Here is a 52,096-nt window from a genome sequence, read left to right on the forward strand (position 1 = left end):
TATTGTAAATAATAAATTAGGAATAGATAATTATGAAAGAAAATTTTATATATATATATATATATATATATAAATATTGTTTAAAGTTTTTTGTATTTATACATGTTTTTATTGACAATTTTTAAGCTTAATCTTGACTTGATTATGTATTTACTTTATACGGGATCCATAGTCTTATATACTATATACTTACATTATGGTATTATTATTATTATTATTATTATTATTATTATTATTATTATTTTTTTTTTTTTTTGTACGAGATCATAATTTATCATATGTGTACACTATGATATTAATGTCAATCACAATATGTCTACATTGTTCTATTATTATTATTATTATTATTATTATTATTATTATTTTCAGAAAAACTTTAATGCATATTATGTTTACAATTTAGTTTAGCAATGAATATATATTGAATGTGTTTTTTATTGACAAATTTTAAGCTCAACTTTAGTTGTGTTAATTTATGTTGTACAATATCCTTACATTATTATCATTATTATTATTTTTATTATTATTATTATTAGTACTAATATAAAATATAAAGTATTAGTATTATTATTATTATTAGTATTGATGTTAAAACTATTTTTAATGTAAGATAATATAATTAATTTTTGGGTTAAATATATTTTTGGTCCCTCAAGTTTCAGTGAATTTTAGAATTAGTCCCTCTTCAAAACTTTATACCAATTTAGTCATTCATCTTTAGAAATACATGAATTTAGTCATTTTTATCAAATTTTATGAAGTTTATTTGATATTTTAAACGCATTTTGTGATAATATTATTATAAAATAATGTTATTTATTTTTAATTAATTTGTTAAAATAATACCTGTGACTAATTATTTAATTTTTTCATACTATTATTATTATTATTTTGTACGAGATCCACTACAAAATATATATATATATATATATATATATATATATATATATATATATTACTTTTTATATAATTTATGTTTAACTCTATATATTAATTATTCTACATCAACAATTTATTTTAAATATTGGTCTAAATTTTTATATATATTATTTTGTTAACAAATTTTAAAATCAATTATATCTTATATTTATTTTATACGGGATATTGATTAGAATAATTTATTTTTAACTTAATATTTTTATAATTTCACATACACAATTCATTTTAAATATTGGTTTAAATATTTATATCTATGCTCATGATAATATAGAATAATATTGTTTTAATATTGGTATTATTAATATTAATAGTAGACTTATTATTAGTATAATTAAAAATTATTATCATTTTTTAAATATTATATATATTTATATAAATATAATTATAAACAATTATAACACTTAAATATAATTATATAAATAAATTATTTATTTAAAATTAATAATAATTATAATAATTTTCTTAATCTAAGTTTAAAAGAAAACAGAAAAAAAAAATTAACCCGTACAATAATACCTTAACAAACACATTTTTTATTTAATATTGGTCTACTAAACATTAATAATTCAATTTTAACCAAACAATAATAACTAATTAAAGATATTCTAAATACTAAAATATTTAAACGTTCCAACTTCTAGCTTCCCATCAATTAATGTTATTCTTATTAATCAAAAATAAATAAACAAAGTACCGTAATGTAAATGACTACTAAGATCAATATGATCTATTACATTAATAAGAAATCAATAATAAAAAATATTACTTATTTAAAGTTAAATGATTATTATTATAAAAATATATACCAAATTCAAAAGTTTTAACTTTATGATATCATTTAATTATTAACTTAAATATTATATTTAAAATTCCATAATAAATCTTGAAAAATGCTTTTACACACTATATATAACCTCACAGATAAATTTTTATACAATCCAAAAATTTTATTTTGACATCTGAAAAGGCATTCTGTATTAGCATTTTATATTTTATTTCTAAAAAAATAAATCAATACTAAAATAATAATTAAATAATAAAATTAGCTAACAATCAAATATTAATTCATTAAATAATTATATATAAAAATCATGTTTAAATAAAAAGGAAAAATCAATGACACGTGTACGGGTCAAAACTTAGTTAAAGTTAAAATTTATTTTATATTATAAATAATTATAAAATTTAATGTATATTAATTATTCTTAATGAGTGTTATGTGATCCCACAAAATAGACAAACAAATTATAATAACGTGAAAGGCATAAAAGTAGATCTTACATGTGATAGTGAGTTTTGTTGATAAAAATTATCTGTTAATTAATAAAACCAATTTTAGTTGTAACAATGTTTCCTTTTGTCAATAAATATGCATTTGAAAGCTTCTGAATTGTGATAGTAGCTTCCAACTAGGTTTATTTATTAAAATAAATAAAGTTTAATTTACAGATGTAGAAAAACGTAGAAATGAAGAGAAGACCAAAGAAGGTTCACCTAGTTTAATTTACAAGTGACTAACCATAGCTTTCCACTTTATTTTAATTTAAAGTGGCACACTTAATTCTAAATAAGAAAATCATATCTAGGGAGAAATGTGTTTCCTCTTTATTATTAGATTGAAGTAATTATTTTTACTAAAGATTTTACTTTATTTTAAAAAGATATATGCATTTTTAATTAGATGTCTTTACATTATTATTATTTTAAAATTTAATTATATGTATTTATATATATATATATATATATATATATATATATATATATATATATTACATTGTTATATGTTTATAAAATATATAAGCGATTCTAATATTTCTTTATATTTTAATTAATTTTTTAATAATCAAATTTAGAATTTTGAAAAATATAAATTTTAATTCTTTAAAATTTCAATTAATTTTTCATAAACAGGTGTGTAATAAATAATAAAACACATACTAACATTTAAATGTAACTATATTTAAATTTATTTTACTTTATATTCAATATGTATTCTACTTCTATTCAATATGTATTATAAATAAGTATTATAAATAAGTATACGACTATTTATATGAAAAATTAATTAATATTTTAAAAAGTAAATTTAAATCATTAAAAAAATTAATGAAACATAAATAAATATTAAAATTTTTTGTAAAAAACTTGTAATATTGCATTAAAATTTAGAACTTAATTACTATAAATAATATCAGTTACAATACTAATGTTATAAATAAGTACATCTAAATATATCTATCTATAATATATTTTTTTATAAAGTAAAATAAGAGTTATCATTAAAAAATGATTTTTTAGAGTGGGAGTGTTTTAATAAGAAAAATTTCATTTATAACTATTAAATATGAATTAATGAAGAGAAAAAAGAATCATTGTAGTACTGTTTTCATATTGGAATAATTATAATTATTAAGTATATATATTTATTAATGAAGAGGAGAAAAATAAGTTTAATGTTCGGGAGACATTCCTTAATATTTGTTAATGAGATTTTAAAATATAATTAAATACACTTGTCAGCTTATTAGGAAACTAAATAAAATAAATAAAAGATATAAACATTGTACGGACCAGCCAACCTTAACAAGTAAACACAATTAAATTTTAAAAATAGACTGCCTTAGGTAGGAAAAAAAAGCTGGTGATACAGAAACTATTTATTAGACCATGCTCATGGTTAAAAAAACTAAACAACTCGTAATCATTGTTCAAAATCAAAGACTATAAATTGAAAAATACAGAAAATACATATAAATTCAATTAAAATGTAATTAAAAGTAACGTAGTCATGAACACTCCACCATATCCATGCAGCCTCAGCCCTCCTCTGCTCACAAAAAAAATTAAAAGAATACAGAAAATACATATAAATTCAATATGCAGCAAAGGAAAGATAATATTTCACCTATATAATACCAGGTCAAATGCAAATTAAATTCCATATTCCATACTATACCACCACAGAAAATGTATGTATTTGTAAAACGGTTACACTAGATCACCATGACAAAGTGCAAAGGTGTCAAGTGTGTGGATAGGTGGCCATACTAGTGTATTACCAATAACTGCAGCCTATATATCAAATCATGATCCCACACATCCAAGCCTAGTTCACGCCAAATTATAAAACAAACAAGTATGCAATGTCCTACAAACCAGCTCCAATCAATCAGCCTACATTGCAGCTATAAATTTGCAAATCAAATAACTCAGGACTAATTACAAACATCACATACCTACTTCAAGTTTTCAATCTTTTCGGATAAATCTCTGATCATAACTTCATTATCCATGTTTACCGTTTTCGCACCCGTTTCTAGCTCTGAAATATGGTCCTTCATTCGCTCCAACTTCGGTTCTCTTTCCATTCTACAAATTTTCAGCTTTTTGAAGGTTTTATCCATTCTCTCCCTTTCCATATCCAACATTTCTTTATCTGAAAAAATAAATAAATAAATAAATGCAAATAAATAAAAAATTTCAATTCTTTTTTTTTAATAAAAATAAATAAAATTACCTGACAACACTGACAGCCCTTCCTCATTTCCTTGCATCAAAGCTTCTAAGTTTTTGGAATGCTTACACTGAAATTTTTCCATCTCCTCTCTAATGTCTTTAGAGAGCAAATTCATGACCCGGCGATCGTATAGATAGTTTTCTTCAAGAGCATCCATATGATTAGTATGCTCTTTCTGCTGGGTTTTAAATTTGTCATAATCCATACCTATCAATGATAATTGACAATTTTAGTAACCTCAATTCTTAAATGGTATGATTATATGCTTGACACATGTTACCCAAAAAATTTATAACAGTAACCTAGTACAGAACTAATTAGTTTCTGCTACCTATATGAATTGAACGTTATCTGGTGAGCGTGAGAAGGGGGCGAAGAAAATGCCCCGTTATATCCGCACCATGCACACTAGTTGTCTAAAAAGGTTCCACAGAACAATCTCCATCCCTAGGCACCAGTACCAGTACCACTTACACTTGATACTCATCATAATCATAATGTTGTAATGAAGAGAGGACATGGAAATGCAATCACGGACGCATCACAAATAATAAATATATTCTTTTTTCATAATTTTTAGAACCAAACCAAAGTCAACAATATTAGCCGTTTGTAAGATGATGGAGATTGATGCACTTTGGAGATAAAATTCTGATGGAATTGACTCATAAAATATGATAGATTAGGGGACTCATAAAATATGATAGATTAGGGAATTAATGGCAGCAACTACGAAATTGAAATTGGAAGAAGATTGAAGGATAAACAGCGATTAATGGCAGCAGCTACAACAATAATTAGGATTCACAAAATGGGTCGTCCTGATCGGAAATCACAAAATCAGAAATCTAAGGTTATGAAAATCAGGAATTTAGGTTACAAATCGGGAGAAAGGAACCAGAACGAAAATTACGAACAAACCTGTCTTGGCTGTAGTCGTGGCGGTCGGAATCGTCCGCCAATCGTCCGCCAATTAGAGAAGGAGGAAGGGAGGAGTTAGGAGAGAAAAATGATGTTGTGATGATAAATTAGGGAAGAAGAAGAGAATTAACATGATCAGAGGTCATGCGCCCTCTGTGAGTGGAGAATGGGGACTGGTTGTTAACGGGGAAGAAGAGAATTAACATGATCAGAGGTCATGCGCCCTCTGTGAGTGGAGAATGGGGAGTATTTTTGTCTGGGGCATAAGGGTGTAAATATAGTAAAATAGGAGTCAAATTTCAATTCACATGATAAAAAAACAAAAAACAGTAATGAATGAAGGCTAAATATGCACAATTTTATTCCCTAAGAGACTATTTCCGAAATTTCAATCCTTACCCGATATCATTATGCCAATCATTACAAGAGAAAACATCTATGAAAAAAATGTTACTCATATAGTCTTCTGCGACTTTCTGTGTTTGATGTGCTTTACACTGTGATGTTCCCTTTCTAACAACGTTCAAGGATGATATTATGCATTTTAATAAAAGACTCAAAGTTCATCAGATTAATCTCAAAATGACAAACAGGCTAATTAAATTGAAATCAACGTCACTCTAATTATGTCCTAATTATGTCCTAATTATGTCCTAGGCCATGGCATGGATCCCAATAGCGCCAAACAATTATTTACAAACCAAGATTTAAAAGGAGACAGACAGGAATCTAATTTTCTTTTTTGTATAACTGAAATATTCAATTTAAATAAATATAGTGCAAAGGAGATTAATTTGATAGATAAATTTTAATAAAATAATAATCATTTTTATGTTTTTTTTAATATATACATTATTGAATTAAAATCATTGTCGTACCAAAATACATGTATTTTTTTAACCTATGTATCTACTATAGATACATATATTAAAGAGAAAACAAAATTAGATTAACGAATTTTCACACAGAAATACCTATATATCCTTATTATACTAAAACAGTTTATATAATGGGTATCAAACTAATAAAGATTTATAGAAGCTAAATCTTCTTATCTATATTTTGGTCAAATTTTTGAAATTCAACCAATCCCGTTTTCTTACTTATTTTTTTCTTGTGAAATTGCGAAGCTTTATGGGCATGCTCCATACATGAAGCTTTTTTTTCCTATTCATTCTCGAAAGATGAAAGACTAAATTGGTTCAAAGTTTTGAAATTAACTAATTTCAAAATTCACTGAAATTTAAGGGACCAAAAACATATTTAACCCTACTAAAAATACTTTACTATAGGAACCTGTGATGCTAATGGTGACAACTAGTGAGGAAGAGTTTGGACGTGAAAACTGGTTTCTTGATACTGGATGTCTCGGATTGGCGGGTTGAAGTTCTTAGCCTAGCCTGTGCTTTTTGAGTTGGACTGGCGGGCCTGTCTGTCATGCTCGGTCCATTTTGTCATCCTTAACGAAAATATATAACATTATTATTATTTTTTTTCAATTTGAGAACAGGCTGCGGGTTGACATGCCTTTACGTACGGGTTGGCCCGATAGGTTCATGAACCGAACGAAGTGGCTTGTGACAAGCTGACTAGTTAAAAACTCTGATCTAATCCATTATTTTCTATACGAATTGATCCGTTGGTTTGACCCATTTTATTATCTCTAATTTTAACGATAGACTTAAGTTGTACATATTTTTTATAATCTATAATTGTCTTTTTAATCTCCATTAACGATTGAGAAATTAATTGATTTTTGTTACATGTATTTTTTTTATCAGTTCTTCAAAGTGGCTCACAGATATTGAAAGATTGATCTGGTTAATGACTAGCATTTTAATACAAGATATTTTTCATAAAATATTGAAAATTCTATCAGTGAATGTTGTTTTTATTTGTACATATTTGTTACCAAGTGTATTTCATACTACATCTTGCATAGCACTGTCTAAATTCAGAGCTTAACCTTTAATAACTTAGAGATGACTCATTCAACTTACGATGTACTGAAAACTTCATATGATATCCTACGTTGAATGAGTAGTTGAATTTGGTAAATTGGACAATAAGAGTATTACATATTTTTACACCTTTTATAACTTCATTAAATTTCAAAAGTTCACTATTGATCATTTAGAAATTGTGTATCTAATGGCAAATCTTAAACATTTGATAATTGTTTTTCTTAACCCTTCACGAGACATGATTTCACTTCCCAACTGCAAGTGATTAATGTATCGAACATAATCTCACTTTCTAGTTGCAATATGAGAACTTTGAATTTAAACCACTTTCACAAAGATATGGTTTATGTGCACACATATGTTTAGAACTTTTTCCTGCCGTACTAGTGTTACTTTTGTGGACACAGGTACATCCTCTGTGCCTCTCTGTAGTTTTGTCAGTCCCGAAAACTAAAACAAATATAAGAATGATATAAAGTAAATAGTATTTTATTATTTGAGAAAAAAATATTGGACCTAACATAAATAGTCAGGATTAAACCATTAGCAAATGTGACCTTTTACGCTACATTTAAATTGTATAAGATTTATTCTTGTCACTTATTATAAACAAATCCTCCCTAAGCGAATATGCTCTCTCTTTAATTTCATATGAATGTTATGTTTTACATGATTTTCTTTTGTGTGTTAAAATAACTTTTTGATTTCTAATTTTGTTACAATAAATGCTAAACTCTTTTTAATTTGTAATTTCTGATGAGATGTATTTCAAACTATCATAGTTGTTGTTTGAGAGAGCTAGAAGTTACTATCCTGTACACTTCAATTTCTTGTATGTCAAAGCAGATAGCCGAAAAATCACATAAATCATTACGTGTTCTAATTATCACGCTTGTGAATTGTAAAATAAATACTAACCATATTACATAGTATAAAATGATTTATGTATAGTTCGTTTTCTCTTTCCCATTTGCTTTGACATAAATCATTTAGAGTTAGTGTAACTGTGTTTATGATAATTTATCATCAGGATAACAATGTTAGAAGTTTTCCAGACATGGGTATGGACTAGGGACGGATATTCTTTGAAAGAAGACTCATTTCTTAATTGTCCAACATCCATTACGATATTCAAGAATAGCAGAACTCTCTGTTTCTGTTTGTTGATTATCATCTAAGTGTAGCATATAAGATCAATGATATTCATTTATTGATCATCGTACAGATGATAAGTGAAAAGTAGGATATTTTCTGTAATAAATAAATAAATAAAGAATAATTTTAAATAAAATAGATAATTAAAATATTGGTTATCATATGAATGAAAAATAATAAATATTTCTAGAATTTTAAAAAATTAAAAATATTTTAAGCATTCTTTTGTGTTTTTTAATTGTTAAAATATGATATATTTTATAGTGATTTTTAACAATCAAAACATGTATATTCTATGATGGTTTTTAACTCTAAAAATATGATAAAATATCATAAAATAAAAAAAACATGTATATTCTATGATGGTTTTTAACTATAAAAATTTCATAAAATAAAAGTCAATTTTATAGCGATTTTACTACAATTTTTTTTCTTTTCTAACAACAATATTGACAATTAATTTTTTTTTATCACAAACTGTTTTTCATATGTGTAATTCTGACAATTTTATAAATCGTCAAAAATTTTATTTGTTACGATTTTGAACTACTAAAACTTGTAATTTTAACTTTCATATCAAAGATTCACTTTCTTTCTAGTGATCTATGATTTACCCCGCGAATACAAATATTTAACATGCAATAAAAGGTTTATAGAGACAAAACATTCAATTTTTTATTTAAAAGTTAATAAATAAATAACATATCACTTCACATTTTAATATATGATATATACAATAGTTAGATTTTTCTTAATATATTTGTTTCTCTAACTTCATTAAAATCAAAATACATTCTTTATATTTCTTTACTATAAAAAGAGTCTAGCCCATTCTTTTCTTTCTTACTAGATTTGGCAATCTTAAGTTACTTATAACTAAGTTACATTATAAAGAAAATGTCTCATTAACAATCAATTTTAATGATTAAAATTATTAATTACTATAATAATAAATTTAGATACCAATTTATAAAATAAAAAATTATTGTTTACTAAAATAATCATTATTATAAATAAAAAATAATAATTGATCTAAAACACTGTGGGATAGGCATATCAAAGATGAATGAAATCTTTTATTCTAACACACCAACTTTACATACTCACTATCTTGCCGAAGGACGTAAGAATTTGTATGCCATTAGTTAGTAACATGTATAAATCCTAAAAATCATGGAAGTATAGCATACTGAGAAACATTTACTTCTTTGATCAGTATGACTAAAATATATAAACCCATAGGTTATTCAAATAAATATGTATCACATCCACAGTGAATAAAAAATAATTCTCAGTTTCATTTCAGATCAGTGTTTGTGTGTGTCATACGTGTGAGAAATAGAGAGAGGGGAGTGTGAAGCACTTACCTGTGACGGTGGAAAAGGGAGTGCGTGATTGTGGAATGCACTGGGTTTTGAACCCTAACAACAGAGGCGCACAATGGTGTTTTTCTCTCGCGTAGCTTCTAAAAGGTGAAGGTTAGTGTGTCGTGTTTTTGGACAGTAGCTTGAACCTTTAGTTTCAAGCACGTGGCATACAAGATAGTTGGGCCAAAGAAGTGGGTCGGGTTTAACAGTGGTATCGAGAGCAAGGTTCGATTCTGGGAAGAGAAGCTGCAGGCATGGCTGCTAGTAATAGTAATGGGTTTCTTTTCAAACTTACCTATTCTTGATGGAAAGAATTATGATCATTGGGTCATAAGAATGGAGGCCATTCTTGGTTATCAAGAATTGTGGGAGGTTGTCACGGAGGGTGCTAAGGAGAAGGACGAAGCCGCAAATAAGAAGAAAGATTGCAAGGCTCGATGTCTCTTGCATCAATGCGTAGATCCAGTGAATTTTGAAAAGATTGTCAAGACTAAGACAGCAAAAGAATGTTGGGAAATCTTGCAGAGGGCTCACGGTGGTGTTAAAAAAATCAAGAAAGTAAGGCTGCAATGTATAAGAAGGCAATTTGAGCTGGCTGGGATGGAAGATTCAGAAAAGGTAGCAGACTATTTTAATAGACTGCAATTATTAGTGAATCAGATTAAAAGTTGTGGGGAGGCTATCACAGATATTAGTGTGGTGGAAAAGGTTCTACGCACTCTGAGTGATAAATTTGATAACATGGTTACAACCATTGAAGAGTGTGGCAGAGATTTGAAGACTCTGTCAATAAAGGAGCTGCATGCCACATAAAAAGCACATGAGATGAAGCGTTCAGTAAGGAGTTCAGAGAAAAAGGGTGAAGAACAGGCTTTAAAAGCCCAGATCAACAAGTAATAGAGGTGGTGGCAGATTTGGTAGAGGTGCTCATTCCTCAGTCCAAGAATCAGGTTCTGGTGAGCAATCATAACAGAAAGTGCAGGGTGGACGTGGATCTTGAAATAAGAGGAAGAGGAGGAAGAAAGAATGTTGACATGAAGAAAATTCAGTGTTATAATTGTGAAAATGGGGCCATTATGTAGCAGATTATTGGCATGGAAGAGGGAAGCAGAAAAAGGTCTTAGATGATGTTGAAGCGCATGTGGCTCAAGATGATTCAGAAGCTCCACCATTTAATTATTGGAGCTTTCTTCCTTCCTTCATGGACAATAAAGAAAAGAAACAATGCAAACTTAATAAATCTTAGAAATTTTGTATGATTGAATCCTAAATGTTTTTATATGTATTGTATTAAGTATTGTGTCCAAAATTTCATAATCAAGCCATATAATTAGAGGTGTCAATTTGGTGCAGTCCACAAGGTTTGACCCTGGTCCACGTGGGCTAAGATCGAGAAAGCCCACAGAACAAAAAGGCTCTGCTTTAAAGAAGTCCACACACATGGTCAAAAACTCCACAAAAGCCCTATGGGTTAGGGCCAACCCATGGACTTTATTCTTCTACACAAAAAATATATTACTTTTTTAAAATATATTATTAAACTTTTTGTCCTCAACTTTGGGTCGACACATCTAGGATGTCAGCTCGGGTCGTCTCGGACGTCGATACAGCCTAGACAGGTTAGACGAGCCCGACAACCTAGACAAGTCAGACGGACTCGACGACTCGGAAGGGACGAACGAGCCGTCAATCCGGACAAAACGGACATGCTCGACGATCCGAACGGGTAGACTCAATGATTTAGACGGGCTCGACGATAGGACAGACCCGACAACCGAACAGATCCAACGACTAAACAGACCCGACAACCAGAACAGTCTGAGTGAGCCAAACAGTCCTGACGGGTCCAATAACCCAGACGTGCCTGACTATATTGGTCAATCTCGTACTATGTAGATCCCATTCTTTGGAACAAAGGAAAATTCCGATGATCATAATAATCATCAAATTTTGGAATCGCAGGTTGCACAAGTATGTATCGAAAAAATGTGTTATTGAATTCAAAATATAGGTTGGTTTTGAGGCCATAACAATAGTAACACACCTACAAAACCCAAGTGGGACATCACATTATAATCTGACAGAAATAAAAGTAACACTTGAACAAAGCCCATGTTGATAAAGTGAACTATTTATACGTGAAAAGTGTGATGAAATTAGAAGACACCAGTTTGTTTTTCTTTGGGGAGATCATTGTTTTATGCCTATAAGAATATTTCTATGATAATGGAAGAAATCTATATATTAACTTTTACGGGTGAAGGGTGTTATATTAATTTGGATTTTGACCATTTTTTGTTATATTAATTTAGTTTCATAGAGTTGTCTATATTGGCGTCTCTTTTGACAGTGAAAATAAATTTGATTGTATTGCTATATAGTCTTGATTTAGTTTTATAAGTCGTGTTATTAGGCAATTTCTTACACCGTGGCCTATTAGCATAGACATTTTGATGGCCGACGGATCTTCGGCACTAATTTTGAAGAGTCAAAATAATATATTAGAAAATTGATATATTTTATCATTATAATTAATATAAAAAAATTGAATATATAATTTAATATATAGTTATAAAAGAAATCACACACTAAAAAAATCTTAAATAATGACAATTTAATGACTAAAAATAAGTAGTCATTATACTGATCACTAATTTAGAAACTAAAAACTATTGGTAACTAAAACAATTTTTATTATGAATAAAAAGTTATAATTAATCTCTAAATTTGTAACTAAGTAATTTCTATTATGAATTGGTCTCTAAATTTGTCACTAACATTAGCTACTAAGATTTTGACCATCAAAGAAATTGTTCTTTAAATATTTTTTTGTCACTAAAATTAATTATTATTTACACACACATAATTGATTGTTTTTTGTTTTTTCAAATTATAGAGTCTATCAATAATTAAATCAAATCTAAAATTTTTAACTATTTAACTTTCAATGTTGATAATCATATGATATGCAAGAAATTTATCTCATATTTTACTTTGCAATCTTGTTGTAATAATTATTATAGAAAAAACAAATTTCTATTATGTATTTTCTAATTATCAAAGATTGATATAATTTCAAATATGATCGATAAATTTTACAAATTTAAATGATTGAGAGCATTTACAATAAAATAGTAAAATTGAACTTTTCAACTAGTTCTTTTTTTAATATTATATTAGAAACTTAATAACCAAATTTTTAATTAATAGCAAGTATATAAAAAAGTCATAATAAATGTTATCATCTTTGTTCATGTTTTTAAATTTTATAATTGTTTGAATTTTATCTTTAACTTTTCTTGTTCATATCCTATTTTAAAATAATAAAAATATATTATAAAATTTTCATGAAGAGTGGAAAAATTTGGGGAAGGGGGGCCGAGGCCCCTATAGACCTATTAAGGTCCGCTGCTAATTTTGATAACAAATTCATTTTTTCCTTTTCATTTTAGCCATAAAATGCCCATCTTCTTTCGTTATTATAAAAAATCTATATGTTTCACTGTTTATTATATGAACATAATCCTTTAAAGATTTTTTTTTTCTTTTGGTTAGATAGATGGGTGGAAAAAATTGAAAATTTGCATCTTTTTGGTAACTTTTTTTGAAGGTTTGAGCGAGAGATCTAAACTATATATATTTCTCCTCTACGGTGAATGAAACTAGAGTAAATGAAACTCAAGTGACAAGAGGATGTTCAAGTATTAAGTCGTAGCAATGATGTATGGGGTTTTAGAATAGGTAGATCATGAAATTATGTGTAATGTTTTTACTTTAGTATGGGGTTTTAGAATAGGTAGATCATGAAATTATATTATATTATATTATATTATATTATATTATATTATATTATATTATATTATATTATATGTATATATTGATTTCAATCCATTTCACATAGAAATTAACATCAATTTAAAATTTCAAGATAATGACTTTTATGATTCTATTTTCTTGTTTAATTTTGTTCATTTTTATTTAATATGAAATTTAAACTCACATTTAAATTATTATTATATATAAATAAAAGTATATTCTAATTAAATCTGTTCAAAATTGATGTTGCCAGCTTATTTAATTTTAATTTCTCACAACAATTGTCGTACTAGCTAGTTTCTTAATTAGGTTTATATACATAATAAATTACACGTACGATAATTGAGTTAATACAATGAAGTATTTCTAAGGAATTAGGTCATTTGACAATGTACAGGATTTCTTTAATAATATATAAGATTATTTAATCATTTCTAATAATATAATTAAATAATTTTTACGCAAATATTATAATAGTCTCTAAATAAATTATATTTGATAGTTATTATCAAATATTAAATATAATAGTGAGTTTTTGTACCTCGTAGGATTAAAAACTTAGATTCCTGATTGAAATGAAAGAATATTACAATGTTGAGAGCAAATTTGTTATTGTGGGCACACCTAATACTCTTTCCACACTTTAACCTCATCTCCGAACAAGAAAAAAAAAATGGAACTAATGACCGTGAGTTAGCCCATGAAGAATCACAAAAAGGGCCATTTGAAGGAGAAAAAGATATAAAGGAAACACCAAAAACATTCAGAAAGCTATGACATGAAGTATTTAACACTTTGGAAGATCAGCCGGTGGGGGAAGCAGCTTCTGATTTGGAAGTTTTCCATCCAACACTATCCATGCCATCTTTAGACCCCAGCTCGTGTGCACTTCAAGATGGCAATGCATGAACCATACCCCTGCAATGCACGCATTATTAAAAATAAAAACATCTTAGTATTCTTATATTATGTTGGAGTATTCATTTTATGTCTGTGTTACATCCAGTAACTTTTTGTATAGTTTTGTGTGAATCACACATTAAGGAAGGGAATAACACCACTTACCTGGATTATCTGCTAAGAATCTGATGGCAACCCATCCACCGGAAGGGACACCAACTGTGTTTCTCTCAACGGGATCAACAAGATTGAAGTTTTTTGGGTCCTTATTTGGGTCAAAGTTCCCAAAACCTTGACCAACAACAAAGAAGTTAAAGCCATGCAAATGGAGAGGGTGACTCTCAGCACCGAGAATGCTGGTGTCCTGCATCACGAGCTCTACACTGGTGTTGAAGGGAAGAACCACCACCTTTGTTCCATTGCTCACCATGGTGTTGTTTGGTGGGGTGCCTGTATAGTTGAATGGAAACAGTGGTTTGGTTGGAAAGTCAGGGGTGTAAACCCCATTGGATTGCCCAAAGAAGTGTGCTTGAAGAAGAGCAGTGGTTGGGAGTGTGAAAGACACATTATTCACTGATGCTGCAAATTTTGTTGCATTGGTGGGTCCTTGACAAGTTTGGTTCTTCTGGCAGGGAGTGGTGCCAAGGCCAACTGTGAAGAAAAACTGCTTATCTACTTTCTGGGGAACATTTGCAGGAAACTGAGGGCTTGCCAAGCTACGGAGTTTGTTGGAGAATTTTGTGGCAAAAGAAGTGTCGTTGAGTGCAGGGAGAATAGGTTTGAAGAGTGAAAGGTTCTTGAGTGAATTTGTGGAGTGAAGAGAGTGAGGTGGAACTTCATATTCAAGGATCCCAGCAACAGTTGAGTTGTCAAAAGTGCCCTGGCCAGTGGCATATGGTCTGGCACTCATGAAGAATGTGGCATTGGGGTATTTGGATTTGGTTTTGAGAAGAACATTGGTGGTTTGTCCAGGAGCAATGAGAATGGTGTCAGTGTCAAATGGCTTAACATAGATTGCATCTACGTCAACTACTGTGAGAGTGTGATTTGCAATGCTGAAGAAGAGTTCGTCATTGAGTGCAGCATTGATCAACCGGAGAAGGTATGTCTTCCCTGCCTTCACCTTTAGCTTCAACGTATCTGAAAAAGACCAATATTTTCATTCAGAATATTCACCTCTCAAGAAGGGATATGGTAAAGTAGTACTGTTGATAATCTTGAAATTTTACCACTATTAAGTACTCATACCTTTTGAAGAACAGTTATAGAGTGGCCCTGGAAGTCCATTAATGGTGTAGGCATCAGACACATTTGGTCCTCCACCTGTTTGCAATGCTTGTGTTATGACTGCTTCTGGATCTGCATTCCACCATTCTCCTGAAAATGTTTGTTACATGTCAATGTTAGCTTCATTCTTAAGTACATGCAGGTATTATAGGAACATTATGGTGATGTCACAATCACATGTGCATTATTACCAAAGATAATGGGAACTTCCTTGTAAGGTTTGGTAAAAGGATATGGAACTCCATGCTTAGGTAGAATGATGAGAGGACCATACACAGTTGATCTTAGCCATGAAATGTGAGCATGCCAAAAGAGAGTGCCTCTCTGACCAACAATGGTGAAATTATAGACATAGCTTTGGCCTGTTTGAATGGGGCATTGAGTCACGTAGGCAGGTCCATCAGCCCACCCTGATCTAAGTTGTCGAATGCCATGCCTATTTGGAATGTAATCAAGTTCAACTTATAAACCATTTAATGTAATACGTTCAATCTCTTCTTAACTAAGTTTTCCAAAGCAAAATGATTTTACCAATGGATGGAGATGTTGTTCTGAACATGGTTAACCACTTTGATAAGAAGACGATCACCCTCCCTAGCAACTATGCGGGGCCCAGGAAACAGACCATTCACTGTGACCATGCTCTTTGTGTGGCACAGTCTCGAAACATTCTGGTACTTTATCTACATAAAAAATAAGTAATTATGAGATACAAACCACACATAACGGGAAAAGTATGCCAAAAAGAATGTTAACTTCAAATGACTTTTGCTTTTGAAAACGTAAGGTAGCTTAAGGCCTTTCGAATGTACATCAAAATGGTAGTGTCTGGTAATGCCCCCTTCTGCATGCTGAGGGATTATGATCAATGAGAAGAGAAACAACATTGCTGGTAATGCAAATGATTGTAGAGAAGGAGCACCCATGTTTCTTTGTTCTCGAGAGTGCAAAACAGAAAATGTAAACTTTACACACTGTTTTTTGTGTATATGAACTGTGGATGATGTAGAACTCATTGGTAGGTCATTTATAGAATGATAGCTTGTGGTTGTTGCAATTTGTAAAGTCTTCATAAGATCTTCAAGTGTGCTGTTTTTCATTTTTTTAATGAGATCAGTTGTTAGAACAACTCTAGAGTGGTGTCCAAGACAATCTATTTCACTTGTCCATTTGAATTCTTGTAGAAGACAAACCATTGACACCGATCTTTCAGAACTCATTGAGAACATAGTGTATTAAAAGTGACATATTCAAGTCAAGTATGTTCAAGTAAAAAGGAACTGGTTTGTATACTTTTTATCATGATAGAAAAAGTAAAAAGGTGAAATCAGCAAAATCATAGCACATGAAGGAAAAGTATATTGTAAACTTTTTAGTTCATCATGCAATTCTTAACTTCAGTTTCCTAGTCGTTTTTTGAATTAAGGCTATGTTTATCCGTATATATCCCTTATCTGACATCTCCAAATCAATTTGAAAGGACTCTTTTTACCACAGTTTTAAACCAGTTTGAAACCTCAAAAGCCACCGACATTAGAGCTTCATTATCCGCAGAAAAAGCTTGAGAAGTTTTGGTGAGATGTAACTCCCACAACCAATGTTCTTGGAGCCAAAGTAACTGATAAGAAGATCCTATCAAGTAGTCACTGTATCCTCGTTGTTTACCACATTCTTTGACAGATAACATGCATGCCACAGCAAGGAAACCACAATGAACTTAGCTCCCTTTCAAGAAAGCATGTTAAGTCGTAATCTTAGAAAAACAAGATACAACTATTTTTTTCATTTCTACACACTTCAACCCCTACACACACACCTATCACTTTAAGAAGATAAAAAATACAAAATTCAACCACCCTCAGTGTCCCCACTATAACTGTGTCCTCTATTTTCTCCAAAATGGTAGGTGTAAGGTAAGGTGCACCGGTTTAGATGTAGAAATAACATGGTTGAAATGATATATAATTAACCAAATTGAACATTTACGTTGCCTTAACTGCTATCTTTATCACGCAACCTATCTTCTTGTGTTCGAAGCATACGTACACAATACATTGTTCAAATCAAATGGTTCTGTTTGCATGATTCATTAAATTAAGCCTTTCTTGTTCATCAAATTTACGTTTTAGTATATATTTCTGCATGATGAGTTTAGTTGAAGATACGAGATTGTTGTGTCAGTGGATGAATGGCTTTTCAGTTTTTAGATTTTACCAAGGAAAGTATAATTGATAATGTACGGCACCGCATTCTCCTTCATTAATATGCAGAGTTCTGATGTTCATCTCCACACTACATAAAATAGAGCTTTTAGTATTATCATTAGAAGTGAATTTTAAACTAAGAAATTTTTTCCATAATCTAATCAAGGTTTGTTAGCATTAATCGATATATTTATACTGTTTTAGCATAAATTACATGGTTGGAAACCATGAAGGCTTCGTAGTAAAAGAGTTAAAGTCGAACAGGGAATATAAACATGACTTGGTTGCCTCCTAATGAAGTAACTAAAAGGTGACGGAATCTAGCTTTAACCTAAGATTAGTCAGAGATACTTTTCGTTAATGAAGAAAAAATTAGCTCTGGTGAAGGTGAGGAAGCATAAGTAAAATTAAAGGAACATTTTTCAATAAAATATCAGAACACATATATATTGAGCTATGACATTTTAAAGATTTAGGAATATGCACTTTATGAATGGATCAAGCTAAGAATAAAAATGCAGAATGTCTTATATATTCCATGTTAAGATGAATAAGTGCATTGTGCTTCGAAGATTAAAAATGGGGATGTTGATGAAGATCATTGGAGGACAATTTATTTTCTGTTGTGTACTTCTGCATGTTCTTGTTGCTGGTGGTGAGAGTCTAGAAGCACCAGAACTTAAGGTAACCAAAAATGTCTTTTTCTTTTTGTTTTTAACAATATTATAACTTTTGTTGTTTACTAGGATATATATATATATATATATATATATATATATATATATATATATATATATATGCTCATATCTTGAAAACATTAATTCTTACAAAATTAAAGTAATAGGTTTATTATTTGATCATAGTTAAACTCCTTTACAATTTTCTTACTTTGTTCCATTCTATATTATAATTTTGAATTCTCTTTCTTTAAATAGAGAGTTTTTTTTTTTCAAGAGCTATTGCCATCCCCGTTAAAGGCATACGTATAACTCTTTTTAAATAGTATTAATTCAATTTTTATTTTTTATTTAATTTTAAAATCTTTAGATACAAAATCAAATTTAAAGTATCATTTTTTCTTTAGATCAATTTACTATTTCATAATATTAATTAACATGAATTTTACGCTTTACATTTTAACAAACTATAAAAGAATGATATATTTTACTTCAGATGATTTATTTCAAATATTAAAATATTATTTAATTAATTTATTATAATTAGATGTAATTTAAACCTTCATTTTTAAGCATGTTAACTAAATGTGATTATAAAATCACTGCAATATAACTTCATCGGTTAGTTGTTTTTCATTTACGACTAAAATTTATCGTACTTAATTTTATATAGTAACAAGATTTGACATGTCACCAACTAAGGTACAATTCCTTTCACTTTCTTACATTTCATTTTTCTCTTATACTTAAATTACAAAAACGACATAAATTATTATTTTATTGAGTAATATTTTATTTATATTAATTATTATTATTTTAATATAATATTTTACTTTAAAAAGTAGTTGTTTAGGTAAAGATGATCAAATCTACATATTTTCCTAAAAGTAAGAAATTTGAGACATTTGGTTAGAAAAATCCTATATCATTTTTCTGTCATTTTTACAAAAGAATACATCATACAAAAGTCTTTTCTTTTCTAACTTTTCATTCCTAGCAGGTTTAAAAGAATTTAACAGGTTTAGAAAACATTAAGAAAGTTCTTTGAACAGTTGTTTGGTTTGCAACTGTTTGGTGAATCTTGGCATATAGAAACAATGTCAATTTTAGAGAGAAAACATCAAATAATAGTTTAATGATTGATTATGCTATTTCGAATCATGCTTATAGGTATATAAAAATATGAAGAATTCTTCTATTTATTTCTGTAAGCATACTTTTAAAGCATAACCATTGTATATAACTCTAACTTTTGTCTTTATGTATATGGATTCAGGTACTTCTTTCGTTTTTCATAAATAAATCTTTTTCTTTGCTTATAAGAAAAACTATCAAATCTACTTTGTATAACTGAATTAAGTCAAAACATAATTCCAAAAGAGAGTGATGACATGTGTCCTAATTCTTGTTTATACATGACATGGACAAAATTGTTATACTAGTGTAATTTTGCACTAAAATTGCTAAAATGTGCAAAATTATAAAATTTTATGTGTATGAGTAAGTTGAACTTGTATTACATGACTTTATTGTTGAAAAAATGTGTTATGCAAACATGACTTTAGATAGTATTTAACGAGTGTATTTTGATTTGAATTAAAATGTTCTATAAGTAACACAATTTTAATATATTTTGATTTGAACCGTAGTTTTGCAAATTTAACAATTTTAGTTCAATAAAAAAAAGAATTAAGATTAATCAAAGTTATATTTGACTTATACAACTTGTTCATTCATATAAAAATCGTGTTGACATGATTTCACTTTGTATAGTCTAAAGTTGTATTTTCATAACACAACTTCTTTTTAGGTTATGTTGCGGAAACACAACATACCTATATGTGTAAAACTTTAAAATTTTCTCAACTCCCCATAATTTTAATGCAAAATTACACTAGTATGGTAAATTTTCCTTCAACATATGTATTTTTCTCTTTAGGTATTATCATGTACATATTATGTTGTTTCTACTTCCATTATTTTCATTTTCTAACTGATTAATTAAACGTGTGTATGCACAATGCAGAAAAATTGCACCTATGTGATCACTATAGAAACCACGTGCACATGGGGAGCTGAAACCTCAAACCTTGTGAGTCTAAGGTTTGGTGACACAAACTCCAATGGCATATTGGTGAGGCACCTAAACTCCAAGCACTTAAGGAAAGTTGACCCTTTGTATCCTGTGGTTCTTGATGACATCCCAAGGAAACCATTCCAAGCATGTATGGTGGACCAATTTGAGGTCACAGCACCATGTGTTGAGTCCCCCATTTGTTACTTGTACCTCAAGCTCATAGGAAACGATGATTGGAGACCAGGTTTTGCTCATATTCAGGTTCTTGAAGGCTCTCATCTCAACTCTAATTACTTCTATTTCAGAAGATTTGTGCCTAGACATGTCTGGCATGGCTCTGATGTGTGTGACAGTGAGGTTACACCCTTTGGACTCAAGAAGAAGACCAAGGTCTATGTCAACACTCCATGAGTTTAGTCATGTAATTTCATTTTCGATCTTTCTTTTGACTAAGTGAAAAAAGAAAAATCGGTTCTTATTTATGTATAAACTAACTCAATAGTGTCTTTAAAGTAAAGTGTAAATGTATAGCAATATTGTAAAATGTACCTTACCTTACTGGTAAATAACGTAATAAATTAGATAATGTAAAGGAAATGTTTTTTGTTTTTTATTTTTTTTTTCACTAAATGAATTTTAGTTTAATGTGTTGAATTCTTAAAGTTATTTGAAAATCAAATTCATTTGTTGTCTGGGTTTCCTTAATGTTTCTTGTGTGCTCAATTTTTGGAAGTCTATTGAATATGTTATTCAGATGTTATTAATTAGTTTATAGAAAAATATTAAGAATTCAAAATTAACAAACTTTTTTAATCTATTTACTAATTAGTTAACATCTTGAAATTTGTAAAGTCCATATTTAAGTATTAGAGGTCAGAAAAGGAGTTCTTTGTGACGGAATAATTTAAATAAAATGTTTGAGTTAGACCAACAAAATTAAAACAAATTGTTTCTAACACAACAAGCAATTGTTTCATTAAAATCCAATTTTAGTGACTAAATGTTATTAGTCACCATAGTGATCAATTTAGATACCAATTTACAAAATAAAAAACTATTTATTACTAAAATAGTTATTATTATGAATAAAAATTATAATTAGTCGCTAAATTGGTCACTAATTAGCTAGATGCTCATTTAAAAATCAATTCTTCTAGTAGAAAAAACCTTAGTAGCTAATGTTTAGTGACCAATTTTCTTTAATAGTTAAAATCTTGGTAGTTAAATTTTAGAAAACAATGTAGAGATCAATTATAATTTTTTATTCATAATAGTAACTATTTAGTAACTAATAACTTTTATTTTGTAAATTGGTATTTAAATTGGTTATTATAATGACTAATAACTTTTGATCACTAAAATTGATTGTTATTGAAATATTTTCTTATAGTGTAATTAGACGTAAAATCAAGCTTAACTTTACCGACCACAACTTATAAGTCCAAAATTGTTATATCAAATAGCTAAGCATAATAACTCTACTTTATATGTTGTAATTTAAGGGAAAAATAGAAATATTTTAACCCAACTATTATAAAAAGTTTTTTACCAACTTTTCACCGCTTTTCTAATTCTTTGACTGCCTTTATTTTCAATCCTATAATTGATATTATTGATTTTGTTTTTTTTTTTTCTCGTAGTGTGTAAAATGATCCTTAAATATTTCGAATTGTGGTTTTTTTTTTTCAATTCCAAGTTGTTAAAAGAGACAGACGAAAATATAATCCAGATTGGACTATGTTAAAATGGGTCATAACAACCCAAATTTGTGCTGCCCCTTCTTCCTGCACCTCAATGTTTCCTTCCTGCACTCCCTCAAATTTTTCTATTTCAATTTTACCCTTATAAATTTATGAGAAGTTAATCTTGTCACTTTCTTTGTTGAACCGCGTCACTCATAAACTTCCCTTTCTTATCCTTATTCCTGTGGGAGTGAGTGTGTGTGGCGTTTGAAGATTTTAAGTAGGTTACGGATTACGTAATTTAAAATCTGTTACCTGATTAAAATATTTTAAATTAAATATTCTGAAACATTTTATAAGTTTGTATTTTAAATTGAACCTTCGAAATATATTTTGGTATCTAGTAAGATAATCTGGATTGAACATTCCAAAACACAAACATATTTTTCAAAATGTACAATATGAAATGTGATTCCGAATCTGAAAGCATATTCCAAATTATATGATAATACATTTTAGATTATATGATCCGCAACCTACTCACAACCGGAAGAAGATGAAGTAAGGGAGATTTGGGAGCAGCTATTCATGGAAGAAAGTAACAACTTAAATTTAAACATTCATATATGGTGTGGGTCATAGTCCAAATTGTTTAAAACCTTTTGCATATTAAATTTAAACATTCATTTTTACATTCTTATTATTATTTACCGGTGAAAATACATGTGTTGGCATGGTTGTATATTTGTATTTTTTTAATTTTTATAGAGATTTGCGTTAAAATTAATAATATTTATTTTTAAAATAGTTAATTTTAAAATAATTGTTAAATGTAAAATTAGAAAAATAAAAAATATATTTAAAAGATGTTTTTAAAATAATGATTAAAAAACAAAAAAAAAAATAAAATAATGGTTAAAAATAAGTTATTTATAAAATAATAATTAAAAGTAAAATTGAAAAAAAATTATGTGAATACAAAACAGAAAATCCTCTTTCTTTTATATATATATATATATATATATATATATATATATATATATATAAATAAAAGATTTCCATTTTTCTTTCCACTTTTGTCGTTCCACTTTTGTCATATATTTTTATTATTCATTTTTATTAAATAATTCTTCCATTGATTTTTTTCACTTTTTATTCTTGATAATTGTGACTTATAAAATTCAGGGTTAAATATTGTTTTGATATTTAACTTTTAGTGAAAATTAAAATTGGTTCATGTTTGAAATTTTGACTCAATTTAATTTATCAACTTCAGAAGTATATGGAATTAGTCCTTTTAGCAAAAAATTGTTAAGTTTATTTTACATTTTAAACGTATTTCTTAATTAACATTAAGACAGAAATGTGTCAAACGGTGTAAATAACTCAAATATTGTCATAAAACACGTTTAAAATATTGGAAAAACTTAATAAAATTTAGTTAAATTAACTGAATTTATACTTTTATAAAATTGAAAGATTATATTGAACAAAATTTCAAAACAAAATTAATCTTGATCTTTATCGAAAGTTAGAAAAACAAAAACATATTCTAAAATTAACCGTACATATCCTCATTTTTTTCTACAACACAATTATTACATGGCATTACAGAGAATTATTTTAGAAACTGGTGTGGGAGTAATTTATGAGACAGATTTTACATCATTTATTTAATTATATGTTAAAAGTATTTCTAAATAATATTTTAAGTATATATATATATATAGTCTATAATACGTTATTTGATTAGGTATTTTTAAAATAAATTATATTTGGAAAAGATGTTGGATGGTAGTTTCAAAACAAAATTGAGTAGGCTTATTTTTGTTGATTTTATTTAATTTGGTCCCTATTTTCGTTTTATATTCAATTAGGTTCTCATTTTTTGTCAAATTGTGGTCAATTTGATCATTTTCACTAACGGTGTTTAAATAGTTAACGTTTTTGAACAGTACATGTCACATGTCATCTCCTGGTTTTTTTAATTTTTTTTATTTTTTTTTTAAATTTTTTTAATTTCAAAAAAATGGTCTACGTGTCAAATTACAGTTGTGCCACATGTTAATGCTAGTACCACATGTTAGTTTGTGGTAGTATTATTTTTTTTTTCAAATTAATCCCAAAATTCGTTATTTTTGTTCAATTTAGTCCCAATTTTTGTTAAAATAAATCAATTTTGTCCCTTTCAAATTGACACTAAATTTAATATCTTTTATACAAATTATATTAATATTTTTTCTAAAATTGACCTTTGAATTTATTATTTTTTAAATTCAATTATAAATTATTAAATTAATTATAAATTGAATAAATTCTTATATTTAATTGCTAAATAGAATATAATTATTTAAAATATTATAAGAATATAATTTTTTTTCTAATATTTATATTCTAAAATATTTTTAAAATTGATATATAAAAATATTTTATAAAAATAAACTAATATTTATAAAATTAACATTTACATATAAAATATTTTAGATTTTAATATCTAAAATGCAATAAAAATGTTAAATATTTTAAATTTAAATGTGAATTTTACAAATGTTAATATATATTTTAATAATATTTAAATAATTATATTCTATTTAACAATTGAATCTAAGAATTATATTCAATTAATAATTAAATATTATAATTTATAATTAAATTTAAAAAATATCTAATAATAATGTCAATTTTAAAAATTTAATGGTTTCATTTTAACAAAATTTGGGACTAAATTAAATAAAATAACGAATATAGGGACTGAATTGAACAAAAATATCGAATATCGAGACTAAATTAAACAAAAATAAATAATACAACTACAAACTGATACGTGGTACTAGTATTGACACGTGGCACAATTGTGACTTGACACGTGGACACTTGTTTTGAAATTAAAAAAAATTAAAAAAAATTAAAAAAGATAAAAAAAAAATCAAAAAAATTAGGAGCTGACACGTGGCATGTACTGTTAAAAAATGTTAACTATTTAAACACCTTTAGTGAAAAGACCAAATTAACAACAATTTGACGGAAATGATGATTTAATTGAATATAAAACAAAAATAGGAACCAAATTGAATAAAATCAACAAAAATAGGAACTGAATGTATATTTAAGCCAATTGAATAATATAAATATGTATGTTTTCGTTGAGATTTTCTAATGTAAATGTTCATACTTCATTACATATTATTAGCATTAGGTAAATATATTTTAAATTTTATGAACATCCTCATTTGTTTATTAATATTTACTATAATATAAAATTAATACCTATTAAATGTTATAGCTATTTACTTATTATGAGTTATTTACCATACTAACAATTGAAGAAAGTCGACAATTTCCCTTTTCTGTGTGGTAGAAATTATTAGTGGTAGTGTTCAATATTTATTTACTTGCAATGTGAATTTCAACTTTTAGTATATATTTTTTTAGTGAAAATTTGTTATTGAATTAGTGGAGATGACTACATATTGAAAGCGAATTTTGGTTTGTGAGAATTTTTTTTTATAGAAAACAACTTAAAAAAATCACATATTTTGTAACAAATTAATCAAAGTACCATATTTTGTTGGCAAAGTATGATGTATTAATTTCATGATAATTTTTATGATGTTTGTACCTCTCGCATCGCTGATGGCTCATTTTTAAAATATAAAACATTAATCAATCTCACGTTTCTGAACATAATAATCGATAATCGATTTTGTTGAAAAATAATTAATTATGTTAAAAAATGATAAATTAATTTGGTCAAAATATGAATTTCACACGTTTCATAAATAATTAATTATTTCAAAAAATAATCATTTATGTTATATATTCATTAAAAAAAATCTCAATTCATAAGTAATCAATTATATTTAATAATAATCGATTATGTTGATTCAAAATATTTAGTTATACTAAAAATATAATAATCGATTATATTTAAACGTAATTTATTATATTATTCCGTAGCTTAAACCTCTTTTAAAAAAATCTCTCTTATTCATGACATGCATTTAGTACGTTTCAAAAAAAGTCCTTGCTATTTTATGAGAAAGATATTATTAAAGCGTGATACGTTATATCTTGTTGGGAAAATAAGTGCTTAAAATTGAACAAAGAAAAATAATAATGTTATAGGATTTTCATTGTAAGATTAGTTACATATAAATTTCTTAGTTTTTTAAGCAAAATTTTCTTTGAAATTTTTAAGGATCATTTTTTAACCAATTCACCTCTCATAAGAAAATTCCTTTTATAAACTAATTTCTTTCGTAGTCAAAACTTTGGTATCTAATGTTTAGTAACCAAATTAAATATTAATTCATAACAAAAACAATTTTAGTTATCAATAATTTTTAATTTATAAATTGATATCTAAATTGGTCACTATAAATGACTAATTATTTTTAATCACTAAAATTAGTTATTTTTTTATAATGTATTATATTTTTTTAAGTTTCTTTTTATATATATTTTCAATTGAGTCAGTATTATATTAATTTACTTTCTGTATGGGTAACATGCCACGTCATCCAAGCTCATCTGTCTGTAGAGAAGATCGGTCACATCCCGACCCATATGTATGTGGAAGGAGGATCAATACAAGATTTTTGAGATCGTTTGGTTTCATACTAAAACAATTCCGATCAGGTGCACTTTCTATTGAATATTTAAAAAAATGTTTTTCAATTAAATATTTGTTATTTAATTTTTTATTAAATATGTATATGATTATTATTTTATCGTATTATGTTATTTTTTTGTGTGTTAAGAAATGTGAAGTTTTTATTAATATAAAATAATGTTGTGGTTAATATAAAACGAAAAATGCCTTTTATCACTTATATATTAATCTCAACTTCGCACATTCTTTAAACGTAGAAATAAAAAAACAATATTATGGGACCAAGTTAAACTTAACTAAACCTTGAACAATGAATTTTTTTACCCTTTACACAATATTTACGTACATTTATTAATCAAAGTAAAATATTCAAAATAATTAATAAAAAATTCAATTACAATAATACTCTTCTAAAATATAATACACCATCAAAAATTTTTATCTTTGTTATTTCACTTTTATATAATATGTTATTTCATTCACTTTGCTTCGTTTGATATTTCACCTTAATATTCTCCATTTAAAACTTGTGATTTCAAACACGACTTTGATATTCTTTTTTATTTTAAAGTCATCATTCCAAACACGATTTACTCATTTTCGTAAAAAGAAAAAAAATACCCATTTCAATAAATTAAAAAATAAAAACCACCCTTTTCATGCATAGTCGTATTTGACAATATAAATTTGTTTTGGATTGTTATCGATCAAAGATATAACTTATAAAATCATTATTATAAAAGTCAATAATATTATTAATTTAGCTATGAAGTAATTTTTAATATATGGTTTCATCTGCCAAAATAAAAGAAGTATTTTTTTTAATAACTAAGAAATGAACCGATTAGCCAATTAATAAATAGCAAATGATTCGATTAGAGGTAGAGTAGAAAACTATTGGCCAATAGTCTGTTGACTTTCATAATAATGATTAAAAAATGTATATTAGTGCAAATACAAATTAATGGCTATAATTAAGTTCACCAATACTTTTACAGAGGCAAAGGGTGGTGGTGCATACATCATTGATATTTTTGATACATGTTGGTACTTAATGCCTTTATGAGAATCATCAACCCATTTTCAAGTTTAATAATGTTTTATATATAAATATAATTAAACTTTCAATAAAAAACAAACCAAACTTTTCATGTCCTTAATTTATATAAGTTGTTGGGTGGATAAAATAAAGCTCATACCAAACAATCAATTAATGAATTCTCCTATATATTGTTTTTATTGCATGTGAAACGAACTATGATTTAAAAGGACTAATTGGTATTGGATTGTGTTGGTTGAAATGAATATGTAGAAATACGAGAGCATTATTTAGCCAAAGAAGGTTCTTGAATGAATAAAAAGTATAATGTCTTTTCCATGGTCCACAAGGTTATAATGTTCATAGTTCAGTTGCATTGCATTGTAACATCAAATCACTATACAAATGGAGCTAAAATTTATGCCCACTTTTCACAAAGGTCATGAAGGTCCAAATCACAAGGTAGAATAAAAATATGATTTTGGGGTCTTGCACGCTTTGCTTTGCTCCAATTGTACTACTCTCAACTTTCATATTTATCTAATAAATCAATATTACTTTCTATAGTGCTATTGCCTAGGATCTTCGTGACTTCAATAAAAATATATATATCATTCAACTTTATAAAGTTAAAAAAAAAAACATTTTAAAATAGTAATCAGATTATATGAGGATATTTTTTTTTTCATATAACTTTCTCTCACATAGATATACATTATGTGTCGAACCCTGAGTTAATTTTATTAGAAATTTAAGCCTGAGTAATATTAAATAAAAATGAAAAAATTAAGTGATATAAAAGAAATGCAACCGACATTATGTTTTAAAAAGTTTATAGCAGAAGTAGTGTATAAATCTCTTATATAAGCAATTTATATTTTTAAAATTACTCAATCTTTTCAACTTATATACCTAAATTTTTTTTAACAAATTTATGTATAAAATATCTTATACTATCAACTTTGATTTAACAAGTTTGTAAGATTTTTTTTTCGATATATCTTCTTCTAAATTTTGATCTATGGCAATAATTGTCGAAAGAGATGTAAATATTAATTTACATGTCGATTATATAAAATTGAGTTAAACTTAAAATTCATCTTTTAAAAATAAAATGAGAAAGTAATTAAACAGAATTAATGAGAAAGTGAAAATGTAATTAATTTAAAGTGGTGTTGACCAAAATCATGAGCAATGATGCAGAAGGATAGTGTTATAGAGAATTTGAGGTGAGAAAAGGGATGAGAAAAAGGCATGGGAAAAGTGGGAAGAAAAAAGGGTAATGAAAGAAGAAAAGGATGCATTATTGTTAATGTGAGTTGTTTTGTGTTGTTCTGATTAGAACAAGTCAATAGGAAGCGACAGCAGGTAGTGGACGACATGGTCACTGCCATTCCAACAAGACATTCTCTTCCAAAAACCATCTCATTCAGCTCCACACTAATCATCCTCTCATCATTATAATACTCTTTTTTCTTTTCTTTCATTATTTTTATCCCAATCAATAGCATGCCCAGAGGATTCATTTTCAGAAATTGTTCATTGTTATAATAATTTGAGAAAAACAAAGCAATTGTGCTGAAAATGCTCCTTCATTTTTTGCAAAATAACATCAATAAATATTTAATGAGAGTGAAATATAAATTAAAAATGGAGTGAAATATATACGAGTTGAGATAAATTACAAGCTCCAACTCTTTTAGAACGATCCCTTCATTTTATGAGACTGATTACATTTAAAAAGTTTATTATTTTTGTTTTAAATTTATGTAAAAACTTTGTTAGGAGTTTAGTGGGAACTAAAGAAGCGTCACTCCCTCAAATATTTAAATTTCATATTTGAATACAACTTTTTCAACGCAGAAATAGTTTTTTATTCTAAAAAAACAACCTAGGAGATTGTACTTTTCCAAGTCAATTGTTCATTCATACAAAGCCAAATATCTCAATACAAACTATTGGCCTTTTTGGACATGTTAGATAATTCGGGTCATGTAAGCAAAATCAAGTAAATATGTTTCGGATTTTGGTAGGCTGGACTATCAACTTTTATCATTAAAACTAGTTCAATTAAAAGTTGCATTGTGAAGTGCTAGTCTGTGATTGTGTTCACTTATATTAGTGGAATGTATTAGTAGAATAGGGTGTGAATTTGACATCTTTGGTACGGGTGGTTAGTTGGAGAGAGGTACACCGCTCGATGAAACATAGATATGACTTCTTTTTTGAGATTTCATATTCTTTAGGGGTTGCTTACATAATCAATATCAGAGAAAATCATTTTCTTCTAAATTTTCTTCAAATGTGTGGGCACAAAAACGTACATTTGTCTATTTTCTCAATAATGTGTGTGATTTTTTTTTGTCACAATTACCTTCTTATATAAAGGGAGATATGGTCTCTATGCAGATTTATGAAGAAGTTTATTTTGCTAGTCTAGAGGAGCATAAAAATAATTTGCATGGGTATATTTTGTTCACAAGAGGGGATAAATCGCTTACACATTTAGATCTTTGTCAAAAAACTTGATGTGACTTGGAAGCATTTTAGTCAACGGAAGGCAATTCCATTTGACAAAGAGTTTTGTGAATTTGCTTTCTCTTCTTTAGAATTATAAGATATACGAAGGTTTTTTACTGGTGAAACTTGAAATTTATCTCGTAGCATTCTTCAAGTTTTGTTCTTGGATAAAAGATTTTGTCTCGGGTTCCATGAAACTCACAAAATCTCAATGTTGGGTTCTCTTTCATGGCCTTCCTTTAGAGTATTGACAGTCAAAAGTGATTTTCTTAATAGCATGTGAAACTGGTAAGCATTTATCTTTAGATGATTATACCAAGAATAAGTCTTGAGGTTTCTTTGCACGTGTCTTAGTTGATGTTAATTTGTTATTTGATTTATCTAATCAAATTTTAGTGGAAAGACCAGGATATGCATTTGTTGTAGATGTGGAATATGAGAAATTGTCTTTATTTTGTTTAAATTGTAAAATGATTGAATATGATATATCTAATTGTAGATGGTTATCGTAGGATGCCAATGTTATTTCTAGTGGGAAAAAGACCGTTGGCACAAAAATACAACAACATTATCCTTCTAAGGTGGTTGATGCACATGATGGTGCTAAGGGCTCTTTAGCTTAAGTGGTGGAGCATGTGGTAGAGCCTGTGATGAAGTCTGTGATAGAGCCTGTAGTGGAGCTTATGGTGGTGGATGTGGTGCAGTCTGTGGTTCAATCTTTTATGGTGCAACCTTTTGTGTTATAGCCTATTATGGTACAACTTGTTACTCAGTCACAATTTGACCCAATGGTGGATAATCATGATAATATTTGTGATGTGAATGGATCTTCTCTTGTTAAGAATCTTGATGGTGGTGTGTCAATGCTAGTGGAATCTGATTTCTTGATCGGTATGCATATTTTGGAGGATGTCACTTCCATTGTCAATAGTTTGCAAGATTTACAATAATTAGATCCAACTCATAGTAGTTCAATGACAGATCCTAATCCTTTAGCATCTAAGGAGGCTCGTTTTGTGGAGGAATTAAAAATAGCTTCTAAATGGGCGAATATGTTTGATAATAGGAAAGATTCTAATACTGAAGAAGATCATGAGCCGATTCAAACTACAAGGAAACATAGTAAGGGCATGCCAAAGAAAGCTAATATTAAATCCTCCAAAGCAAAAACTTCTAAAAATTAAAGGCCGGTTTTGGAATGTGAGAGGATTTTCTAATTATATATTTTTTTAGGTATAATTATTTATTTGATCTTTGCTTTTGTCGAAAATTGTTAAATTAGTCCTCTAGTATTTTTTTTTTGTCTCAATTTTGTCTTGTGTTTTTTAAAAGTGATTCAATTTGCTCCTTTGTATTAGGATTGTAAAGATGGTGTTAGAGTCACTGCCACATGTCAAATTGTGATTTTTTTTAATTTAATTTAATTTATTTTTATCTTGAATTATTTTTACGTGTCACTTCAAAGTTGTGTCATGTGACATTGTTAGTGTAACATGACAAGTAGTCGTGTGATGTGACAATGCCATGTGGCAGAGTATCAATTTAATCCCTATAATTGTCTTTTGTAAAAATTGAGTAATATTGTCCCAATCCAATTTGGACAAAATTTATTTTTTGTATAAATCTTGTGCTACTATTTTTATTAAAATTGACATTTTTATTAAATATTTTTGAACTACCTTCAAAATCTATATACATTTTTTTGAAGACACGTTATTTAGAGTTTGAATGTGAATATTAAATCTAATGTGGAACGAAACATAAACCAGACAATGAAAAATTTGAAATTAATTAATTGAATGGTATAATTTCTTAAGATTGAAATATGACTTCACATACTTATTTATATATATATATATATATATATATATATATATATATATATATATTTAATATTTTTTTTTATAATTATTGTCCCGTTCAAAAATTATTTCTTAGTTTTAATTTGGTATAGATTTTAAAGTTAGTTTAAATTCTTTTTCAGAAATATTTATTAAAAATGTTAACTTTAATAAAATTATTAGCATAAGATTTACATAAAAAAAATAGATTTTGTGCCAATTTGAGAGGGGGCATCATTGCTCAATTTCTACAAAACTTGGGACTAAACTGAATAAAAGAATTTAATATAGAGACTAAATTTAGATTATGCCATGTGGCACTACCATGTCACAAATAAATCCGTCCACGTGGGTATTGCTCGAACCCATCCCTATTTTGATGGGAATCCCCGCATTGACTGGGTATGGGTATGGGTATGTGTATGGAGAATCCTCGACCTTTTCAATTGGGTATGGGGATGTACATATCCCCGTCATAATAATCGTCCCCGTTTAAATTATTAAAATATTCCCAATTAATTAAATAATCATATATATATATATATATATTATTTTTATTTCTTCTAATTATTTGGTTTGTCATGAAAATCATTCACATTTCAATTATATTTTTCATCTTATCATAACCTTTATGTAATTATGTTTAAAAGATGTATGTCAATTAAAAATTTTTATGTCTCACATTTGAATATTTCTATTATTTTTTAATATTTTCATTTATTGTATATTTTTCTTTCACATGAGAATGTTTAATACTCTCAATTTAAGTATTTAATAGCACAAACCTTTTGTTTACTAGGTAATAGAAAAAAAATCATTTACTTATTATTCTTATTATTAGTTTTTGTTTGATTTGAAGAACTTTTTTCTTTCACTAAAATAATTTTTATTATTTCTCAACCACTGTATTGATATTTGAAAAGTTTTCTTAGATTTCTAAGATATTTTTTAACTTATCATACCCTTAATTATACATTTGTTTTCCTTTGTGCGATTTCTTTCAATAGTCTCTAAAATTATTTGTAAATATTTGTTAATTTTGTTAATATTTTTATTTCTTGTTTGTTTTCATTATGTAGAATATTATTTCAATATATTTTATCTAATTATTTTTTATTTTCTAACTCATTATCAATCATACTGTAATTTTTTCACTATAATTGTATAAATAACTTTTATTTACTACAATATAAAAATTTAATGTAATTGTCATGAATTATTTTTTATCACCATCCAACATAATTGAAGTTCAAAAGATACAAGATCTATGTTAAAATTTTATTATTATGATTATTATTTGTTTTTTGTATCATTTTAATCAAGTGATGTATTATAACTTTTATTAGTGTATAAAAAAGAGATTCATTAAAATTTAAAAGATTGAAGTAAACAAACATTTAAAATATATTTTAATTTGAATATTTTTTGACCTTTTATATTTTTTAAAAAATATTTTTAAATTTTATCAACTAGGTTTCATTAATGTTTGTAAATTTAATAAATGTGTTGGTTCTCATAAACTTTTACTTGGTATTACAATCTAAAATATAAACAATTATAATTTATTTTAAACTTTTATTATGATTATAATTTGTTCTTTGTATCATTTTGATCAAATGATGTATTATAACTTTTATCAGTGTATGAAAAAAATATTCATTAAGATTTAAAAGATTGAAATAAACAAACATTTAAAATATATTTTAATTTGAATATTTGTTTTCCTTTTATATTTTTAAAAAAATATTTTTAAATCTTATCAACCAGGTTTCATTAATGTTTGTAAATTTAATAAATATGTTGGTTCTCATGAAATTTTATTTAGTATTATAATCTAAAATGTAAACAATTATAATTTATTTTAAACTTTTATTATGATTATTATTTATTCTTTGTATCATTTTGATCAAATGATGTATTATAACTTTTATTAGTGTATAAAAAAGAGATTTATTAAAATTTAAAAGATTGAAGTAAACAAACATTTAAAATATATTTTAATTTGAATATTTGTTTTTCTTTTATATTTTTAAAAAATATTTTTAAATTTTATCAACTATGTTTCATTAATATTTGCAAATTTAATAATTGTTTTGGTTCTCATGAAATTTTATTTGGTATTATAATCTAAAATGTAAACAATTATAATTTATTTTAAAGTATTTGATATCGAAGAAACAACCATCCTTTTAATATTGAATATTTGATAATATTATGTTTCCTTTATCATACTTTTTTTATTATTATATAAAAATTAATTAAAATTAATATTGAAGTAGTAAGAAAATGGGTATGGGTATGGGTATGAGATTATACCCGTTACCCGGTGGAGATGGGACAAAAGTTTGATACCCGTTGGGTTTGAGAATGGGGATGGGGATGATTTTTTTTTACGGGGATGGGTATGGGATAGCGAAACTTGTGCTCGCCCCGTCCCGTTGCCATCCCTAACCACGGGGCACAACTTTGAAGTGATACATGGAAAAAAAAATTAACAAAAAAAAAATTAAAACAAAATCAAAAAAATCAAAAAATTCCAAAAAACCACAAATTGACATCTAACAGTGAATTTATCACCGTTTGTACTATACTAACGAAAATGACTAAATTGAATCACTTTTAAAAAAGTCAGAACCAAATTGAGACAAAGAAAAATAGGAGGACTAACTTAATATTTTTCAACAAAAACAAGGGGCAAATGAATAATTAAACCATTTTTTTAATGTGTAAGGAATTTGTTTTTTTTTCTAGTATATGGAGTTCAAAGTATAAAATGATTTTTGGAAAGGAAATCATGGTTTTTTTTTTCAATAGGTGTTTTTTTCCTATAAGTGCGATGTAATTTTATTATGAGCTTGGTGTGGTTCCCCATATTTTTCTTTTCTTTTTCTTTTTTTTTATTTTATTTTTTTAATAAAATCTTCATGTAATAGCAAGATGCCTAATATGAACTTATTTGGAACTTCTCAATCTTGGAAGTGATACTCATTTCTACAATAACTTATCACTATTAGATGTAAAAAAGATCAAATTAACTCTAATTCCAATTTGTTGTACAACAAGTATTGAATTAAGTCCACGAACAATGAAAGAAATGTTTAAAGTTGTGAATCACACTAAATGAAAATGAAAAGCTATTAATAAGCACAAAGATAAAAAAAATAAAAAAAACTTATATATTATACAAGATAAGTAATAAGTTGCATCTCTTGTATGTCTCTCATTTTGTTGTATAATTCACCTTTATAAAGAAGACACCAAATAATTACAACCTTAGTTAAAATTGATAAACAAAATCCAAACTAATAAGCAAGGTATATACAAAGATTACTAATTCATCAAATGATCTACCATTTTTTTCATTAAATTGTTTACTATTTGACACCATTAAATAATCTACTTTATAAATCTTGTTAGATCATTTAATCGCTAAACATCATTAGATTGCCTTCTAAATATCTACAACTAGAGTGTATATCCTAAAAAGAGTTATTGCACTAAGATCTACAAGATTCCACTATAAACAAAAAAAAAAATCATAATTGAGTACAAAATGTCACTATTGACAAACATAAATGCATTAAATCACTCCTAATTATCTTATTTTATTTTTTTTAAGATTAAAAAATTCAAGTATTCTTTGTTGCTATGTCTATCTACACACAAGAAAGGTAGAAAGTGAAACACATGTCAAAACACAAGAAGACATGGTTGAATTGTGTTTTAAAACTTTTTGAAACTTTTTTGTAAAGCATCATCTAGTTAGTGTTGACTGACGAATTTTTTATTTGACGAATGATCTCTCAAGTAATTTTCTTAAAGACATTGTCTAATAATAATAAGTATGACAAATACATTGCAAAATAACTTTTTTCAAAACCTTTTTTTAGCAAGTCCTGCCTTCTTAAGTCAAATGAAGATTAATAAAATGCAACTCAAGAAGATAAGGGATAGGAAATATTTACCCAAAGTATTTTTATACTATTTCCTCTATAAATAATAGACACTGCCCAGTTCTTAATCATTTGATCAAATTTCATTAAGCAAATTGATATTATGAAGATACAAACAAGTATTATTTAGACCTCAACCCCTCATGGCTAAACAACCCAAGTGTTATTTGAACATGCAACAACTCTAAGCAAAAATCCAAGTATTGTTTGGACCTTAGGCATTCCTAACTAACCCACTCATTATTACTTGGAAGGCGGTCAATCCTAACAAAAGCACTAATTATTCTTTAAAATGTGGCCACTTCTAGTTCATCATGAGTATTTTTTGAAAAACAATCATTTCTGGCTAAGGCTTGGTAAAAGATTGGAGTGATCTAAACACAAACAAATCCAATGTTTAATCACTCTAGTAGTTTGTTATTTAAACACGAACAATGTTTTCATGAAGATTTGGGCACTATGCATTAGGCTTAATTTTTTTTCTCAGATCATATATATTTTTTATTTGGCGCTAATAAATTTATTTAAATTTGGGTATCTGTAATTTTTTTTAACATTTCTTATTTTATATTAGTCCCTCGAAAATATTTACCTTTTATTTTTCCTTTATAATATAGATTATTCGATTCTAGTTTCTGTAAAATATTTTATTAGCCATTACAATAAACTTTCATTTTAAATTTAGGCCTTTGAAAAGTATTTTAAGGTATACCTTTTTACGGAAACTAATCTAAAAGTAAAATCTCAAAAAAAAAAAAAAAAAGAAAGCGTAAAGATAAAAACATATCACTATAAAATATAGACTAAAAATATATTTAAGTTTTATTTTTTGAAATTAAATCATTAAATATTTTCCTACTAATATCTATTTATTAATAAAAATGGTTATTCGATCACATATAAAAAAAATCATCAAGATCAATATTTTTATCCAGTTTAGGCCTGTAGTTTAAACACGAATCTACAAATTGAAAGTCTATTTAATTGTTAATATATGTGTTGTAAATTTAGGAATGACAATGGGTCATACTAAAAAAATCATCTATTATCTCATTATTTGTTTAAAAAAATTGTGAGTTTTTATTTTCTAAATCCATGGATATTTATGAAAACTCTTAAATATTTAAAAAAATATAAATTCAAACGACAACTAAATAAAAGTTAAAATATAAATCCAAATTAATAATACTTAAAATATACATTCAAATAGAAGTAACTTCAATTATAAAAGTTACATTCTAATCACCGACGCCTATAAGACTGAGGCAAAAAAGGATCAGCTTTTGGCCTCAGGTGTTACTCGAGACAGAAACTCACATTTTTGCCTCGGTTTTAAGAAGAATCAAAGTCATATACTTCCCTTTTTTGCCTCAGTTCTCATGAGAATCGAGGTCATATGTCCTGTTAACTTTTTAAATAAATTTTTTGTTTTTGGTTATTCCCACATTTTTTAACCTGTATATTTTTTCAGAAAACCAAACCAGAAACAAAACTATACATTTTATGAAACATAACATCATCCACAATCCAAATACATTTAAAAGTGTCTTGTAACAACAAGTCAATATCCTAATCAATACTATTGTACAACTGAATTATAAATTTCGCACATGCTATCTAAATAGTGATTTTTGGCATCGATTCAATTTTAACCGAGGCCAAATGTCCCTCTCCAAATTAATTTTTTGCTTTAGGCCAGGGAAATCGAAGCCTAAAAGACTTTATAGCAGCGAGTCTATTGCAACTGAGGCAGAAAAGCATATTCTACTTCGGGTATTGAGGGAACCGAGGTAGAAAAGCTAGCAGAAATTGCAAAAATATCATCGCGCCATTATATGCTTCGATTTCTTGATAACCAAGGCCTATAACGCGAGTTAAATAGTCAAAACTGCACTAGTGAATTTGTGTTTTTCTTCTTAATGTATTCACTTTGACCACTTAATTTCTGATACAAATAAAGTCATGAACAAGTGGCATAATGATGTTATTTAGTAAAAATATAATGGAATATTAAAAAGAAAATCACTAGTATCATCACCAATTATTTATTCTAATATTGTATTAAGCTTTATCCACTACAAGAACATAGTAAATGACCGACAAATTTTTATCGAGAAGAAAAGTCCATTCATAATGTAGCATTTACCCACACAAATCGAAAATGGATTGCTTACTTTGTTAAAAGACTACAAAGCCTTAAAAGCACAAACACCCTAATACTAGTCAACTATTGCAAAAAATCAATAGGACCAAAGAAGGGATGAAATGACATATTCATTGAATTATAACTTCTATGCGAAAAAAAAAAGACAAGTCAAAATTGAAAGTAATAATCATTATAAGATAATTAAAAAAATGCACGAAATTAGAGTTAAAGATGATGTGAAGAAGAGAGAACGTGTACTGATTGGGTGGAAGAAGAGAGGACACGAAAGAAGTGAGAGAAGAGAGGATGCAAAGGGAGGGAGAAAAATTGACTAATTCTTGATAAATGCACTCACATTCACGTAACCTAATTGGTTTGGGATAAAATTGTAATTTGAAGTTTTAACAAATGATGGATATCCATGACTAGGGGTAGTATAACATCCACCTTTGACATGTTAATAAGTGGGTATCAAATTACCTGTTATTCATGGGTACTTGTTTAATATTGTTCTGGTTTAGGACATAGCTCTCCAAATTATGCACGATCTCGCTCTTAAGACGAAGAGAGCAGAATTTGTCTTATCACCCCTATCCTTCACCACTTCCCGTAAAATCATCATTACTCCCTACAATTACGCATCCACATGTAACTTATTTGCCGTTACTCCCTGCATTTGCGCCCCCACGTGTAAACTATCCAACGGTCACTCTTTCAACTTCCCCTTTTTGAATATTAAACGACGCTCATTTCCCCCTTTTCAACTCCCTCCATTAACCATTTCCTCACTCCCTTGCATTCGTCTCACTCAAGCTTTTCACCTCCCAATATCTTGCTCAACCGCCATTTCCTTCCTCCAGGTACTTCTTCTTTTCTCCTTTCAAATTCTACACCTGCATTTTCTGGTTCCCTGTACTGGCTTCTTATACATTGTTTCTGTCTCTGTACTCTGTTTTAGCTTGCACCTTCTTTTTCGATTACCCTAACTTATTTTGAGAAAACCCCTCCTTTGACATAGCTTAATCGCCCTTCATGAACGATCATTATAACACCCTATATTCTTGGGCCCCCCTGGCCTTACGGCGAGAAACCTCCACCATGACCACCCTTACTAGGGTTAGGGCTTTTAGGCGCCACCAAACGCTGTGTAAAAGCAATGAGTCTGACGTAACTGTAGTCGCTTGTGAAAACGATGAACCCATCTGTAGGGACGGCAACTTATTCCCCATTTCCCCTCACAAATTTACCTTTATGTATGTTACCCTATTTGAGAAATTAGGTTTACGCCTTCCCTTTAACACCTTTGAAAAGGAACTCCTCACTGTCTTGAACGTTTCTCCTTGTCAACTTCACCCCAACAGCTGGGCCTTTATCCGTGCATTTCAAATTTTATGCACCCACTTCGGTATTACCCCCTCAAGCAACATGTTCCTCTACTTTTTCGAGTTGCGATCCCCTCATAAACAACTACTAGCCTCTCTTAGCGGAGTTAGCGGTCGAGCCCTTCTAACCTTATATAACTCCTCTTACAAAGGTTTCAAAGGTATCTTCATAAAAATAGTCGCCCCCGACCAGAGCCCTTCCCTTTTAGAAGGCTTCCCCTTGTATTGGTGTCAATCACCTAATCTTCAATCCCCTCGGCAATTAGACGACTTGGACCCCTCCGAGAAAAAAGACTGCCTGATGCTGGAACAACTGGATGTTGTTTTTGATACTCGAAAACTTTTAGAGCTGGAATTCCGAGTGGTAGACCTAAAATTCCACATCGGTACTTACTTTATAACTGTTCCTTCATTATAACAAATTTGCTATTGACCCTCTCCTTTTAACCGATCTTATTTATCTTTACAGAGAACCTGATGGCGATGTCCCACGAAGACATGTTGAAACGAGCCCGTCAACTTAAAAGACAAAAAACCTCCACCCCTGGTGCTAGCCCTTCAGCTCCTCCTCCCCGAATCGAACTCCACGAAGAAACCTCGGAACTCGACCTCGAAGCTTTAACCCGCAGATCTAGAGCCCGAGGCAAGAAAGTTGTTGAAAGCACCTCCCAACACTCGACCTCCCAAACACCGATAGCCCCGCTTCACACCGCAGATGATACTGAACTAAGCTTCTGGCATCCTCAATTCCTTCATTCCCAGCATAGCCGGAAGCACAATTACCTTCGCCACGACGTCAATTTGCTAAGAGCCCAAGACCTCCAAACTCTTCATGAGAATCTCCTGGCTGATCTCCATAGGGCAGAGGCATCTAGCATTATGCTAATGGACCAGTTCAGTCTCCAATCCACCCAGAAATCCCTTGACCTGGAGCAAAAAGACCGAGCCTTAGCTCTTTCCAAAACTGAAACCTCCCGTCTGACCAACGAAGTTGCTGAACTGACCACCCAAGTCAAAAAATCGGACGAGCTACTTGCCGATCTGCAGAATCAACTGAAAACCCTTGAAGCCGAGAAAGAAAACTGGGTTCTCAAAGAGAAAGACTTTCTCCATAATTCAGAACTCCTTAAAGACCAGATCGGTTCCTCGCTAAACATGGGATTCCAACTAGCCCTAGAGCAAGTCCGAGTTCTTTACCCCGATGCAGATTTATCACCAGCGGACATCTCCAAGTCGGTGGTTGATGGACAACTTGTCGACACGGACGACTAAGCATTCCTTTTTTCTTGCTCTCCCTTTGCTCTTCGCACTTATAACTTGTTATTTCTACTTCCCAACTCTTACTTGAAACATTATGTTTTAAATTTCAGTCTCACTTTTCCCTATTCTCTTCTTTCGCAACTTATATCAATTTAATCGACTAAATAATCTTTTTAGCTCCTTACGTTGATGATTTTTCCCACTGCAAACAAGCGCTCCAATAACTCGCTTTAAGAAACCGAACTCTACAAACAAAACCAACAATGACACCTGCTAATATCAAACTAAAACAAATAATAATTCGTTTATAATCCGATCTCTCAATCTTTCAAACACCAAAACAATAACTCGTTTATAAATCAAGCCCTTAATCCTGCAAACACCAAACTAAAGTAAATAATAACTCGTTTATAAACCGAGCTCTCAGTCCTACAAACTAAAACAAATACTAACTCGTTTATAAACCGAGTTCCTTAAACACTAAACTAAAATAAACAATAACTTGTTTATAAACCAAGCTCTTAATCCTGCAAACACCAAACTAAAGAAAATAATAACTCGTTTATAAATCGAGCTCTCAATCCTGCAAACACCAAACTAAAGAAAATAATAACTCGTTTATAAATCGAGCTCTCAATCCTGCAAACACCAAACTAAAGAAAATAATAACTCGTTTATAAACCGAGCCCTCAAACAGCAAACCAAAATAAATAATAACTCGTTTATAAACCGAGCTCTCAATTCTGCAAACACCAAAGTAAAGAAAATAATAACTCGTTTATAAATCGAGCTCTCAATCCTGCAAACACCAAACTAAAGAAAATAATAACTCGTTTATAAACCGAGCCCTCAAACAGCAAACCAAAATAAATAATAACTCGTTTATAAACTGAGCTCTCAATTCTGCAAACACCAAACTAAAGAAAATAATAACTCGTTTATAAACCGAGCTCTCAATCCTGCAAACACCAAACTAATAAAAATGGAACTTCTTTTAGCCTCGAGTGTATAAACTCGGAATAGAACTCATAGGTTCTTTTTAACCTCGAGTGTACAAACTCGGAATTTTAACCTCGAGTGTACAAACTCGGAATTTTAACCTCGAGTGTACAAACTCGGAATTTTTAACCTCGAGTGTACAAACTCGGAATAGAACATGTGAAACGAAAATATTGTAGTATTAGAAATCAAAGCATAAATGTTTTTACAAAAAGCAAAACAACTTAACCAAACTTTAACTAAAATAAAAACGTAAATTGGCTGCATTCCATGTTCGCGGGATTTCCTTCCCCTCTAACGTTTCCAACTTATAAGCTCCTTCTCCCAACACTTGCTTAACACGATAGGGCCCAGTCCACTTCGGTGCCAATTTGCTATCCATCTGAATTAATTGCGCTTTCCTTAATACCAGATCTTGTTCTTGGAACTTCCGAGGTACTACCTTAGTCTTGTAACTTCTCTCTAACCTTCTCTTCATTGCCTCATTAGAAATCTGAGCCAAATCCCGAACCTCATCTATAACGTCAAGGTTTGCCCTCAAACCAACCTCAGAAATCTCCTCGTCAAACAACCTCACTCTCCCAGTGTTTTCCATGACCTCAATAGGGATCATAGCATCAGTACCATACACCAAAGAAAAAGGAGTCTCTCGGGTAGTCGTCTGAGGAGTGGTATGATAAGCCTACAGCACTCGAGGTATCTCATTTGGCCATTCTCCCTCTGCCGCCGCCAGTCTTCGCTTCAATCCCCTCAATATCACCCTATTAGCTGCTTCCGCCTGCCCATTTGTCTGGGGATGCTCCACCGATGAGAAGACCTGTTTAATCCCGACTTCAGCGCACAACTGCTTCACCTGTGAGCATGCAAACTGAGTTCCATTGTCTGAAATAATTCGACGTGGCACACCAAATCGACATATTATATTCTTCCAAATAAACTCTCGAATTCGCCCACCCGAGATGACAGCAACCGGCTCGGCTTCAATCCACTTTGTAAAATATTCTACAGCCACGATCAAAAACTTGAATTGCCTCACCGCTTTGGGAAACGGACCCAAAATATCTATTCCCCAAGTGTGAAAAGGCCAAGGTGTATTAATAGAGTGCAGTACCTCTGGCGGAGCATGACTCCAATCGGCATGTTTCTAACATGATTCACATTTCTTGACGTACTCTATACAGTCACTTTTCATAGTGGGCCAAAAGAACCCTCCTCGGATTATTCGCAGCATCAATGCTCTTCCCCCTACATGGCTCCCACAGATTCCCTCATGAAGCTCGGCCATAAGCCGATCTGCCTCCCTCCTTCTTACACAAATCATCAAAGGTCTGGAATATCCATACCTAAATAAGTGACCATCTATCAGCGTATACCTGCTTGAGTTTTTCTTTACTTTCTGTGATTCATTGGAATCCTCAGGTAATTTACCATCTGCAAGATAACTCTTAAAAGGTGCCATCCAAGATTCTTCGGTTGCCAAAATCTCCAGCACTTGATGCTTTTCCTGCGTGTCGACCCGAGGAGCTATTAGTGTTTCCCTTATCACTGACTTATGCTGCCCCGGTTTCGAACAACTAGCCAACTTGGATAACAAATCAGCTCGGGAATTCTGCTCCCTCGGAACATGCACGAACTCAAGAAGAACAAAGTTCTTCGCAATAGTTTGGACAACTTCCAAATACCTGGCCAATTGTGGGTCGCGAGCTTGAAATTCCCGTTCACCTGACCTGCCACCATTGCGGAATCACTTTTAACCAACAATCTAGTAATCCCCATCTCTTTAGCCAAAAGCATACCAGCTATCAAAGCCTCATATTCCGCTTGATTATTACTGGCTTTGAAAGCAAACCTCAACGACTGTTCGATTAATACCCCTTCTGGTCCTTCCAAAACTATACCAGCACCGCTACCCCTTAAATTAGAAGCCCCATCCACTGATAGTATCCACATTATCTCCCCTACGCCCTGATTCTCAACAGGTGGCTCAGACAATTCCACCACAAAATCAGCTAAAAACTGGGCCTTGATCGTTCCTCGCGACTCATACTGTATCCCATACTCCGACAGCTCTATTGCCCATTTAACCAACCTGCCCGATATATCAGGTTTTTGTAAGATGTACCTAATGGGAAGATCCGTCATCACCTTGATACTATGATTCTGAAAATAATGTCTCAAACGCCGAGTAGACACCACCACGGCCAATGCAGCTTTCTCTATAGTGGGATACCTCACCTCGGCACCATGGAGCACTTTGCTTACGAAATATACCGGCTTCTGCTCCCCACCACTTTCTTTGACTAAGACCGAACTAACAGCGTGTTCGGTTACCGATATGTACAATGACAACTCAGCCCCTTTTTCCGGCTTACATAACACCGGCGGCTTGCTCAAATACTCCTTCAATTTTTGGAATGCTTCCTCACACCGATAAGTCCATTGGAACCGTTCATTCTTCTTCAAACATTGAAAGTAAGGAAGACCCCGATCCCCACTTTTGGCAAGAAAACAGGACAAGGCTGCCATCCTTCCCGTCAGTCTTTGTACCTCTTTTACATTACTAGGACTCCTCATATTTATAATGGCTGCACATTTATCAGGATTAGCTTCTATCCCCCTCTCGGTAAGTAGAAAACCCAAAAACTTTCCAGCTTTAACCCCGAAAACACACTTCTCGGGATTAAGCTTAAGTCTGTATTTGCTGATTGTAACAAACAATTCCTCCAGATCTTCCTTATGCTTCTTCTCTTCCACCGAAGTGACCACCATATCGTCCACATACGCATGAACATTTCTTCCCAACATGGGTGCTAAGATTCGATCCATCAGCCTTTGATAAGTAGCTCCCGCATTTTTTAACCCAAACGGCATTACTCAATAACAATAATTTGTTGTCCCTCCCATAAACGCCGTCTTATCTTCATCTGACGAATGCATCTTAATTTGATTATAGCCCGAATAAGCATCTAAGAAGCTCAGCAAAGCACAGCCCGATGCACTATCAACTAGGGCATCTATATTAGGCAAAGGATACGAATCCTTTGGGCAGGCATTATTCAAGTCCGTGAAATCTACACACATCCTCCACTTTCCATTAGACTTCTTCACCATCACCACATTTGATAACCAGGTTGGATACTGTATCTCTCGGATATGGGCCGCGTCTAACAATTTATGTATCTCCTCGGTTGCTGCCTGCGCACGGTCTCCACTCAACCGCCTACGCTTCTGAACTTTAGGTTTAGCCAACGGGTTAATATTAAGATTGTGGCATAGAAAATCGGGATCAATCCCCGACATATCAGTCACACTCCAAGTAAATGAAGAAAGATTTTTCCTCAGCACTTGGATAAGCTGTTGTTCTTGCTCCAAACTCATATCGCCCCCAATTCTCAACTTCTTCCCGTCTATAAGCACCTCCTTCACCTCTCCCACAGGCTGAGGCCTTCTTTCAGGGTGCACCAACCTTGGATCTAACTCGGGATCCGATACTACTTCAGTTGTGCTTACTGAATATGCTACTTTCCTCCTTAACCTCAGACTATCTTCGTAACATTTACGAGCGGTCTCCTGGTTTACAGCTAAAGTGAGTACTTTCCCCTCATCAGAAGGAAACTTCATCTTCAAATGTACTGTCGATACTACAGCCTTTAACTTATTGAGAGAAGGCCTTCCCAACAGCAAATTGTATGATGAAGGAGCATTGACTACTATGTAACGTATAAATATGGTTTTCGCATCTTCTTTGTCTCTAAAGGTTGTTCTAAGATCAACATACCCTTTAACCTCCACTTGATCTCCAGAGAAACCGACAAGCACTCCGTCAAATGGCTTTAATTGATCTATCGGTATTTGTAACCCTATGAAAGTACTCCAAAACATCACGTCGGCAGAACTTCCCTGATCAATTAGTACCCTGTGGACATTCCTTCCCATCATAATCACCGACACGACTATGGGGTCATCTTCATGTGGGATTACCCCTTTTAGATCATCATTTGAAAATGTTATGTCCGGAGCTTGCCTCGGCTTGTCCACCATGGCCGTAGTCATGACACTCCTTACATATCGTTTCCTAGCCGAGCTGGTCTGGCCTCCTCCCGCAAAACCTCCTGCTATCGTATTAAAATCCCCCAAAATGGGTGTTTCATGTACATCGGGAACCATGCGAATCTCAGATGATTTCTCATCGGCACCCGACTTCATGAATTTTTCCAGAAGTCCACTGTTTGCCAAAACAGAAAGTTGATAATGCAAACCATAACACGAGTTGGTGTCATGGCCTCTGGTTTGATGAAACTCACACCAAGCATCCAATCTACTGCCGAGTGCTCTCCCCGCGATGTCAGGATAGCGCAAATGTTTTGCTATCTCCACATCCTCCAAGATTTGGGCCAGTGGCACCTTGAGATTCGGTATTTTTCGCACTTGCGGATACTCGGTCCTTCGTTGTGTCACATAAGGGACGAAACGTCGATCTGACTTCATTTTAGGAGGAGTTCTTTCTCTTCGATAAGCTGTCATATCTCTTTCACTCCTGGAATGAGTCACTGGTCTTTTGTCTCCTGCCTTTTTGTGGCGCATGGCCTCCTCAGTCTCTATTTCCACAGCTGCCCTTTGTCTAATCTCTGTAAGGCTCTTCGGTGGATATCGGTACAGGGACTCACCGAACGAGCTGGCTCGAAGTCCTTTCACAAAGGCTTTGACTAGCAAACCCTCGTTAGGGTCTATCAGCCTCATACTGATATTGGTGAATCGATTAAGGAATTGTTTTAACGTCTCTTCGGCGGTTTGCCTTATATCAAACATGTTTGTCATCTCCACTGGTTTGGCTCTATTTGCTGAGAATCTCTCCAGGAAAAGACGTTTGAAGTCATTGAATGAGCTAATGGACGAATTCGGTATAGTGTTAAACCATTCTAGGGCAATTTCGGTCAGCGTACCCACAAACATTTTGCAACGTATAGCATCGTTACCACCTGATATCATCATCCGAGCCTGGAATGCTTTTAAATGTAATTCAGGATCAGAATTCCCCGTGAAAGGTGTGATTTTTGGAATCACGAAATTCTGTGGGATCGGCTCGTCCATGATTGCATCTACCAGAGGACTGGCATCACTCACATCGGGATTCAACCGACATGAATAGCGGAAACCAGCCCTAGTAGCCTCCAATCGGGTTTGCATATCTTCGTTCGCCTTCCGTAACTGTTCTTGTTGTCGAAGTGCCTCCTCCAATCGTTGATGGGTCTCTTCCGCATCTTTTCGCAACCTCTCTCTTTCTCCCAAAGCTTCTTCCCTTAACGCCTGTAAGTCTTCTTCTGCCTTCTTGCGAGCTTCTTCTCTCTCCTTTTCAAGCTGAGCCTAATCAGCCTCCGCCTTCATTCTGATCTCCTCATTCTGTCGTTGTAGCTCCAGTATGCTCTGCATTATCTGTTGCCTAGTAGGCCCTTCACGCGCCGCTCCTCTGCCTCGATTCATCCTCTAATTCGTCTCTCCCTCTTCTTTTCTTTCACTGTTTATTATCTTGATGGGGTAAGGATCGAGTTTTACCGAACCCCACGGTGGGCGCCAATGTTCTGGTTCAGGACAAATATATTAACTCATTATCTATGACAAATTTTATCTACAGATATTCATAAATATAAATATTTTTGTCATCCTTGTAAACCAGTCTAAATTAGGAAATTTAGATTATATTATTGTAACCAAACTTTATTTCATCCTTACATCGTAAAGAGTTAAAATAAATAAACTTTAAAGAGTTAAAATAAATAAACTTTAGTGAATGTAGTGATAATATTTATCTTTTTTTTTTCTATCCTTAAAAATATAAAGACTAAAAACTCATTTGGCCATTTAGGGAAAACTTTAAACCCCTATTAATTATATACAATGATTTTTTTTTTTTGTCAAATCGAACGTGTTAAGTATAAAATTAATATGATGCTAGCTACCATTCCTAAATTTCATGAAACGGAATGCATTCTAGTTATCGCTACTTGTTTCGTAGGTGCGTAGAGAAACTAAGTTTCTAGCATTGTAGTTTTTTTCTTAAAATCTTGAATACTAAAAAATGTGCTAACGTGTGTTAAGCCAAACTTCATAAAAATTCGCAGCATAAATTTGAGTCAAAGTGGAGGGAGGGTTGGTGAAAAGAATTAACCTACAAATGAGATAATGTTGGTAAAATCATAAGCCATAACATGATTTGCAATGATGCTTAAAACCATGTGGTGGTGCCGGTGCGGTCCTTTTAATTAATGCAAGTGTCTACCATTACCAACAACTAATCACTCTACCACGATTAATTAGCCACCAAATCTGAAAACTTCAAATAACCAAATCATTATGTCAATGATTCTCCTTCTTTAGTTTATTAGATGAATTATGTTTTGTAGGTTAAAACACAATTAAAATTGTATACTTATTTAAATTACACAATACCTTGAACGAACCAAATTATTAAACTATAGACATGTTATTTTAAACCATATATGGTTTAGAATATATATTTTTAATTTTCAATTCAGTTTAAATTATTTTTTTCTTTGGTCAAGTTCAAATTTATATAAATTTATATAAATAGTAAGAATTTATAATAATATATTGGCTAAATATGTTGTACATTTTTAGGCTTAATTAAGTTTCAATTTTTTTTTATATATTTGAGTATTTTCAATTATATTTTTTAATTGAATCATGTCGTTTAACTTTTTCATTAATTGTGTTTGTTTAACTTTTTCATTAATTGTGTTTGTTCAAGCGTTATTTTATCATGTTATTTTACTTATTTATTTGTCTTCATTTATTAAGAAATGAAAGATTTTATGATTTTATTGTTTTCATTAAAAACGTGTTGGATAAACACGAGACTGTCATCGACAATTATATTTATAATGGTGACATGATAGTTTATCAGTCATTGTAGGTGATAACATGAAAGTCATCGAAAGACATGTCTACCTATATCAATAACGACCAAAATGAAGATTTTTTGATTGTTGTAGGTAATGACATGAAAGTCATAAAAAAACATGGCGACCTCAATATCCAATATATTTCCAATCAAAGTTATTATACAACAACCACAAAATCTCACATTTTATGACACGAAAAAACAAGTAAATAAGATGGTCAAACAAAGTTAATAAAAGAATGACATGAGAGGAAGTGTCTTGAAAAATAAAAATTGAAAGTAGTCAATAAACAAAACACATTTAATAAAATCTTAATTGAAAATATATAAATCTATAAAGAACCTGATACTTAATTAATTGTACTTACTTTTGATCTCACCTAATGCAAAGAAAACACAGGAAGTGATTAAATAGTGTAAGACGATGAAAACCATGCACTTGATTAGATGCATTTACGTTGGATTTGGAGAGATTAAAAGAAATAAAAGTGAGTATTTGAAATTTATGAGGTTGCGAAGGTAGCTCCTGTTTATATGATGGTAGTTAGTTATATAGTATGTTAGGGGACAGCTATTCTAGCTTTGGAAGTTCACCAAATCTGAAATTGCTTCTATTTTGAGTGAAGGAATCCTAAGTCACCAATCCATGGATTAAGTAGAAGAATGGGACACTATCACTTTTATTTCTTTGCCTCTTACTCCAAAACAAAGTAGAAAGCGACCACTATAATCAAACACAAAAACCACATTCACAACACAACTACCTTCCAACTAAAACCATACAAAATGAAAAATCTTTCAGGTGAAAACCCACACGTAAGCTAAATCACTAAAATTTCTAATTAAGCTCCCTAATCACACTTTAATCACGGTATTTAATATCTCCAACACACGAACCTACGAGGGTGTGCTTGTTCTGTCCCAGAAAAGGAAAAAAAAAATGGAATATGTTTATTAGGGATATAGGAGAGGTCATTGACTTATAAAAAAATCCATTAATTTGGTTAGGTGATGTCATAGAGAGATGTTGAATTTTTAGTCACATGATGTGTGATCCATCCTTGGATACTTTAATGATTGTTAAATAATAAATAATGAACCACCTTCTTCCATCAATTTTCCTCGGCTTTTGTCAGTTTTGTGTTTGTTTTTATTTTCTTTATTCATCTAAGTAAAGAACATGGCAGAAAAAAATTATTAAAAACAAATTTAAAAGTCGTTAAAAAACATAAACCGGTGAAAAAGTGAAACGATCGAATCTAAGTATCCTTGGAAATTGAGCTGGGGTTCTGGAATGGTTGTAGTTTTGCTTTTATGATTTTGCCATAAAATACAACACTTTGAAAAAGCCTATAAATGAATATAATGATGTAGACCTTCTATTAAAGTCAAATTTTGGGTACCTTTATCTCTTCAACTATATTGCTTGCAAGTGAAACAAAGTATATCGTAGTAGTGATGATATATGTATCAAATATAGCAATAGATCTAAAGGGTATTCGTAACAGTTGCAGGGTTGTGACCAAATGGTCCCCAAAAAAGAGAATCACGTGCATAGATGCATTAAAGTTACTATATATCAGAAAAGCAAACCAAAGTTTCACATTATAGTGTTATATCTAATTCAAACCCAATACGACCGTAGAAACCTTAAGTGTGACTAGTTTTCTAACTCCTAGTTTCAAAACAAAAATAAATAAAAAAAGATATTTGTGAGAAAGGAAAAACAAAGTGTTGCTAATTCAAACAAGTTACGTATCAACAAAATCAAATTGTATTAAAAAATATCATTGAACTTGTCTCTTCAACCGAATAAGTCTTTTGTTAAATTGGAAATGTGTTTGGCGAGGCTATTTAAATTCTTTCTAGTCATTTAATCGAGTAATCAAAGTTTATTTAAATAAATTAGACTTTTTTTTTTTGTTTTAGCAACGGTTGTTGAAATACCACATCAATATGGCTTTTAAAAATTGTTGTTTGCTCAATTTTCATTATCTTATCATCACGACCCTTCTTTTATACACTTTTATCCCATAATTTAACAATTAGCTTTGCCAAATGTTTTTAATTTGGTTCATCAGTTTTAAGCTTTCAACTTTGACCCAACTAACTTTTTAATTTTTAACTAACTTATTCCCTACTTTTGTCAAATACACCCTCAATTAGCAAAATCAATTTGTTTGACTCAAAAGAGCTATGGACCAAACTGAAATATCTATATTTGTAAGCTCTTTTGTGCGATTTTCTTAACATTTAATTTTTTAACCAAATTCTCAAATTATAAGTTATGTTACCCAAAACAAATTAGATACAATTATTAAAAAAGAAGTCTTTTATCAATAGTTTAACATTGGATTATAATTCTGCTTATAAAAATTTTGTGTAACTAATATTAAATTAGTCTATATTAGTATACAATATGATATATTCTACAACACAATTACATCAAATTTTACAACAATACAACATATTAATTGAAGGGCAATTTTAGCTATATACTATGATTTTTTTTAGTCAACCTTTGTTATATATTCCATAATCAAGAGAAAGACATTTACTTCTTAATATTGAAAAAAAAAATTTTTTGTCATTTGACGACTATTTGATTATTATTATTATAAAGATAAAATAATTTTAATAAAAGTTAATTTTTATATTTTTAGAAGAAATAGTCAGTGAATAAGAACGAAGAATACTGACAAATGGTAATAAATAAAAAGAAAAAGTGTGATGTCAAATGGTAATAAATAAAAAAAAAGTGTGATGTCAAAATATCGGTATATTATCGAAAAGTATAGTGATAGAAAAAAGATGGTTATATGAATCATTTATTAAGTAGTGAGATGATGACACATATGTTTATGAGTTGAAGAAGTGTAATAAGTCTGTACAAGTATCTTTATCCTTGAAGAATTGGTA

The 52,096-nt window shown here is 30.0% G+C and overlaps 3 protein-coding genes and 1 pseudogene across 5 annotated transcripts; 1 reads left to right on the forward strand and 3 right to left on the reverse strand.

The window, feature by feature from the left end:
* Window positions 1-3,564: 3,564 nt before the first annotated feature.
* Window positions 3,565-5,909, reverse strand: LOC114186276 (uncharacterized). Of its 3 annotated transcripts, none has more exons than XM_085673273.1 (4): window positions 5,777-5,909; window positions 4,457-4,663; window positions 4,180-4,375; window positions 3,565-3,766 (listed from the first exon to the last, which is right to left on the reverse strand). In XM_085673273.1, exons 1-4 carry the CDS (start codon window positions 5,811-5,813, stop codon window positions 3,700-3,702), a joined length of 507 nt encoding a protein of 168 aa, XP_085529399.1. In that variant the 5' UTR covers window positions 5,814-5,909; the 3' UTR covers window positions 3,565-3,699. The 3 variants fall into 3 exon arrangements, with proteins under 3 accessions (XP_085529399.1, XP_027930135.2, XP_085529400.1); XM_028074334.2 differs by having other exon boundaries at window positions 4,176-4,375; window positions 5,777-5,901; XM_085673274.1 differs by lacking the exon at window positions 5,777-5,909 and adding an exon at window positions 5,378-5,682.
* Window positions 5,910-14,229: 8,320 nt separating this feature from the next.
* LOC114184005 (laccase-17-like) lies at window positions 14,230-16,884 on the reverse strand. The gene is made up of 6 exons (XM_028071231.2): window positions 16,679-16,884; window positions 16,398-16,549; window positions 16,058-16,302; window positions 15,828-15,956; window positions 14,745-15,719; window positions 14,230-14,597 (listed from the first exon to the last, which is right to left on the reverse strand). The coding sequence occupies exons 1-6, from the start codon at window positions 16,880-16,882 to the stop codon at window positions 14,467-14,469; spliced, it is 1,836 nt and encodes a 611-aa protein (XP_027927032.2). The 5' UTR covers window positions 16,883-16,884; the 3' UTR covers window positions 14,230-14,466.
* A 1,720-nt stretch (window positions 16,885-18,604) lies between these two features.
* Window positions 18,605-21,437, forward strand: LOC114185912 (embryo-specific protein ATS3A-like). The gene is made up of 2 exons (XM_028073863.2): window positions 18,605-18,754; window positions 20,774-21,437. The coding sequence occupies exons 1-2, from the start codon at window positions 18,617-18,619 to the stop codon at window positions 21,233-21,235; spliced, it is 600 nt and encodes a 199-aa protein (XP_027929664.2). The 5' UTR covers window positions 18,605-18,616; the 3' UTR covers window positions 21,236-21,437.
* A 21,056-nt stretch (window positions 21,438-42,493) lies between these two features.
* On the reverse strand, window positions 42,494-50,733 carry LOC146886096 (uncharacterized; annotated as a pseudogene).
* Between the last annotated feature and the right edge of the window lie 1,363 nt (window positions 50,734-52,096).

This window comes from Vigna unguiculata, chromosome 5 (genome assembly GCF_037176805.1).
Source record: "Vigna unguiculata cultivar grain cowpea cultivar isolate G323 ecotype 2 chromosome 5, ASM3717680v1, whole genome shotgun sequence".
Classification (NCBI taxonomy): domain Eukaryota; kingdom Viridiplantae; phylum Streptophyta; class Magnoliopsida; order Fabales; family Fabaceae; genus Vigna; species Vigna unguiculata.

Bases quoted from the DNA above. Each gene is read 5' to 3' on its own strand.
- LOC114186276 (XM_085673273.1), bottom strand. From the start codon at position 5,813: ATGTTTTCTCTTGTAATGATTGGCATAATGATATCGG. The intron at 4,376-4,456 runs GTAATTTTATTT...TTATTTTTTCAG, and splicing joins AGGGCTGTCAGTGTTGTCAG to ATAAAGAAATGTTGGATATG. The intron at 3,767-4,179 runs GTAGGTATGTGA...TTTTGTGAGCAG, and splicing joins GAAAAGATTGAAAACTTGAA to AGGAGGGCTGAGGCTGCATG.
- LOC114184005 (XM_028071231.2), bottom strand. From the start codon at position 16,882: ATGAGTTCTACATCATCCACAGTTCATATACACAAAAAACAGTGTGTA. The intron at 16,303-16,397 runs GTAAAATCATTT...CATTCCAAATAG, and splicing joins AACAACATCTCCATCCATTG to GCATGGCATTCGACAACTTA. The intron at 14,598-14,744 runs GTAAGTGGTGTT...CGTGCATTGCAG, and splicing joins ATTCTTAGCAGATAATCCAG to GGGTATGGTTCATGCATTGC.
- LOC114185912 (XM_028073863.2), top strand. From the start codon at position 18,617: ATGAATAAGTGCATTGTGCTTCGAAGATTAAAAATGGGGATGTTGATG. The intron at 18,755-20,773 runs GTAACCAAAAAT...TGCACAATGCAG, and splicing joins TAGAAGCACCAGAACTTAAG to AAAAATTGCACCTATGTGAT.